The following is a 60,005-nucleotide window of genomic DNA, read 5'->3' on the forward strand; positions in this document are numbered from 1 at the left end:
TACTGACCGTGTAGAAGTGAGGTGTGGCTGGAACTCAGAGGTTGTGCTAGAGGGTCAGCCATTAACCCAGTGCTTAAAGTGTCGAACCAGTGTCTGAAGGTTTGCTGTTTTGAATCCCAGAACAGCTGAACAATCAACTGAGGCCTTGAGCAAGCCATGTAACCCATACTGCTCCTTTATGGCCCTCTGGGTGTCTGTTGAAAATGTAAAATGTTACACATCACCTACCCACACAGCACAGGCTGGTTGCCAGATTGATGGAGATTCATTTTCATGAAAAAAGGTATTCATGAAGTTTTTGCAATTCCCTAAACATATTATGAGGCTCTCTATTGGGTACATTACCAGAAAAACTTGGTTTGCTTGGGTGGTAAATCTAAAAATACAAAAACAGTAATGTTCATAAAAAGAGGTTTCTAACTAGAATATTAACAGTAAAATATGTAGATCCACTGTGATTTGAGAAATTTGGAGATAAACAGGCAAGAGTTAATGTGATGTTTTTGGCTGCACATCATCTCATGTTGGTTAAAGCGATGTTGTCTACTGTTGTTTTAGGAAAGATGGCCAGAAACATAAATGTCAACATTATATAACAAATGTTGTTGTAATCTAAAATAAAACGGTGCTAACGTACTTCAGTTTTGTAACATGTTGGCTGTTCTTAAACATTTGAATTGGGAAGTATTAACGGAACATTATAAATGGTTACTTCATGTTCTGAGGCGATGGTTGGAACAAGAAGCTGTCTGGTCACTCACTGCCCAGACAAGGGTTCCATTATGCACAGACAGAGGCTCGACTGACAGCATCTATGAAGCCATTAGTAATGAAACTTGAGTTTTAAAACCCCAGTCTGTGTAGACACGGTTGCTGTGAAAAATTTCTGAGTAATTCACAATTGCAGACAAGATGGTGAACAAATAGTTGCCTGTTTTGGCTTGTGTTGCTTAGTAAGTCTTAATATAGCCTCTCGCTGTTTATTTGCACAGGCAAATGTAGTCGGTTCTTCAAAACAACGTTGCGCTCAGGGTTACTGCTAGAAGACAAAACGTGTGAAAAGAATAATGTGCTAAAGCCAGGGACTCTCTCTTTTATGAGCCAATGGTATTTTTATAGTAACAATCAAAAGTTTGGACACGCTTACTCAATCAAGAATATTTCTATGTGGTCTTTGTACTATTTTCAATTAAATATAGGGATTAAATGATTTGCACATCATTGAATTAGGTTTTCACCTTTGCATTTTATCATTTTATTCATTTTGTCAACATCCCAACTCTCCGGGTGTCTAGTTCCGTGTGTCTAGTAGCAGGTGAAGTCACCTCCCTGAAATAAGTTTTTGCAGGTTGGGATGTCTGATAGCGCCATGCGAGAGCAACATAAAGGCAGAAACAGCAAGCTAGCATAGTAGCTCATAGTTACTAAATAAATAGTAAAGTGTCTGTTTGAAGTGAGGGAGACAGTGATAGAAAGTTTTTGTTTTGTTATGTCTTTAAAAAATCCATCGTTTGGAGGACTGCACTTTTACCCCAGTCCCTAAGTAGTCCATTCGCCGGCACATAACTATAGTCTTGTGGGGCACTCTGCAGTCGACATACCAAAGACAGTTTTTTTCGTACTTTGAAGTAGTTGAATGCGTGAATGTGTGAAATCTTTACCGCGGTCGCATCAGCTTGGTGTGGCAAGCTAATTTTCCAAAATGTTACAAGCATACAAGCACTTGTGTCAGGGACGTCACAAACCAAGGCTTAGCCTAGGTTTGGGGGGTCTGGGCAAACTGCCCAAAACATATTTTCATCTTGTATTTTGAGAGTAACTACGGGTGTAAAATTGATCAAGATAAAGTTATTTTTGGTCAAGGTTGGCTAAAAGTACACCTGTCTCATAGTTTATGTTAGACATTGATCTAATTTAAATTCTATCCAAGTAAAGAAATTGAAGTCCACTCCATCCAACACCAACCAAAGAGATAAAAATTTCAAATATACCAAACTACTTTTGTCAACTAGGCCTATAGTTCAGTGGTTCCCAACTCCAGTCCTCGAGTACCCCCAACAGCAGACATTTTTGTTGTAGCCCTGGACAAGCACACCCAGTTTTACTCAATGAGAGCCTGATAATTAGTTGACAAGTGTACTGTTGGGGGTACTTGAGGACCGTAGTTGGGAACCACTGCAAGTTAGTTTATATTCAATTAACATTTACATACATATTCAGGGGGTAAAGCCCCCTAAAATAAGCTTAGTGACGTCCCTGACTTGTGTAAATTAATGTATTATGTCTAGGACTGTGGCAATCAAATGTTATTTTCAAAATATTAGGGGGACAATTTATTTTTGCAAATGTCCATTGATTTGGAATGGGATTTCCATCAAGCTCATATAGTGTGATGGTTGGGTGTCCACATACTTTTGGCCGTGTGGTGTGTCTGTACTGGTGGACGCACCACACAGCCATAATTTGTTTTGATTCTGCTAGAATAAACACAAAATACTGCCTATTTCCTTTTACATTACATAGTTAAGATATTGTTGGTGATGTGTGTGCTTATTGAAGAGTTACTACACTGACTTCTATATTTCAATGTTTGTGGGTAATATAATGTGATCTACATGTACATTTTGCCTGTCCTGTACTTGAATTTCACAACCTCACCCTCCAAGCTCCACCACAACCCTCCGGCATCCTTCTGGAACATTCATGAACATTCAAGATATGGTCTACACATTACATACATACAGGGGGGAGAACAAGTATTTGATACACTGCCAATTTTGCAGGTTTTCCTACTTACAAAGCATGTAGAAGTCTGTAATTTTTATCATAGGTACACTTCAACTGTGAGAGATGGAAAACCCCAAAAATCACATTGTATGATTTTTAAATAATTAATTTGCATTTTATTGCATGACATAAGTATTTGATCACCTACCAACCAGTAAGAATTCCGGCTCTCACAGACCTGTTTGTTTTTCTTTAAGAAGCCCTCATTACCTGTATTTACTGCACATGTTTGAACTCGTTACCTGTATAAAAGACTATCCAAACACTCAAACAAACAGACTCCAACCTCTCCAAAATGGCCAAGACCAGAGAGCTGTGTAAGGATATCAGGGATAAAAATGTAGACCTGCACAAGGCTGGGATGGGCTACAGGACATTAGGCAAGCAGCTTGGTGAGAAGGCAACAACTGTTGGCGCAATGATTGGAAACACACAAGGTTCCCCTGCTCAATCCAATGCATGTCCAGGCCCGTCTGAAGTTTGCCAATGACCATCTGGATGATCCAGAGGAGGAATGGGAGAAGGTCATGTGGGCTGATGAGACACGAATAAAGCTTTTTGGTCTAAACTCCACTCGCCGTGTTTGGAGGAAGAAGAAGGATGAGTACAACCCCAAGAACACCATCTCAACCGTGAAGCATGGAGGTGGAAACAACATTCTTTGGGGATGCTTTTCTGCAAAGGGGGAGGATGGATGGGGCCATGTATTGAGGGGAGGATGGATGGGGCTATGTATCGCGAGATCTTGGCCAACAACCTCCTTCCCTCAGTAAGTGCATTGAAGATCGTCGTGGCTGGGTCTTCCAGCATGACAACGACCCGAAACACACAGCCAGGGCAACTAAGGAGTGGCTCCGTAAGAAGCATCTCAAGGTCCTGGAGTGGCCTAGCCAGTCTCCAGATCTGAACCCAATAGAAAATATTTGGAGGGAGCTGAAAGTCTGTATTGCCCAGCGACAACCCCGAAACTTGAAGGATCTGGAGAAGTTCTGTATGGAGGAGTGGGCCAAAATCCCTGCTGCAGTGTGTGCAAACCTGGTCAAGAACTACAGGAAATGTATGATCTCTGTAATTGCAAACAAAGGATTCTGTACCAAATATTAAATTCTGCTTTTCTGATGTATCAAATACTTATGTCATGCAATAAAATGCAAATTAATTACTTAAAAATCATACAATGTGATTTTCTGGATTTTTGTTTTATATTCCGTCTCTCACAGTTGAGGAGTACCTATGATAAAAATTATAGACTTCTACATGCTTTGTAAGTGGGAAAACCTGCAAAATCGTCAGTGTATCAAATACTTGTTCTCCCCACTGTAAATCATTTTGTTTATGTTGTCAACTTTTATACCTCACCTCAGCTCCACGGTTGACCTTCCCTCCCTGGCTGACTGATCATGGTGTTAAAGGGACCCGTCACGGTTACTGTCTGATTCAGCTAAATTGCAATACAGAATATGACATGAACAGCTTGATATATATTGAGTCATTCACTCTTCTTGGCCGGCTTCACTTACGCCGTCCGGCAAAAATGGTGAAAACAAAACATAAGTTAGTTAGAGAGTGAGTACCTGACCGGTTAGAGATGCAGCCATGATCCTCACCGCAGACATAACAAATTCTGCACTAGGATTTATTCAGGATAGACCAAAACTTTGCTGGCTACAACCTTCAGTAGCTACATTATAGTTTTCCTAAAATAAAACTGTTTATGCTTATATTGCGACTATTTCTGGTGGATTTTCGAAGTAAGCACCCATGCATGCTTTTTGGGGTCATCGCCTATAGATTACAACCCCTTGCACAGTAAAAGAAGAGCGGTTTCCAGGATTCTCTTTTCATTTGACGAATGAAAGTCAGTTATCTTTACCTATATTGATAGTTGTTGTATCAATGTCATTTACAAATGAAAGAAAAAACGAATGTTGTGCCATGCAATAGCTTTGACAGTGTAAATTTCATCTTGATTCACGCTAGCAATTGCTCAATTCTTATGACTATTCCAAATAATAGTAGATACTAGGCCTATTACTGGCAATCAAAAGCCAAACAGTTCATAGATGGCATTTGTGGTGGAAGTAAACTTAAAAAGATGTTAGTCAGTTTAACACAATGATTAATGGTGTCTTGCTAAATATTAAAACTTGGCGTGATGTTAATGCGTGACAAAATGATCTTATGTCGAGACAACATTTTGTGATGAGGTAGATTGTCCCAATTGGTCCCAATATTGGCATACTAGTTTACTATATACAAAACAGTACATAATTCAGTATGCAGTATTCAATTAGAAATTCAACTAATACTTTCGATTTCCTCATAGTTCACATAGCAAAGTGGTTAGCAATACAACTGTTATTGTATGGATGACCATCTACAGTAATATTTGTACAAAAGTACACTTTAGTTTCATTCATAAACATTCTGTTGCCCATGTTATTTCAGCAACATTTTTATGGCTGGGATAAAAGTGGCATTTTGAGACAATAATTAACTATACAGAGCTGGACAGCCTACCAGCACGCCCTGTGGCCTTGTGGGATTATCCTCAAATGTCTATGTTTTGACCCCGGTTCGATTCTCCACAGACGTTCCAATTTTTTTCTCTCAGAAATGTTTATCCACTCGGTACTTTTCAGTCTTTGCACAACAATATATATATCCACTTTGTAATACCATGAATCTCATATATTTAAGAGAATAATTGTATTACGTGGCCATTTTATATTGTTTCCTAAAACGAACCAGCCATGGAGTGATTGGAGTCATTGTTTTCATTATACTGTAGGTATATTGTTTCCTACCTGCTGTAGCTAATGGCTAGCCATTGTACATTTTTGTACAAGTGTAGACATTAGTTTCATTAATAAACATTTTGTTGCCCATGTTATTTCAGAAAAATGTAATGGCTGTGATGAAAGTTGCATTCCCGCTGTTTAAACAGCATAATGGTTAAAGACAGTCTACCACATAGGAAACCGTGAATTAAACCAGCCAGGGACAACAACATTCATTCTTTCTAATGGGCTGAACTGAGCTTCCCTGGGTCATTTTCTGGTTTCAGAATATTATAGTTCATTATTAGTTCAAGACATTGATGGGAAAACCATCTTTTCATTGACTGCACCTCCTTCATTAGGTTGTATTTTTATTAAGAATATTGAAGATGGTTTCTGATCATTATTTACAGACTGGTTGCATTAGATTTAGCTTTTTTTGGCCTCCAAGAAGTGTTCGCATCTACTGATGTCTACTGTGTGAAGTTGAGTGATAAATGAAATATAAATCCTAAACAATGCAGTTAAAAAAAAAATTATCACTGTATTCATAACATATTCCTCATTTGCAGATTGTTTGCCCAATTCCCACTCTACCAGGAGAGTTGCTTCATGTCTGTGATATTTTACCTCAGCAAACACAACAGATTAACACAAGACCTGTTCATTGAAACCGTGGGGAAAAAACAGGTACATCCCACACAAAACCAGATCAGAAATAACTATGTATGTAAATGTGAATGTCAGTCTGAGACATCAATATTTATATAAGGAGGAAAAAAAATTATTATTAAAAAGAGAGCAGAATTATATTTCTTCAGACTGACCGGCAGTTTAGAAAACCCGAGCTAAGCAGAGACAAAACAAAAGCTTTGACCACCTTCAGAGGTGAAGGGAGGTACAATCATTTCCAGTCCTATAAGGGATAGGCCCACTAACTCTGCTCTCTTTGTCCCTACAAACCCTACCTCTAACCCCTTTGTTCGGTCGACCCCTGGCAGTCATGGGGACGAGATGGATCGGTGGAGGATTAGGTGTGGAAGAGAAGGTAGGAAGATTGAGTGCGCAAGAGCATAAAGGCTCTTTGTTGTCGCCATGTTGAGGTGGTCAGACAGGGTCGCCGTGGCGCTGCTCGTCTGTTAGGGGCCTCAGGACGAGCCCTCAGCACCACAGTAACACAGTACGCTTCATGATGATGGCAGTGATGACAATCCAGTCAGCCTGGGCCAGGGGGACATGAGCCAGATCTAACAAAGCAGAATCATGCCCCTGTGTGTCTCTGGGTATGATTTGGATTCAAGTAAACATCCAGTGAAAATCTCAATTAAAAGATTCACATTCTGTTACCTAAAAGCTCAATAATTAAAAATAATTCAGCAATTTCTTCATAGAACATGCAAACTCATGCAAAACATATGTGCACATATACAGTGGATATAAAAAGTCTACACATCCCTGTTTAAATGCCAGATTCTTGTGATGTAAAAGAATGAGACAAAGATAATCATGTCAGAACTTTTTCCACTTTTAATGTGACCTATAATGTGAACAATTCAATTGAAAAACAAACTGAAATCTTCAAGGGGGAAAAATGAAAAATAAAAACCTTACAATAACCTGGTTGCATAAGTGTGCACATCCCCTTATAACTGGGGTTGTGGCAGTGTTCAGAATTAACCAATCACATTCAAACTCATGTTAAATAGAAGTCATTACATACCTGCTATCATTTAAAGTGACTCTGATTAATCACAAATAAAGTTCTGCTGTTCTAGTAGGATTTTCCTGACATTTTCTAAGTTGCATCTCAGAGCAAAAGCCATGGTCCACAGAGAGCTTCCAAAGCATCAGAGGGATCATATTGTTGAAAGATATTAGTCAGGACAAGGGTACAAAAGAATTTACAAAGCATTAGATATACCATGGAACACAGTGAAGACAGTCATCAATTGGAGAAAATATGGCACAAAAGAGACATTACAAAGAGCTGGACGTCCCTCCAAAATTGATGAAAAGACAAGAAGAAAACTGGTCAGAGGCCTACAGCAACATTAAAGGAATTGCAGGAATTTCTGGCAAGTACTGGCTGTGAGCTACATGTGACAACAATCTCCCGTATTCTTCATATGAATGGGCTATGGGGTAGGGTGGCAAGACAGAAGCCTTTTCTTACAAAGAAAAATAGCCAAGTCTGGCTGAAGTCCCCCAAAAGCACATGGGAAAATGTTTTATGGTCTGATGAAACCAAGGTTGAACTTTTTGGCCATAATTCCAAAAGGTATGTTTGGTGAAAAAACAACACTGCACATCACCCAAAGAACACCATACCCACAATGAAGCATGGTGGCGCCAGCATCACGCTTTGGGGCTGTTTTTCTTCAGCTGGAACCGGGGCCTTAGACATGGGTGGAGGAAATTATGAACAGTTCCAAACACCAGGCAATTTTGGCACAAAATGTGTCCATTAGAAAGCTGAAGTTCACCATTCAGCACGACAAAGACCCAAAGCACACATTCAAATCCACAAAAGCATGGCTTCACCAGAAGATGATTAATGTTTTTAAATGGCCCAGCCAGAGCCTAGACCTGAATCCAATTGAATATCTGTGGGATAATCTGAAGGGGGTTGTGTACAGATGTCCTCGCAATCTAACAGATTTGGAGCCACGTCAAGAATATTGCCATGTCGAGATGTGCCATGCTAATAGACTCCTACTCAAAATGAGTGCTGTAATAAAATCAAAAGGTGCTTAAACAAAGTATTAGTTTAAGGATGTGCACACTTTTGCCACCAGGTTATTGTGAGCTTTTTTTTCCTCAAAGATTTCAGTTTGTTTTTCAATTGAATTGTTCACATTATAGGTCACATTAAAGGTGGAAAAAGTTGATGATAAATCTTTGTCTCATTCTTTTACATCACAAGAACCATGAATTTAAACAGGGGTGTGTAAACTTTTTATATCTACTGTATGTAGAAGATTTCTCAACATAAATGTACATACTTGCCCTGAATATGTTCATGAAATATAGAACCTGCGCTTCTCACAATATCATAATACAATGCATGCTATGTATTTTAAAGTTGAAAATTGTGTTAAAATAATGAAATGAATATGCCGTACTAAGCATTTCTCATCAACACATCATGGAATTAAACTTCAATAAATTATTTTCCAGAGAATCTCATAGTGAGTTTAACTAATTACCGTTGGCAAAATGTGGAGCAAACCAACACAACCACCAGGCTAGGCCTTATTGCATTACATTAGTTACTGTGAAACAGAGGTGGGGGACTCGAGTCACATGACTTGACTCGAGTCTGACTCGAGTCACAATTTTCAGGTCTTGTGACTTGCTTGATTAAAGTATGAAAATGACTTGACTTTGACTTGAGAACAAGTTGCTTGAGACTTGACTTGACTTGAAGTGGAAGACTCGACAATGACTTGAACTTAAAATAAAAAAACAGCAATAAAATAATTATATATGTTGTGACATCAGCACTTCTAATCAGCGTATGTGCCTTTAACGCTGCACAATTCAAACCGCGCCAAACATGGCAGACAGTAAAGTTAGCGAGCTCCACAAATAGTATCGTTTGGATACAAGGACTTTGAACTGGACCGTGTGAATAAAAAAAGATTTGCCAGATGCAAAATATGCAACAACGTCAAATTTCATTCGTCATTTTAAGAACCACAAGTAAAGGTAAGAAAGTAATCTCTTTATATTCAGTTTCACTAAGATCTATAACGATTAAGTTACTAATGTAATGAATTAATCTTTTGTTTGTCAGAATTTGGCCTTGGTTGCATTTTATGTTTGTTTTTTTTTCTTGTTAGAAATGTGACCATTATCATTACTGAATACGTCTGGTAAATAGATGTAAGGGAATTTGACTATAACAGTGGCATAGCCTGAATTTTAATGTTGATGGGCATCTTAAAATGAGCGGGCATGTATATTATTACACGTAGGCTATAATGTCTGTATTAAATGTGCGCATTTTCAAGTGTTTGTGGACTGCGTGTGGAAACTTAAAAGCATTGTGCTTACACCATAACAGTTAACTTTACTGCATGAAAGGCTAACATGGAGGCGCCGATGTGATTACTAGCACCTAAACATTTGAAAGAGTTTCTTTTTTTTACTCATACAGACAAGAATAATTACAGCGTAATTACATATTAGGCAGTTTTTCAATCACAATAATTAGTTTATAAGGTTGTTATTATTAGCCCTTATTACATGGATTGGCTGAATTCCAGTGCAGAATGCGTGTTATTTCTTGATAACAGACCGTTGCCATGAAAAACAGCGCGTTGCTATGGACGCAGCAGGATTCTAATATTTTGTGCCAATTATTGATTTATTTGGTAGGTAGCCATGTAATAAGCGGGATAAGGTATCGCGAGGTGGTTGTTATAGCGAATACAACCCCTTCAGGCTGATTCAAGATCCCTCCGCTTCGTCCCCCCAAAAAATGGTACCGCGGAAGAGGAAAATATTTGATTTTGAAATCGAGGTTCGCACCGAGCGCACGTCAGAAACAGAGGACGGTGTGTGTGTGTGTTCATCTCTTTAGTACTGTGACTTGACTTGACTTGAAACTTATAAGGACTTGACTTGACTTGCTTAGGGTGAACCCTTGACTTGACTTGCTTGATTTATCTGAACTGTGACTTGAGACTAGACTCGAGACTTGATGGTTAAGACTTGAGACTTGCTTGGACTTCACCTTGTGTGACTTGTCCACATCTCTGCTGTAAAAAGACAATTATTCTCTTTTACAAACAAGAGCCGATTTGTAAATTGTACAGTATTTATTTACCATAATTTCAATTAAATACATTGTAAATGCAAGTAAAGAAACAACTGGTTAGAGTCAGTCATCTTAATTTAATAAGGATGTATATTCACAGTTGTGACGGCTGCTCTGCAAGGAGCTCTGTGCTCTCTCCCTCTCCGGCGCTCCACCTCACCTCGCTCCACCTGGCTGGAGATGATGGTAGCAGCATACCCATCACACACACCTGTTTTGAGTTAGTAATTATGATGTCTATGGGTTATTGTGTCCTTGTCTGTTTGACCGTGTGTGTCACGGTTTGATGTAGTGATTGAGAGGAGGAACCCGGCGCAGGCGGAGTGGCAGTCGATGTAATAAGGAAAATAAACACAGAGCACCATTAAACAAACTGAATGTAAAGCAAAGGTTTGAACAAACCGCCACTCACCACTGACATGCAACGTAAACATAGACAGGGAAACAATGACCGACAAGGACTGGGAGAACATGGCTGAACTGAATACACAGGCTAACGAGGAGAACAGAAACAGGTGGGGGCTAATCACAGGTGAAAGGAATAGACTGATAAACTTAAACAAGAACAGGAAGGACCATACAAGGACAAGACAAGTCAAGGACAAACAGAAAACACGAAGCGGAACGATCCCATCAGGCTGGGACCGTTACAGTATGGTGCTGTATGTTGCCTGAAAATGTCAAGCAGCATAAAGCATCTTTTTCAGTTTCAATATAATTAACCACTTTGTACTCCAATGTTTAAAAAAAGACTAATTATGAAAATAATATGCATACATTTTCACACAGTATCATGCCATTCCTCTCTGTATAAGTACTTCAAAGAAACAACTAGATAACATAATAAACACATGACAGGAAACAATACAAATAAGGAAACATATCAGTTGGATGTAAATGCTAAATGCATATTATCAACTATATTTTTGTCATTTATGTAAATATATTTGAGACATTAAAGACGTTAAAACATATTTGAAAACGGCCCAAATCCAATATGTAAATGTATATATGAAACATATGGGCATACATTAGTAATACATATAATACATATATTAGTATATGATGAAAAAAAATATTGGCACAAATTATACACCTCTGGAATAAATTTAGAGACCAATGCACCTTTTTCTTCATTTTCCAAAAAAGTTGAAAAGGAATGTATTTAGTGAGGAACAGAAGCGTTCAATTTGCAGTGGTCTCTTAATTTTAATCCTTCTGTTCCTCACTCAAAACCTTCCTTTTCTACTTTTTTGGAAAGGAAAGAAAAAGGTGCAGTCTCTTAATTTTTTCCGGAGATGTATGTCAATATATACAGTAGCAGCTTAATGGTTGTCACAATCTGGTTGCGTATAACTCCAGAAAGTTATGTTTTAAAGTTTTAACAGTTTTATGTATTAACAGATTTTCTTTGGAACTGCCCACAATGCACTATTGTAAAGGTCATGAACAGGACCCACTGACCAGAGCTATATAGCTAGCTTTAGTTTGCAAATGTTAGCTACTAGTGCTATCGTGTTTGCCCTTTCCAAATCCAGCTAGTATGCTTTGCTTTCAGAACTGTACTTAAGGAGAGCATAATAAGAGTGCTTTTCACAGAAAGGTGTGAAGTTCCAACAAAATACCACACCATACCATATGCTTACAGAATATTGGGTATACAGGTGCATCTTAAAAAAGTACACCTTCATATATTCTAGATTAATTACACAAAGTGAAACATTTCAAGCCTTTTTTGTTTCAGTCTTGATGATTACAGCTTATAGCAAACCAGTTACCAGTCATTTTGACAATGTGGGCAGGTGCCAAGTCCTGCAGGACAAGGAAATCAGCATCTCTATAAAGCTTGACAGCAGATCGAAGCAGGTGCTCTAAAATCTCCTGGTAGACGGCTGCATCAACTCTTGACTTGATAAAACACAGGGAACCAACACCAGCAGATGACATGGCACCCCAAATCATCACTGACTGTGGAAAATTCACACTGGACTTGGATTCTGTGCCTCTGGACTCTTCCTCCAGACTCTGGGACCTTGATTTCCAAATGAAATGCAAAATGTACTTTCATGTGAAGAGAGGACTTTGAAACACTGAGCAACGGTCCAGTTCTTCTTCGCCCAGGTAAGATGCTTCTGACGTTGTCTCTGGTTCAGGAGCGGCTTGACACTAGGAATGCAACACTTGTACCTCATTTCCTGGACACATCTGTGCACGGTGGCTCTTGATGCACCGACTCCAGCCTTAGTCCATCCCTTGTGAAGCTCCCCTAAGTTCTTGAATCAGCTTTACTTGACAATCCTCTCAAGGCTGCGTTCATCCCTGTTGCTTATGCACCTTTTCCTACTACACTTTTCCCTTCCAGTCAACTTTTCATGAATATGCTTTGATACAGAACTCTGCAAACAGCCAGCCCTTTCAGCAATGACCTTCTGTGACTTACCCTCCTCGTGGAGGGTGTCATTGAGGGTCTTCTGTACAGCTGTTAAGTCAACAGTCTTCCCCATGAGTATGGTTGTGTATACTGAACCAGACTGAGAGATTGAAGACTCAGGGAGTTAATTAGCTGATTAGAGCTCTTTTCAGGTTGACATTTCTAATATCATCAAGATGGAATTTTTCACTTTATGTCTAATGAATCTAGATTAGAATATATAAAGGTGTCACTTTTTGATTTGAATTAAAAAAAATGAACTTTTCCACAATATTCCATTTTTTTTAGATGCACCTGTATCTTAAACTTGAAAACCCTTTATAGTCTTAAAAGGTGGGCTGTTTTAAGTGAATGTTTCCTTTATTTCAGTTTGATATTGTGAGGTTCTGTTCCGTTTGGTTCTTTTGTTCTTGAATGCAACCTGTTCTTGTCCTCATTGTTTACACCTGTATCTGGTTTGCTCTCTCGTTGTGTCCCTATCTAAGTTCCTCCTGCCCCAATGTTTCTTGTTGTTGTTCACTGGTCTTTGTTACCCGTTTCTGTCTTTTTTAGCCTTTTTGTTTTTCACTATGTGAGTCTATTAAAGTATCTTTTTACTTTTGAGATCTCTACACCTGTGTCCTAATACCTCCTGATCCTGACAGAATGACCAAACAAATCCCATGGACGCAGCAGAGGGGGTTGGTAGGGGAACTCCTCGGATGGCCGGATTCAGACTCCGAGGAGGAGGACCCCTACCATCACCCATTTGAGCGCTGGCCATTCTTGTGGCCACCCCAGAGCCCTGCCCAGCGAAGACCGTGGCAATGCCACCAAAGCCAGTGGGCTGCCCAGAGCTCTGCCCGGCCAAGCCCGAGCCCTTTTATACAGACTCCCCAATTCCATGTTGACTGGAAAGGCAGTCGGCTGGCCATACGCTGCACCAAACCTGCACCCCGGCCTGCCGCCGCCCGGGTCCCTGCACTGTGGCCTGCTGCTGCCCGGTCCCTGCTCCGCGACCATTGCTTGCCCAGAGTGCACCCCAATAATCTGTTCCTCCTTCCCGGTCACTGTCTCGAGGTGGAGCCTCCGCCTGTCCCTGTTCCCGGTCCCCGTCCCGAGGCAGATCCTCTGCCTTGGTGCCCCGCCCTAATCCGTTTGGTTTCTGTTTGCTCTGGTTTTTGTGTATGTAGCCTGTTATGTTTGGTTTTTGTCTTTTGTTCTTGAATGCAGCCTGTCCTTGTCCTCATTGTTTACACCCGTGTCTTGTTTGCTCCCTCATTGTGTCCCTATTTAAGTTCCTCCTGCCCCAATGTTTCTTGTTGGTCATTGTTCACATTTCCCTGTTCGCTGTTATGCCTGTTTCTGTCTTTTTGAGCCTTTTTGTTTTGAGACCTCTGCCCCTGTGTCCTTTCTTCTGATTGTGTTTGGTAGATAAATTGGTAATATTTCTGCTGTAATTAACAAGCTAGATAATTACGTGTTGAAAGCCTTAAAAGCTTAGTGCTAATGTGAAAGGCTTACATAGCCGACTTGTTCGCTTGCAGTCATATTTGTTTGTAAGTTTAGCAAAAAAAAATATGGAGCCAGTAATTATGAGATTCATATTTCTGACCATTTACTATTGAATCTACAATGTTCTAAGTGTCTACAATGTTGGGCTGATCTTTATTTTTTATTATCGTAAGACTAGCAATCTATGTTTCACACATACTGCATCATCAGATTATGGTTCAGGACGTCAATGGGTCAGTCATTACAGATGTCAACGATGATGATGTTGACATCTGTAAGATGAAGCATGTAGCAGTTCAGCACTTAAAGATTGATTGAATTGAAAAAACCTACTTCTGTAGTTGATAATGGCCTGGTTATGTTGCATTCATTTGATTAGATTAGATTAAACATTATTGTCATTGAACAGTATGAGTACAGTACAATGAAATGCAGTTAGCATCTAATCAGAAGTGCAAATAGAAGAGGGCAGGAAATTTACAAATATTGGAATGTATAGATGTGCAATGAAGGCAAATACAGTGCAAATGGCAATTCTAAATGAGCAATGAAGGCAAATAGGGGAGGGCAGAAGATTTACAAGTGTTAAGTATACATATATACAAGTGGTGCAGCGCGTGGAGTGGGCCCCGAACCCACTAGGCGTAGGAACACCATGTGACCCTTAGGCAAGATCAATCGCCTCACACAACCAGTGAGACAGATGCTGTTTCGACAACGGCTGGCCCACCTTGGGGCCACCGTGATACACAAATAGTTGGGGCGCGGTCCGCACCGTGGCCGTGCGCTGCACATACTGTGCCAAATCACGGACCGGACACAACCGATGCAACCACTCCTCCCTCGCACCCGTATGGGGAGGTGGAGAGAACGCCCACAACACCATCTTCATGGAACGAAAAGACGCCTTGATCACCTTGGGCAGAAAAGCCGGGTTAGGGAGCAACACGGCCCTTCTGCCATGACCATTAATGGTGAGACAGCCAGGCTGCATCGACAGCACACACAGGTCACTGACCCTCTTAGCAGAGGTCAGAGCCAACAAAAGCAGCGTTTTAAGGGACAGCATCTGCAACGGTATCTGATCAAGAGGTTCGAACGACGCGTCGTACAGCGCCTCCAGAACCAAAGCCAAATCCCACTGAGGCAACGTCCGCCTGGCCACCGGCCGCAAACAGCGGGACCCGGCCAGAAACCGTTTAACCAAGGGGTGACTAAACACAGACACTGCATTGAAACCCTCATGACACGCCGAGATTGCACAAGCGTACACCTTTAGCGTGCCAGGGGACCTTTGCTGCTCAAAAAGACTGTGCAGGAACGACAGGACACTGCCCACGTCGCAACAGCGGGCAAAGATACCCCGTCAAGGCTGCCCTGAATGGTCACAACCACTTCCGCAGTCAGTCCCTGACGCTGCAGCCTGGCCCTCTCAGGAGCCAAGCCCGCAGCGGCTGACCCAGCACAGGGAACGCCCCGATCGATCCGTTCGCCCGTGACAACGCCCCGTGGTGGTAAGGCATCGGCCACGGCGTCCCCACCGCCATCTGCAAACCACAGGGCACCCGGGCGAAAGGGGGCGATCAGAATGAGCGACAACCCCTCCGACCACATCCGAGACATGACGGGGAGAATGCATTGCAGAGGGGGAAACGCGTACAACAGTACTCTCGGCCACAGCCGATGAACCAACGCGTCCACGCCCAACGGGGGCCCGTCCTGCGCTCGAAGACAGTACCATAGGGGGCAGTGCGCATCCTCCCAGGACGCGAACAAATCCACCTGCGCCCTCCCGAAGCGCCTCCAGAGCTCGGCCACAATGTCGGGGTGAAGACGCCACTCGTCGTCCCGGGGACCCCCCCGGGACAACAGGTCTGCGCCCACATTGAGTTCTCCAGGAATGTGAAGAGCTCTCAAAGACCTGAGGTGCACGTGAGCCCATTCCCAAATCTGCACCGCCAACAGGTGGAGGGGTAGAGATCTGACCCCACCCTGCCTGTTCACGTAAGTGACCGCCATGGGGTTGTCCGACCACACTAGCATGTCCCTGCCCCGTAGGGCCGGTGCGAAGTGCAGCAACATGAACGGATCGTGTCCAACTCTAGCCAGTTGATGTGGCGCTCGGAAGGAGGCCACAGGCCCCTGACCGAGCGCGACTGACACGTCCCACCCCACTCCAGGAGACGTTTTGTTGTGAGCATGCAAAACGGTGGAGAAGGGGAGTAGAGCCCCTTCCCCCTCTGCCCCAACGGGACTAGGGACACCGCCCCCTTGTCCAGAAGGTCCGCAATCTCCCCCTGTAGGGCCGCAACCTTCACAGGAGACGTCATGACAGTCTCCAGTTCCTTCAGGGACGTCAAGGCCAACCACAGGTGCCGGACCTGCACCACTGACGTAGCCATAACCCTGCCAGCCGACAGGGAGTTGACCTGGGTCAGCTTCAGGATGGCCGCCGAAGCACGCGCCACCTTGCTGACCTCAGCCGGGGACAAAGAGGTGCGGCCCTCCGTCATCCTAGCCACAGCCGCAGCCAGGAGGCCCACATTATTGAAGGCCGTAAGGGACTGCACAGAGAGAGCGTACTGTTTCTCCGCCAGGCTGGTGGAGAGGCGGTCCCTCACCGAAGGCAGGGCGGGGCGCTTGTCAGACCAGGTGCTCAGGCCCGGAACCAGTGAGGACGCCAGAGAGGTTTCCAGAGGCGGAATTACCCTTACTCAGCGTCTCCAACCTACCCTCCTTAGTGAAGGCGAGGTGAGATTTCACGGTCCCCCTGGTCGTAAAAGGCGCACTCCACGCCTCCTCTGCGCACTCCTCCGCCTCAAACAGGTCATCCCCCTCCTCTGGCGCAGGCACCAGCATGGGGATGCGCCGGCGCCGTGCTGCGGCAGAGATAGCAGCGAAAAAGTCCTCTTCCACTGCCGGGGGTCAACCTCCTCCGAATAGGAAGAGGAAGAGCTAGAACACCGCCGCTCCCGCACAGCCGAGCGGGAGGGAGCAGTTCCAGAGTTGGGCGGAGCCGTCACTGGGCCGGTATTCTCAGCCGGCGCCCCCGACTCCTGAAAGGAGTCCTCCTCGGAGAGGAGAGAGAGGACGTCAGCGAGTGGGACCTCCTCAGCGAAATATGCCAGCCGCTCCATCCTCACCGGCAAGGGGAGGACGGCGCAGGCGGTGCATATGGGCTCCTCTGTAGCACCCTCACGAGCGTGCTGCGGCCCCAAACACGCACAACACAGAGTGTGCGTGTCTACTGTCGGGTCCAGCTCGTCACAGCCGCAGGCTGACACTGAAGTCAGAGGCTGGGGTGCCGTCATCGAAGACGCCGCTCCAGCGGCGGTAGATGGTGAAGTCATCCTTGACTGTAGTAAAGAATCACCAAAAAGCATAAAACAAACCTTCTCATGAAGAAAGAAGGGAGGCAGATTGGGGTGTGAGCCCTGCTTTTATAGCCATGGGGCAGATGGCCTAGAGCAGTGCTATTTGCATATTAAAATTTTAAGTGAATGCCGATTGGCAGAGAGGGTAAACCAATAGGAGCGAAGCCCCTATAGGCAAAGCTTCACGATATAGAACTGTTCAACTTTATGCTAATTTCCAACAAGCGGGCAGTGACGGATTCAGCGACTACCAATGGCAGGGCAGATGTTCTCTACCTCTTGAAGTCCCTTCTCTTTTCTGCTCACTAGCTAAAAAATCACTTGCTATCCAAAAACAAATTGAAGAGAATTTGGTTTCCCCATTATTTATGATGCTTCTCACTTCATGCAGAGATGTAATTCTAAAAAAGGATACATGGAAGGTTTAAGAGAATGTTGGGATCAGGGGTGAGTGATACATGCATAACATAAAACAAAGTAAATTGCTATTTGAACAAATCATTGACTTGGCATCGTCGTAATAAGTTTTTAGTAGAGGAGTCACGCAAATACTAAACGGAGCCGGCCTAGAAGAGCGTATGTGTGAGAGTGAGTGAAATAGCATAGTGTTTACAGAAGCGGACCTGCAAGCGGTTCCTGGATCGATTCTCCTCACAGTGAAAACAATTGATGCATTTAGATTTGTTCTGGACAGACAAAAATTTAGCTGGCTGTTACCTTGGGTGTCCAGACGTTTTCCGGGGACAGTCTCCGTTTTTGGTGGCATATCCCCGGCTCAAGCTGTCTCTGGAAATATCCCAGTTTTTAAATGTGCGTTTTTAACTGTGTGTTGAAAACAGACAGCAAAGTGAAATAACATTTTACATGGAAAGGAACACCAGGTTGCAGAGCCCACTGGTTTACGCCTTAATCCCGTTGTGCTTGTTTTGACCAACAGAGGGGGCTGCTCGCTATAGCAGCTTTGTTCATTCCTACCAACTACTTGTTTGCGCTAGTTTTAGAGAAAACTGCTGTGGAAAACTCATCCAGAAGTGGCAAGTGAATCCACAACATCACCACAAACTTATTTTTAATCCAGGCAAGTCACAATGGTTTGAGATACTAGTTAGTTATGTTATAATGTCACAATTTATTAAAGAGATAGATGATCTACTCATAACTATAACATTAGCATACTTTTTTTCTGTTAGAGAGTGAAGAGGAAGAAGAGGAGAAGGACTGGGACAGACAAAGAGTGAAGGAGAAAGATTAGGAAAGGTGAAGATTTGATTACAGTCCCTGGCAATTTATTATTCCAAACAATGGTTTTGATATAAAATATAAAAAAGCAATAGGAATCTGTTTACCAAAAGGCTTTTTTTAATTATGTATTATTTATTAGTACCTCCAAATCCGAGGCAATGGTCCTCAGTCGGAAAAGGGTGGCTTGCCCACTTCAGGTTGGTGGAGAGTGCCTGCCTCAAGTGGAGGAGTTTAAGTATCTAGGGGTCTTGTTCACGAGTGAGGGAAGGATGGAACGGGAGATTGACAGACGGATCGGTGCAGCTTCTGCAGTAATGCGGTCGATGTATCGGTCTGTCGTGGTGAAGAAAGAGCTGAGCCGCAAGGCGAAGCTCTCGATTTACCAGTCAATCTACGTTCCTACTCTCACCTATGGTCATGAGCTTTGGGTCATGACCGAAAGGACAAGATCCCGGATACAGGCGGCCGAAATGAGCTTTCTCCGCAGGGTGGCCGGGCGATCCCTTAGAGATAGGGTGAGAAGCTCGGTCACCCGGGAGGAGCTCAGAGTAGAGCCGCTGCTCCTCCACATCGAGAGGGGTCAGCTGAGGTGGCTTGGGCATCTTTTTCGGCCTTCCTGGGAAGGTGTTCCGGTCCCGTCCCACCGGGAGGAGACCCCGGGGAAGACCTAGGACACGCTGGAGGGACTATGTCTCCCGGCTGGCCTGGGAACGCCTCGGTGTCCCCCCGGAAGAGCTAGAGGAAGTGTCTGGGGAGAGGGAAGTCTGGGCATCCCTGCTTAGACTGCTGCCCCCGCGTCCCGGCCCCGGATAAGCGGAAGAAGATGGTATGGTATGGTATTATTTATTATTCAAGGAGGAAGGAGATGGAAGTGAGAAGGAAAAATTAAGGGTGTAAAAGGAGCGAAGCGAGGAGAGTGCAGAAGAGTGAGGTAGTAATATAGCCTAGTTGTTTTATCTGTCTTCACAATGTGCCTTCACAGTGTGCCTGTTGTTTTCTTTTGAACTTCATTTCAGAAATCTGGTCACCTTACTGTAACCTTCAGTATCTACTTTATAGTAAGTCTAAAATGAAACTGTTTACGGTTATATTATGACTGTTTCTGGTAGATTTTCAAAGGTACGCATCTGTGCATGCTTTTGGGAGTAATAATATAGGCTTTATCAAAACCCCTTGAGCAGTAAAAGAGTTGGGGTTTCCGAGATTCTCTCATCTTTTTACTTGCCGAGAAAGTCAGTTATCGTCTCCTATCAATGTCATTCACGAATGAAATAAAAACAAATGTTTTTGTGCCATGAAATGCAATAGCTTTGACAGGGAAAATTTAATCTTCAGTCTCGTTAGCAATTGCTAAATTCTTATGACTATTCCTAGGAAGTTAGTAGATACTAGTAAGCTTATTACTGGCTAATAAGCTGTTAAAACGGCCAGTGGCAAAAACAATAGTTCATAGATGCTATTTGTGGTGGTGGTAAACTTAATAAGAAATGTTAGTCAGTTTAACAGTGTTGAAGGGTGTCTAGCGACTAGTAAAATGTGTAGCACCTTGGCGTAGTGGTTAAAGACAGTGCCGCTCACGTGAGAGACCCGAGTTAGAATCCAGTGAGAACGGCGATATTTAATAATCTTAGTTGCGGGCTGCAACTGTTTACGGTTATAGTGCGGCTATTTCTTGTGGATTTTCTAAAAGTATGCGTCCGGGCATGCTTTTTGGGTCAGGATCGACAAAAACTTAGCTGGCTACATAATTCAGTAGCTATGTTATAGTAAGCCTCAACCAAAACTGTTTACAGTTATACAGTATTGCCACTATTTCTGGTGGATTTCATCACTCTCTCGTCTTTTTACTTGACGAAAAAGCCAGTTATTGTCACTTAGCGATGGCCATTCGAGGCTAAATTAGCGTTATTTTAGCAGGAGGATATTATGCTGGCAGCACACTGATTTTCTTTATCAAGCAATTTTGTCTGTGAAAAAGAACAATAAAGAATAACATTGGAACGGACATTAAACATAAAATGTACAGACTAGATTGTTCACTATATTACCTTATATATTTCAATGATGGCTTTATTTTGGAAAAAAAAATCTGAGTTAGAACTGCTAGAATAATATCCTGCTGCTAGAAGAACAGTAATGAATCCTCGAATGGCCATCACTATCGTCACCTATATTGATAGATATTGTATCATTTTAATTCATGAAGGCTAATAAACTGTTAAAACGGCCAGTGGCATAAGAGGATTTGTTCAGGAAAGACAAAAACTTTGCTGGCTACAACCTTCAGTAACTACGTTATAGTAAGCCTAAAATAAAACTGTTTATATTATGACTATTTCTGGTGGATTTTCCAAGGACGCATCCGTGCATGCTTTTTGGGGTACTAGGCTAGATAAAAACCCCTTGGCCAGTAAAAGAGTAGGGGTTTCCACGATTCTCAATTTTTTTCACTTGACGAAAAAGTCAGTTATCATCACCTATATTGATAGTTATTGTATCAATGTCATTCACAAATGCGCAAATCATATGACCATTCCAAATAGTAAGTTAGATACTAGTCTATTTCTAGCTAATAAGCTGTTAAAACGGCCAGTGGCAAAATCCATACATTTCATAGATGCTATTTGTGGTGGAGGTAACCTTAATAAGAAACATTTCAAACGTAGTGTGATGTTAACACGTGACAAAATTATCTAATATCGAGATGCTATACCAATACTGGGTAAATGTACAGCTTGGAGGTGTAGTGGTTAAAGACACAGCCACTCACATGGGAGGCTCGGGTTCAAATCCAGTTAGGCAAAAAAAAGTATCCCTTTTAATTGCGGGCTGGCTGAACTGTGCTTCCCTGGTTTCTTGTTTTTCCCGAAGGAATGCACTACCATCATTGCATTTTACATTCAATATGGGTTTCAGTTACAAAATGACAATGCTTTACCAACCTTGTACATACACTCTAACAGGCAAGTTATCATACTCTATCGACATTTCGAGTGTGCTTTTGTACTTTAACGACCCGGAAAACAGAATAAATTATGAGAAAGCCCTTGCTTTTCCTTCAGGAGGTATGATAAACGTGCAGTTGTTGGGATCATATACATTCCCAATGCTATGCAATCACATCTTTCTGCCCCCTTACTGGTCAACGGTAGTAATTGTCCCTAAAATACAACATTTGAGAACTGACATTTTCAATATATGAAATGTATTCCCATTACAAATAAACAATACATAACTCCAAATATTACCATAATGCTGTGTATGCGTCACACCTATTTGAAGATGCAAGTAGCCACTATACCAGACAATACATATGAATGATTTTAAAATATCATTATCTAGGCAACCTTATTAATAATGGTTACTGCACTGTAATCATACTAACAAATTGGATTATATTATGAATAATTTGTATTACTTAGCCTATTGTTCATGCAAAACACTAGCTACATGAAAGCATGTCCTGCATCAATATTAATAAATTACAGTACAAACTGTTCCTTCAAAAAATGACATGAGTTTATGTGTCAACATGAACAAATGACAGTCCACACTGTTAGTTAATACATTTTTAAATCATTAATAAAGTAATGGTTATCGTTATTAACCATTTGTTTATGTTTTTGTTCATCATTCGTTTAGGTTAACTACTGTATTCTTTAATGGTAGTTCATGTACCTTTACTGGAAAGTGTTACCAAAATCCTTTAAAACTGAACATTAGTGTGTGAATAAATTTCTGTACTGGCCCCCATGGGAATCGAAGCCCAAACACTGTTGTTGCAGGCACTCTACAGTCCATTGACCAGTGTATCATGGTACTGAGTGTTTGTTTAAAAAGGCAATCTTGAGGTAGTAAAAACAAGTGAGCATATCGTGAGAAGGAAAAAACAAGTGAGCATATCGTGAGAAGGAAAGGCAGACAGAAATGTCATGTCTCAGCTGTGGCAATGACCATATCTTCAACTCCTATTCTTTTAGTGATGTGGGACCAGAAAAGGCTCTGAAGTTGCCATATAGCATTTTAGATGAGCTGCACAACCTTCTGAATAAGAATCCTCAGGTTGGTTATCAGTGTTGTTTACTGATTTGATTTTCAGTTAATTACGGAATATGGTATTGAGGTTGAAATGTTAAAATCTGTCACTATTTTCCCTCTCCTTACAACATACACTATGACTGCATTCTGAATAATAATAATAGATATATTTCATACAACGCTTTGTAATTACAAAGTGAGTTTCAAAGAGGCTTTAAAAACAAAACAGCCCCTATGGGCGCTGGTTAAAGTAATACACCATATAGGGAATTGGATGTCATTTGGGACACAATTCTCCTCTCCTCATGCTGGCCTCATTATAGGCAGTATAATGGCTCTCATATGACCAGCAGCCGGTGTCTTCTGGCACAGCACTGATTACATTAAGACACTGATTGGATCAAACTGAAAGACGGAATATCATCTATCTACAGCTCTACACTGGGAATTGGAAAGTTCTATTTGCGGTCACTATGGGTTGGCTTTGAGTTCATTCATGTACTCTCCACAATAATATGTGGCAGCCCTCAAATATATGATTTACTTAAACATAAATGCACAACACAGCCAAAGTAATTTAGTATTCAATTTCTGTGGTACACAGAATTTGAACAGCAATCTTCATCCTTAGTCGGTTTGCTTCCTAAATGAATGACCAATTAGCCTGGACAAAGTCCACGTATAAAAACCCAATTCAGATCTTGTCTTGACTTGTGGCCATATGGCAGGATCACAGCTGATCCAACCAGTCTATGTCACATCTGTTCATATTCATATCTAGAACAGTGTTCTAGATAGTGTGTTTTATCTTCATATTTATACAAAACCAGCAATTTACTGGTTTAAACCAAATAGGCCCTCTGGCAGGGCTGCTGTCCGTCCAGAATGTTTTCATCTCTCTGCATGACAAACAGTCTTGGAACTGTGAGCCGTAGTCTAATCAATTAGGTCAAGCAAGTAATTAGTGAAAGAGGTGAACGAGGTCGTTCCCCTCATCTTTCAATTCTAGTATGCATTATGTTGATAAAAAACACCATGCAGGACCTGTGGTCTTTGATGGTCAAAAATGTGTCAAGACTGTCCAAAATTCCAGAGGAAAATAGGTGCCAGGCAGTCATGACGGGAAATTACACAACTCAGCAGAGCCAACATACCGACAGGCGGGAAAGAGAATGATGCTTATTGTCCATTGTGTGTGTACCTGCTGACAGACAGGCAGAGAGCAGGGGAGGTTTCATGTTCTCATTTCATCTTTACAAAACGAAAAAGCTGTATAACAAGGGCTGTGTTCTAAATGGGGCCTTATTTCTTTACCTAAACTGCACTACGTTTTAAGAGCCAATACCTGAGCACTATTTGGGTAGTGGGTTCCATTTATAGTTGGAGCCATCAATAGACAAAATACATAGTCTTAGACAGGCTATTCATAGACAAATACACAGTCTTAGACAGGCTATTCATAGACAAATACACAGTCTTAGACAGGCCATCCATAGACAAATACACAGTCTTAGACAGGCCATCCATAGACAAATACACAGTCTTAGACAGGCCATCCATAGACAAAATACAGTCTTAGACAGGCCATCCATAGACAAATACACAGTCTTAGACAGGCCATCCATAGACAAATACACAGTCTTAGACAGGCCATCCATAGACAAAATACAGTCTTAGACAGGCCATCCATAGACAAATACACAGTCTTAGACAGGCCATCCATAGACAAATACACAGTCTTAGACAGGCCATCCATAGACAAAATACAGTCTTAGACAGGCCATCCATAGACAAAATACAGTCTTAGACAGGCCATCCATAGACAAATACACAGTCTTAGACAGGCCATCCATAGACAAATACACAGTCTTAGACAGGCCATCCATAGACAAAATACAGTCTTAGACAGGCCATCCATAGACAAAATACAGTCTTAGACAGGCCATCCATAGACAAAATACAGTCTTAGACAGGCCATCCATAGACAAATACACAGTCTTAGACAGGCCATCCATAGACAAAATACAGTCTTAGATAGGCCATCCATAGACAAAATACAGTCTTAGACAGGCCATCCATAGACAAAATACAGTCTTAGACAGGCCATCCATAGACAAATACACAGTCTTAGACAGGCCATCCATAGACAAATACACAGTCTTAGACAGGCCATCCATAGACAAAATACAGTCTTAGACAGGCCATCCATAGACAAATACACAGTCTTAGACAGGCCATCCATAGACAAATACACAGTCTTAGACAGGCCATCCATAGACAAAATACAGTCTTAGACAGGCCATCCATAGACAAAATACAGTCTTAGACAGGCCATCCATAGACAAAATACAGTCTTAGACAGGCCATCCATAGACAAATACACAGTCTTAGACAGGCCATCCATAGACAAAATACAGTCTTAGATAGGCCATCCATAGACAAAATACAGTCTTAGACAGGCCATCCATAGACAAAATACAGTCTTAGACAGGCCATCCATAGACAAAATACAGTCTTAGACAGTCAGCGATGACACACTGTCTCTTACCCACATTATTTTGTGACATCTTTCTCTTTTCTCCCTTTCTCCTCCTATGCATTGATACCTGCTGCACCTGAAACAGCTTAGGAGTCTGTGCACTTGTCTTGTTTGTTAAAGGAAACCATTTTTACAGCTCAGTGACTTTTTACATTAGCAGTGATTGGTAACTCCAGTTCGCTGGGACCTGATTTGTGTCTCATGTGGCCTCAGTCCAGCTACTATCCTTGATTCCAGCACTGCTTCTTCCTACATGCAGTCCGCAGCGGCACATTGAGCCCAACAGCAACTAGGGGGCCACTTGCTGTTGAGTGTTAGAAAAGTACAATGTGATCACAGGTTTTTCACAAGTGATCAGTCATTTAATTAGCCCAAGTCAGCTAACTATGCTAGGCATGCCCTAGCCAGCTATACAGGCCTTATCATCAAGAAATGATAACAGAGCAGGCATGCAGGTGAACAGTTTAGCACCACATTATGAAAATGTGTAGAATTGGTGCTTGAAAATGGCTTAATGTTCTCTGACATGTCAGGGCAAACCAAAAAGCTACCGCTGCCAGGCTTTTATAACCAACAAATTATGGTCTTCCTTTCAGAAATTGTTTCATCAACTGTTTGCCAGGGATGAAGCATGACACAAATTGTCCCATAAGACCTGGCTATCTCTGAATTATAGAAAGGAGAATCCCGCTGTGCTGGATACCAGCTGTTCCCTGTATTGTTATCACCTGGGGACTAAATAGAGACAAATAAACCACCTGTGACAAACAACACAGAGATGTTCATGATGTGATTCTGAGCATACTGCACCATGACAAAAACCAAGACGTATGTCAGCATGTATTTTTTTTCTATTTCTTCAATACCCTAAATTCAGTCCAGACTCACTTAATGGTTCAAAAGGTTCAGGTGCCAGTTCTTCACACATTATCTCCTTGGATATTGCTAAAACTAGAATTACTACAATGACTCAGCGACTTGAAAGTGGACTGCTGTTCTGTTCATTCTATTTCCTTTTTTTTTGCTACTTCCTATTTTCATTCAAATAAAATAAGAAATGCAATCATATATCAATGTAAGGGAAGGAATATATTGATTGAGATGTATTTTTCAAATAATCCTAAAGAGACAATAATCCTGTAATAAAAAATCCTAAAATCTAGGCAAAAATTGTGACAATAACAACTCTCACTAACACACTTAAACTTGAGAAAAAGAACAATGATAGCCTACCTTGGTTAGACAAAGGGCAATGAAAACATTACATTCTTCACTGAAAGCACTAAAACTGGACTAGACAAAATTATATTCAGAGGGCTGAGAAACCAGGGAATCTCCTCTGGTTAAGAAAATGTACCTTCAATCTACCTTTTATTATTGTTAGAAATTAGGTGAAAGATGATGGAAACCATTTGGTTTATAAACAAATGACCACCACCTCCCATGTGCTTCATGGTGTCTGATAAGCAAAACATGTATGCAGATTATACTTATACACAAGGGGTTGTGGGATATGGCTAAGAGTTGGTCTTAAGCACGATACCATGGCTAAGAGTTGGTCGTAAGCATAATGCATTTCAGAGTGCCTGAATACAGCACTAAGAGGTAGTATATTGGCAATACAACACAAACCCCTGGGATACCGTACTGCAATTATGAACCACGTACCAAAGTTATAAGAACAGTAAAAAGTTCTGTTACCTTCATACCTGTGGTATATATTCAATACCTACTGTGGATATAAAAAGTCTAAACACCCCTGTTAAAATGCCAGGTTCTTGTGATGTAAAAGAATGAGACAAAGATAAATCATGTCAGAACTTTTTTCACCTTTTAATGTGACTTATAACGTGAACAAAAAGACCATGAGGGGGAAAAATATATATAAAAACTGCGTAAGCGTGCACACCCTTAAACTAATACTTTGCACCTTTTGATTGTATTACAGCACTCAATTCCTGCAGTTCCTTTTAATTTTGCTCTAGGCCTCTTGGAAGCTTCCCTGACCAGTTTTCTTCTCATCATCATCATCATCTTCTTCCGCTTCATCCGGGGCCGGGTCGCGGGGGCAGCAGTCTAAGCAGGGATGCCCAGACTTCCCTCTCCCCAGACACTTCCTCCAGCTCTTCCGGGGGGACACCGAGGCGTTCCCAGGCCAGCCGGGAGACATAGTCCCTCCAGCGTGTCCTAGGTCTTCCCCGGGGTCTCCTTCCGGTGGGACGGGACCGGAACACCCTCCCTGGAAGGCGTTCCGGAGGCATCCGAAACAGATGCCCAAGCCACCTCAGCTGACCCCTCTCGATGTGGAGGAGCAGCGGCTCTACTCCGAGCTCCTCCCGGGTGACCGAGCTTCTCACCCTATCTCTAAGGGAACGCCCAGCCACCCTGCGGAGAAAGCTCATTTCGGCCGCCTGTATCCGGGATCTTGTCCTTTCGGTCATGACCCAAAGCTCATGACCATAGGTGAGAGTAGGAACGTAGATTGACCGGTAAATCGAGAGCTTCGCCTTGCGGCTCAGCTCTTTCTTCACCACGACAGACCGATACATCGACCGCATTACTGCAGAAGCTGCACCGATCCGTCTGTCAATCTCCCGTTCCATCCTTCCCTCACTCGTGAACAAGACCCCTAGATACTTAAACTCCTCCACTTGAGGCAGGCACTCTCCACCAACCTGAAGTGGGCAAGCCACCCTTTTCCGACTGAGGACCATGGCCTCGGATTTGGAGGTACTGATTTTCATCCCCACCGCTTCACACTCGGCTGCAAACCGTCCCAGTGCATGCTGAAGGTCCTGGTTAGAAGGGGCCAACACGACAACATCATCTGCAAAGAGCAGAGACGAAATTGTGTGGTCCCCAAACCTGACACCCTCCGGCCCCTGGCTGCGCCTAGAAATTCTGTCCATAAAAATTACGAACAGAACCGGTGACAAAGGGCAGCCCTGCCGGAGTCCAACATGCACTGGGAACAAGTCTGACTTACTGCCGGCAATGCGGACCAAGCTCCTGCTTCGGTTGTACAGGGACCTGACAGCCCTTAGCAAAGGACCCAGGACCCCATATTCCCCAAGCACCCTCCACAAGATGCCGCGAGGGACACAGTCGAATGCTTTCTCCAAATCCACAAAACACATGTGGATTGGTTGGGCAAACTCCCATGAACCCTCCAACACCCCGTAGAGGGTATAGAGCTGGTCCAGTGTTCCACGGCCCGGACGAAAACCACACTGTTCCTCCTGAATCCGAGGTTCTACTATCGGCCGTATTCTCCTCTCCAGAACCCTGGCATAGACTTTCCCGGGGAGGCTGAGAAGTGTGATCCCCCTATAGTTGGAACACACCCTCCGGTCCCCCTTCTTAAAAAGAGGGACCACCACCCCGGTCTGCCATCCCAGAGGCACTGTCCCCGACCGCCACGCGATGTTGCACAGGCGTGTCAACCAAGACAGCCCCACAACATCCAGAGACTTGAGGTACTCAGGGCGGATCTCATCCACCCCCGGTGCCTTGCCACCGAGGAGTTTCTTGACCACCTCTGTGACTTCAGCCCGGGTGATGGACGAGTCCACCTCTGAGCCCTCATCCTCTGCTTCCTCAATGGAAGATGTGTCAGCGGGATTGAGGAGATCCTCGAAGTACTCCTTCCACCGCCCGACGACATCCTCAGTTGAGGTCAACAGCTGCCCACCTCTACTGTAAACAGCGTTGGTAGGGCACTGTTTCCCTCTCCTGAGGCGCCGGATGGTTTGCCAGAATCTCTTCGAGGCCAGCCGATAGTCCTTCTCCATGGCCTCACCGAACTCATCCCAGGCCCGAGTTTTTGCCTCCACAACCACCCGGGCTGCAGCCCGCTTGGCCTGTCGGTACCCGTCAGCTGCCTCAGGAGTCCCACAAGCCAACCAGGCCTGATAGGACTCCTTCTTCAGCTTGACGGCATCCCTTACTTCCGGTGTCCACCACCGGGTTCTGGGATTGCCGCCTCGACAGGCACCGGAGACCTTACGGCCACAGCTCCGAGCGGCCGCTTCGACAATGGCGGTGGAGAACATGGTCCACTCGGACTCAATATCTCCAACCTCCCTCGGGATCCAGTCGAAACTCTGCCGGAGGTGGGAGTTAAAGATCTCTCTGACAGGAGACTCGGCCAGACGTTCCCAGCAGACCCTTACAGTACGCTTGGGCCTGCCGAGTCTGTCCAGCTTCCTCCCCCGCCATCGGATCCAACTCACCACCAGGTGGTGATCAGTTGACAGCTCCGCCCCTCTCTTCACCCGAGTGTCCAAGACATACGGCCGCAGGTCAGATGAGACGACAACAAAGTCGATCATCGACCTGCGGCCTAGGGTGTCCTGGTGCCACGTGCACTGATGGACACCCTTATGCTTGAACATGGTGTTCGTTATGGACAAACTGTGACTAGCACAGAAGTCCAATAATTGAACACCACTCGGGTTCAGATCCGGGGGGCCATTCCTCCCAATCACGCCCCTCCAGGTGTCACTGTCGTTGCCCACGTGGGCGTTGAAGTCCCCCAGTAGAACAATAGAGTCCCCAGTCGGAGCACTTTCCAGCACCCCTCCCAGAGATTCCAAGAAGGTCGGGTACTCTGCACTGCCGTTCGGCCCGTAGGCACAAACAACAGTGAGAGACCTATCCCCGACCCGTAGGCGCAGGGAAACGACCCTCTCGTTCACCGGGGTAAACTCCAACACATGGCGGCAGAGCTGGGGAGCTATAAGCAAACCCACACCAGCCTGCCGCCTCTCACCATGGGCAACTCCAGAGTGGTGAAGAGTCCATCCTCTCTCAAGGAGTGTGGTTCCAGAGCCCCAGCCGTGCGTAGAGGTGATCCCGATTACCTCTAATCGGAACCTCTCAACCTCACGCACCAACTCAGGCTCCTTCCCCGCCAGCGAGGTGACATTCCACGTCCCTAGAGCCAGTTTCTGTGTCCAGAGATCGGGTTGTCTAGGCCCCTGCCTTCGACTGCCGCCCGATCCTCTTCGCACCGGCCCCTTATGGTCCCTCCTGTGGGTGGTGAGCCCACGGGAGGGCGGCCCCACGTCGCCCGTTCGGGCCCCATGGGGGAAGGCCCGGCCACCAGGCGCTCGCATACGAGCCCCAACCCCGGGCCTGGTTCCAGGGTGGGGCCCCGGCTGCGCCATACCGGGCGACGTCACGGTACTCAAAATGTTTTTCTTCATTAAGGGGGTTTTGAACCGCTCTTAGTCTGACCCGTCGCCTAAGACCTGTTTGCCTTGGGAGACCCTACCAGGGGTGACCCTAGGAGCTATGTTGTTTCAATTGTATTCAAATAAAATATCCCGAAAACATATTTGTATGTTTTGGGTTTGTTATTGTTGTTCATACATGCATTTTAACCTGCCCAGACAGCCAACAGAAATGAGCTGTTGGTTTAATCTGGTACAATGCATATTTGCTTAATTAAGGGCACTTCAACCTATGGTTCGTTATACTGTACATTTTCACTCTTACATTTGTTGAGAAGGCAAAATTGCAGTGTACAAAAGCTTTTTTTTCCTCAGAACTTTAGTATATTTCGTTTGTTCTTACCTTCTGTCCTTTCCCTTCACTATTTAGTTCACTACTCTGATCTGGAACACTATGGGGGAACTGCATAAGGAATAGGGTGACATTAACAACGCAGCCTAAGCATCTCATTCTGAAAGACGACACCTGATTAAAACAGTGGCGCTTAGCACTGGTCATCCTGCCGGCCATGCTTGGCAACACAAACCAACCACCTGTCCTGCTATTTGCTTCATAGTTTGTTGTGGAAACATGGCACTTTAGCTGTTGTATAAACAACATCATGGGCGATACATTTCCAGCTGCATCAGCATTGGCTTGGCAACGCCACCAAGGCCAAGCTGTGTCAACTGTTTAAAGCTGCAGGGTGGAGGCAGCTACCTTGCTTTCTTGGCCTGTAACTGATACGATAGGCTCCTGTCTCCTCTTTCTCACTCCTTCTGTCCCTCCCTCTTTTTATATATGCTGTCCTTATATGTTGTCTGTCAATAACAATTCTGGGTATGTGAGTTCTTAGGTTTTTTAACCTTTTTTGACCAGGTGTAATGACTGATATACTTACTGCAACAACCTAGGAGCAATTAGGGTTAAGTGCCTTGCTTTAGGGACAGAACAACAATATGTTTCACCTTGCTGGCTTGGGATTCCATCTGGCAACCTTTCTGTTACAGCTCAGATAATCTCCCACCTTCCATCTCATTCTTTCTCTTTCCCTCCTCTGTCCATCCTACCCTCTCTTCCTCCTTCTCCCCCTCAGTCCATTCCCCTTCTTTCTCTCAGTCTACCCACAAGCACTTGTGATTGTCAGACTGTAGACCAAGCAGCCTGAGTTATAGTGGCTCGTCCAGTCCAGCCAATGCAGATTTGATGAATATTAGTTCAGCTGAGTCATCGGTCTTTGGGAGCCAGGGCTGTGGACACGCCATAGAGGAAATTAAAACATCAGTTTGTATCAAGAAGAAATACAGTTAGAGTTAGCAGCATATAAGGTAAGGTGAATTTCATTGAACAACACTGAGCTTACCACATTACAATGAAAGCCTACCCACAAGATAGAATCTCCCTAAACTACAGATATGGTACAGACCTTGGCAGAGGACTATAGTATATGAAGTACAAAGTGTACCTATAAGATAAAACTCTCTAAAATTCAGGTACAATACAGCACTTAACATGGACCTACATGATAAGCATATCCTGCTGTGTTATTCAAGTTGGGTTAGGTAACAACTGGATAAAGTGTACTACAAAAAAACACTTAACAACACATGCATTGAAAAATTTCCACATTGTGTTTTATTAACAGATAAATAATTAATGATAAGATATGTCAACCTTGTAACTTACTGTGGTATCAAGCTCTGCTTCACTAACACACACCATCGCCTTGTTGACAAATGTATGAAAACTTTTAAAAACCTGGCAACCAGCTTTGATGTTTTTGTTACTGTTGTTGAATGTCTTTGGTATTGTAGGTGTGGTCAAGCATTTTTACCACATGAAATCTGATTGGTCTTAGAAACCGATGGGTTGAGCCAGAGCCAGAAGTTTTTCTATGTTTTGATATCCCCTATAGTACTACAGACCTTCAGGCACTAAATTGGCTTGGTTCATTATCCACTGAAACATCCATGTTTCACATTCAAAAAACAGTTGGGCAAAGCCTTTCATTCAAACAGTTCTATTGTATTTCAATACTTGAAAAACAGAAAGGTAAACCAGTTTAAGCACTTCTGGAATGTCCCGTTGATGTGGTGGAGAGGCTTGTATACTCCAATGACCCTGAGTTCTTAGCTACCTCCTGCACGTTCAGTCAGGCTGGTCCAAGGGAAGGTGGTCATCCATGTTGTGGTGGGTATGGAGGTAACTCCCCCACAACAAAAAAGGTTGGTTACTGAAACCTATACTAAAGAAACATTATTGGACAAATGCAACGATGTGTAAGAGATCTCTAAGATCTCTGTGATAGGGATATGAAACGTAAGAACGCTACGTAAAAATAGGGAAATTCAGGTACAATAGAGCACTTAACATAGACCTACATTATAAGCATGTCCTGCAGTGCACGTATTATTCAAGTTGGGGTAGATAACAACTAGATAAAACACTTAACACAGTAGTAAGTTGGATACAATACAGGTTGCAGATATTAAGTCTAAACTAGATAAGGTGCAGATATTAAGTAAATATAATGATAGCATGCTTGATTGAACGGGAATCCATAGCAACAGAATCCTGACACCCGGGTTTTAAACTTGAGAAACTAACCATGCCAAAAATGTGTTCAACAAACAACTGTAAGTTGTGCCTGACAGGCTACCAACACAACCGACATTATAACTGTAATGGGTAATTGAATGGGCATAATAAGCAAAGAGAAGATACAGCAAGATTGAAGAATAAAAGTCAACAAATAAGCACCAACATTACATGAACACAAAAACTAGCAACCGTAAGGATGGGTCATTAGTTCTTCGTCTGCCTGTTCAATAGGTACCAGGTGTTAGCCAATCTCTAAGATAGTACAATTGAGAAAAAACTGTGAAACTAGCCAAGAAGGATGTGAGGAGCAGCTTTGGTTTAGGAAACAAGAATACAAAATGTCATAAAACACAAGAATCTCAAGAAAAATAAAAAGTGAGGCACTTGGACAAGCAGGAACAAGAACCAGCAGAGGAATACAAACACAAGAACGAACATTAAAAGTAGTGAAAATGAGGAATCGTAATGACACCATCTGATATGAGACTCTTATTTGTTGCTCTTCGGAGTATCAAGCTGGGTATTTGTGAAGCACTTTGTGATAAATGCAGGATGGAAGAATCCTAAGCACACCAGTTGAAGATTTGGAAAGATGCAGAACCATTTTAGCAGCCTACTTACTAGCACACATGTCAATAACCTAACCTTGCCCATACTGTATGAACACAACTGGAAAATAAAATGTATTCTGTAGACTAAGGGCAATATCCTTCCTACTGCTGAACCTATTCCTTGTTTTCTCCCATTGAAGCAAAGGTTCTTAACAGAATATCTGCTGTACTGGAAAATCTTCCAAATAAACCAACAAATTGTCAATGGTTTGATCTACAATCACGTCTTTAACAGAAGTTGTTTTTATGTTTTCACTACCCCCATATGTTTCCAAAGTGTTTTCTCTTCTCTTCCAATTTCTCTTCCAAGCACTTAATAAGCACCGGGTCCACTTTGGGGTCAAACTTGTTAGCGAACCAATGGCCATAGTTTAGTAACCACCTCAGCTCTGCAGCCCCGTAGATACAAACACTCCGCATGTGTGTCCCCGTGCAGGGAGGGTACAGAGATCCTTCCAGATAATTCCACTTCACCAGCCGTGTTTTACTCTTCAAGTCTGTCACATCCGGTGCAGACCGGGGGATCTCTCCCGGTACACCCGGCATTCTCGTCAGCGTTGCCCAGAAGTGTTCGTCCGGAGAGTACGTGTCAACTGACCATTCCAATAGGTCCTTCGCCACAGGGCTGGTTCCGATGTAATCGACAAAGTTTCGCGAGAGGACGAAATAGGCGCTACCAATGAAAATCTCTATGTTGTGTGGTGGAGGTGCCTTAGCATATGTGGTTCGAACTGGTAAGCGTTGGTACTCATAGGGCACTTCCTTCAGCTCATGCTGAAAACGGAAACGTTGTTGCTTCAGCTCGCTAGGACGGGATGTCTCCAGCATGTTGGAACCATTCAGAGCCCGCAGCTCTGACACCAGCTCACGGTTCGATCTAAAGAATAAGACAAAATGCTATTTTGTAATGAACTACAAGATACAATTCGGTAATGCTTGTGATAGACTTTGAATCCTAGCCATGTCACATATATTTTTTAAGGAGACTGGGCAGTCACTCTCCCCACTTATTTTTATATATTGTTTTCTATTTTATTCTTTGTAGTTATAGACAATGGAGATGGAGGGAGCTGCATATGTACATGAACTAGCGCCATGGGTTCGCTACCATTGAACCACAGCTCTGCACATACAACTGCATTTTTACCACTCATTTTACTACTATTGCATTGCATTTAATGTTGTTTATCTTTGGAGCAAAGATTTATTTCTTCACAAGATGAAGAAATAAAGCTTTGATTTTCTCTAATATACCTGTCTGCGTTTGAAACACTAAAAAGCTATTGGAAAGGAATATTTACCTCAAATACAAATATAACCATTACTGGGAACAAAAGACATTCTAATTGGCACACCTGTCACATTAAGTAGTGACCGTGGCAACATCCCATGTGTGCAGGTGCACACTAATACTATACTTTCTTTAAAGGTTAAACTTGGTGGGTTATTTGACATACTCTACATATTTACTCTACAGTTGTTAAAGTCCAGGACGTGATAAATGAGAATTTTACAGCCTCCTTCAAAGCCCTTCGGTGATGGCACAGGTATTAGAACATCTGTTGACTCTAAAACCTTTTAACGTTTTCTTACAACACTTATAGCACTAGGCTATCTGCCACCAACCAAATGTGTTACATGTCGTTGCACTATAACGCAATATAAAACTAACCCAATGAGCTTGACAATGAAAATAAAAAGATTTGCTTCTTTTACCTTTAATTACTTCATTGACTCTTAGATTTTGAATTATAATTTGGCATGGTAAATGCTTTTTTTACCTGAGGGGGAAGTCCTGACCGCAGAGGTTAATGACATACTTCCATTTCAACTCTGACCTCTCCAGCAGGTCATTTAGACAGTTGAGGTCTGCGTTTAGCCGGGTGATGTGGGCATACTGGACAGACTCCAACTTGGAAGCTATGAACAGGTTAGGCAAACACTGGGCCAGGTTCCTCATAGCTGCTATGAAACTCTGTGAGGACTAGAAGAAGGCTTAATTTACTCACACAAGAGAAATGTATTATACTGTACTAAACCCCACTCTATACTAGACTGGGCAGTTGGAAAGGCTGAAACCTTGAACAGTTTAGGGGTTCAGTGACTTGCTCAGGGCCACAAAAAAATTCAATTAGTCTTATTATGTCCATTTTCCCTCACCCTGTCTCAGATTAAAACCAGTAAACTTCTGTTATTAACCCCAGCCTTAAAACCTCCAGGCTACTTGGCTGTAGGCCCTACCTTCTGGTCGTAGTGGATGCAGTAGAGGTTGTGAGGGGCATAAATGGCCCTAAAGATTCTCTCCACCATTGGAGCGTTCTTATGCACCACAAGGGAGTATGCCAGGGGGAATCCTCGCTCTTCCTCCGAAACTGTGATGACATCATATCCTCTTATCTCAATGTACCTAAGATTGAATGTAAAATATGAATTCCCAAGGCAGAATTAAGTTATCATCCTTACATTCATAGTAAATAAATATAACAAATACTGACATAAAAACCAGAAAAGGAACTCGGCAAGCCTTATTCAGCCGGGCCTATGATTAGAAAGGATGAATATTGTTGTACCTGGCTGGTTTTGATCTGCGGTTTTCTATGTGACAGACAGTGTCTTTAACCACTGCGCTATTTAAACAGCGAGAATGCAACTTTGACCTCAGCCATTACATTTTTGCTGAAATAACATGGAAAACAAAAAGTTTATTAACAGAACTAAAATGTACTCTTGGACAAAGATTACTGTAGATGGCTGGCTAATAACTATACAGTACCTATAATAAAAACAATGACTCCAATCGTTCGTCTCTTCAGAAAACAATAACAACATAAAAGGGTCAAGTAAAACTATTATTATTTTAAATATATAAGATTCATGGTATAACAGCGTGGATATATTGTTGTATTAAGTACAGAGTAGATTAATATTTCTGAGACACAGAAGTTGGAATGTCTGAGAGGGGAATTGTACCGGGGTCAAAATATTGAAGGTCTGGGATGTTCCCACAAAAACACAGGGCTTGCTGGTCGTCAGTTCACCTCCGTACAGTCTCCAAATGCAACTGTTATCCTAGCCATTAGATTTTTGCAGAAATAACGTGGGCAACAGAACATTTATTAACATTTAACGTTAAAGTGTTTATTAAACTAAAGTGTACTCTTGTAGAAAGATTACTGTAGATGGTCATCCATACAATAACAGTTGAATAGCTCACTACGCTAAATGAACAATGATGAAATTGAAAGCGTTGGCTGAATCTCAAATTGCATACAAGTACATACTTCGCGGGTGATGGTAAAGTACGTACTATTCTGTATATAGTGAGATAGTATGCCAGTATTAGGACTGAATTGGGACATACTACCTTGTCAGAAAATTGCGTCTCGACATTAGATAATTTTGTTACACATTAACATCACATCAAGTTTGAATATTTACCTACAGTAGACACCATTAACCACTGTGTTAAACTGACTAACGTTTCTTATTAAGTATTTTCCACCACAAATAGCATCTTTGAACTGTATGGCTTTTATTAGCCAGTAATAGGCCTACTAGTATCTACTTACTGCTTGTGAACTTTACACTGCCAAAGCTATTTCATTTCATGGCACAACAATGTTCGTTTTTCTTTAATTCGTGAATGACATTGATACAATAACTATAAATATAGGTGACAATAACTGACTTTTTCGTGAAGTGAAAAGACAGAATGTGGAAATCCCTCCTCTTTTACTGCGCAAAGGATTGTGGTCTATATTACCACAAAAAGCATGCACAGATGTGTACTCCACCAGAAATATTCGCAATATAACTGTAAATATTTAAGGCTTACTATAACGTAGCAGCTGAAGCTAGCAAAGTTTTTGTCTATCCTGAATAAATCCTAATGCATACCTTGCTCTGTCTGTGGCGAGGATCGAACACCAGTCACTCACATGGCAGTCCACGTCCCTAACCACTAAGCTATTTAACAAGGGGTTGTCAGTCACTCACTCATTCACTCACTCAGTAAGAGACATTCGCTCTCCTGGCAAAAAAATAATCACAAGATGGTCACAACAGAATAAATAGTATAGTACAGAAAGCACAAGTACCTCTGACAGTTTGAAGTCAAAGACACAATGGTTTCATCTTCCAAGTCCACGATGACTTTACGCCGGATTTCCAAGCTCTTCCCTACCTCCACAGGGTCGAGTTGGTAGATAGCAGTGCAGTTGATGTTGTACTGGTGGTTGGAAATGTGTGAATAGCTGCCGGTGATTCCATAGGGCTCAATGTAGAAGCTGTTCCTTAGTGTCACCTTGAAATGTACCACAATAAAAAAACATTAGCTGACTTCATTGTCATTTGTGGATTAGTACATTATCCAAGATTATAAATTATTGAATGTTTGTATTCCAGTCATATTGTGGGTTACAATTATTGTTTACAATTTGTCAGATCAAATAATTTCATTTATTTGTTTGTTTGATCTGTCATTGGTTTGTTTTTTGCAATAAATCACCTTGATGTAGAACAGCTTCAGCAAACAAACGACCAACAGGGACAGGGGCAACAGAAGGCACCTCTGTTTTAACTTATTAAACAGGAAACATCTTATTTTCATTCTGCAGAAAAATTAAGAACCGTCTCAATGAACAAGGCATTATAAGAAGCAAACAGTGTTATGTTATTAAGCTATTAAAACAGGCTTACACCATTACTACGTTGTTAATTCTCTTATTTTCAATCTGCATAAAATAGAAGACAATCTGACCATAAATTGTTTGATAGTTCTGTAGAAAGCAGACAAGAAAATAATACAATTATAAATTATTATTAGCTCTGTGATAACCATTCACCTAAAAACAATTACGATGGCAAAGGTGACAATTATACAATAAAGACACAGTCACAGCAAGATAAATGAGTATTAGTTCTGGGCTGAGGCAACATTTTATTTGAGCGTAACTTTAGTATATTGTGATACTATATTTTGAATGCAGTATTTGCAGTGAACTACTTAAGACTGAACGTTGTACTGCTCTTATACCGCACTCTGACAAATATTTTTAAGGAAAGTTTGGAGCGCTCTCAATATGACATGATCTAAATTGCTACAAGAGCCTCAATTGGGTATCATACCTTATTACCCAATTAAAACAGACTACTAAAAGCATTTGAATCCCGATTGAAAGATAATGCTAAAAGCAATTTAACAGTATCATGTGGCTGGAGACTTAGTGTTTACCAGTATATTTTTTATTAAACAGTTATTTAACCAGGTAAGTAAATTGAGAACCAATTCCCAGTCTTGATGACCTGGTTGAAGGTAGCAAACTAAAATAAATGAAACCAAAGGAAGTGTAGGATTAACGAAGGACCAGATAGACAAATTTACTCAACTGAAGGGTACTATTGGAATAGCACATGTTAAGGAATGAGATAAGGTATAGGAGGAATTTTCTAACAGGGGTCCAGTGTGAAAATAAATGCACTCATTATGAAGTCACTTTACAGCACCTGCTTAAAATGTTGAATTATGTTGTCCCCTCTTTTGAGCACCATGCTGAATAGTTCAATACACTGTATCAGTTTACCTTCAGAAAAACACTTTTTTACAGGATTACCACTGTATCCATATCTTTAAAATAGTTGTTAACAGTGAGTCTGATGTCATGAACAGTACCAATCACAAGTTTGGTGTGAAGGTTACCGTGATGAAGGGGACAATATGGTGCTGAAGGAGGACAATATGGGTATTGCATGAGTGAGCAGTCAAGCCAAGCAGATACAGTGCCTTCAGAAAGTATTTCTGACCCATTCAATTTCTCCACATTTTGTTGTTATTTACTTAACTTATTAATGTTTACCATCAATCTACACACAATACCGCATAATGACCAAGAGACCATGACACATTTTTTTAACCCCCCTTCGGGTTTTTGTTGGGTATGCCTCTACCAGCTTTGCAAACCTAGATTTGGATATTTTCTCCCACTCTACCTTGTTGGGTCTGTAAACTGAGATCTTGAGACCAACAGATGTCCAGGCTTTGGCTGTGCCACTCAAAGACCTTCACAGACTTGTCCAAAGCCACTCCAGCATTGTCTTGGCTGTGTTATTCAGGTCGTTGTTGTGATGAAAGGTTGTTGTTGTGAAAAAGCCCGGAGGACACGGCACCCATGATTTTCACATTTTTATTTGTCAGACCACAGTCCACTTTGCCTCTGTCCATCTTAAATGAGCTTGGGCCCAGAGAAGGCGGTGGTGTTTCTGGACCTTGTTTAAATATGGTTTCTTCATTGCATGGCAACGTTTTTAACTTGCATTTGTGAATGCACTGACGTACTGTGTTCAAATGGTTTTCGGAAGTGTTCCTGAGCTCATGCAGTGATCTCCACTACAGAATCGTGTCTGTTTTTAATGCAGTGCTGCCCAAAGATCACGGCCATCCAATATGGGTTTTCGGCCTTGTCCCTTGCATACAGAGATTTCTCAGAATTCTCAGAATCTTTTAATGATATTATGTACAGTAGATGACGTGATCCCCAAACTCTTTGCAATTTTAAGTTGAGAAACGTTATTCTAGAATTCTTGCATTATTTGCACATACAATCTTTCACAGAGCGGTGAACCCCTCTCCATTCTCACTTCTGACAGACCCATCCTCTCTGGAATGATCTTTTAATACCCAATCATGTTACTGACCTGTTGCCTATTGATCTAATTAGTTGTGTTCTTTTTTTTAAACATGTTGCTGGCATCAAATGCAACGTTGGCATATATTTTTCAAGAAACAATAAAATGTCTCAGTTTCAACATTTGATATGTTGTCTTTGTTATATTTTCAATTAAATATAGGGTTTAAATTATTTGCACATGATTGTATTCCGTTTTATTTACATTTCACGCAGCGTCACAACTTTTTTGGAAACAGGCTTGTAATTTCTTACCAGAAATGTTACCAATTCATCACTAACACTATTTCATTGAATGTCACTTAGCTGTTTTGAATGTTTTTCAGTAGAGAGAGGGGAGGAGAGGGAATGGAGTAGGCCACATTTATGCAGCCTACTGTGTGAAGTGTTTATCCAGCAAAAGTCACCATTAGGATTCATAGGTTATTATTGAGTTGCCAATTAGGATAAAATAAAGCAGCAATTGAGGGTGGTGACATTATGATTTCAAACAACAATCAAGTGTCCAATAATTTTATTTAATCTAGTTAATGCTTTAAAGCAGAGGTCCGTTTATGGTTTCATGTGTAGAGACCAGAGTAGTTCAGTCATGTTTCTTTCAAATTGACAACTTCCAAGGAATCAAACATCACTACTCTACAATTAAACTAAAAAGGTTATACTACAAGGGTGTAAATCATTATATCACATTTGTCTATAAAAAATTCACATAAACACAATATGTATCAGATTAGGCGATAAGTTCTATTTTGATGAAAACATCAGAGAAAAGGCACATAGCTTACCTTGCACGCTAAAGTCTTTGCGGTTATATCACGTGCCATCAAAAAGTTTTCAAACGTCCCACAAGACAGCCTAAATAGAGACCATGTATTTCACTGAAATAGTAAAAAATTAGGAAGTCATCGTGGCCTTTGACTGAATCAGCGCTCGTGTTGATAGTCCCTTAACCTACACAGGTTATCAATGTTTCATCACTTAAAATAAATTAAACATTCATGTCAGTAAAAATTTATTTTCGAGAAATACTTCATAATCTGTTGATAATGAGAACGAAAAGTCCGCACCACGGAAAACATTAAGGTAGTTAAAAGAAATCACTGAGTATAACTGAAACCATAATACGCATTTTGTTCCGAAAGTCAGGACTAACCGTTACTGCTATAAATATGTAGTCAGAGGAAACGACTGCAAGAAAGATTTACCACATTCGTGAAGAAACTTGATTCGAACAATTCAGCGCAGTCATCAGACTTGTATTACCGGACCACTGGTTCTCGATGGCAAGGGACAAGCGATGGTAGGTGTGGTAGAGAGCCACACACACACTGCAGGCAGTCATCGAGTCACGAGCGAGTCAAACCAAGCGCAAGTCCTTCTCCGCCCTCTCGCGGGACAGCCCCCCCCCCCCGCATATGAGTTTGGGGTTTATGTTTCATAGTATATTTAGTCCACATGAATAATAAAGGGCCAAATTCACGATTGTGTTATTGAATAAATGTAATTTATTAAACTTGCTAGAGAACAATATAACAAATTCTAAAGTTAAATAAAAACATTTGATGTCTAAATCAGCCTTACTCAGTTGGACTACCAGATTTAGAAAACAAGAAGCATAGACATTATGCCATTATAACAAATACTGTAGGTCTTCACAAACACAAACGTGGCCACATATATTTGACTACATAAAAACTGAACGTGTGAGAAAGGTGTTTAACTATTAATTTTACAATAAATTATGCATGTATTGGAACAAGTTTGATAAGCCTTAATGAATCATAACTGTAATAAATGTTACAAGTAACATTTGTTAACATAAAATTAGAACATTTGTAGCATAACAGTCAGTCTCTCTTCAACCTCTTGTGGTGGATAAAGACTTTACATCACCAACACTTAAGTGTTGAATCAGATCATAGCTAAATACATTTATCATCAGTTTCTCTCCATGGGGAATTTTAAACCACCAGTTGTCAGTTTGTCTGTATGAGAATGTTCCCGAATACAAACATGTTCAAGTCACATTAATCATGACAACAGTGAAAAATAATATTCATAATGAGCCTTCAAAGGGGATAAAACTTGTCCGCCTGAGTGAGGTTGTCCCAGTAGTGGTCCATTATATGATGGGGTACTAACTCATCGTCACTGATCAATCGAATCAACTTGATTTGCATTATATTTTGGAAAACTGACGAAGACTCTGTAGAGACAAAAGCACAAAACTTATTTGCAGTGTATTAATTTATATTTCACTGCATTTCTTCATTGGGTCAAGTGGTAAGACAAATATAATTCAGCATTAGTTAATTATTTGTGTCCTTTAATGTGTGGGAGTGTCTGCTGCATGCTTCTTATCACCAGGTTGTGTGTGTTCTTCAGAAGGCGCACTACAGCCTATTTTAAATTATTAATATAAAGACAGGTTTCAAAGTTTTTTTTCTTCCTATCTACCCCTATCTCCCCTATGCTCTCTACCTTGAATTCTACGCCCCCCCAGAGGAAACTACAATGAGCTACATCACTGTGCTTGGCCCTGTGCCATTGGTGGGTGGAGATTTCTCCCTATGACCAACTCAAGGGTCACAAATTTGCAAACCCCACCCACTAGGGGCACAGGGCAATACAAAAATACATATACCCAATAACAGATTTAGAATCAGTGAAGGCACTAGGAACTACATAAGACAAATTAGCCTGTAAGCGAGCAGCACATATACCGGCACAGTCATTTGTTTTTCTCAATCCTGGTCCTGGGAACAGAAAATGGGCCCCCCAGATATAAAACAATTCATACCAATCAAAGCATTGATGAACCACATAGGGTGGAATATAGCAAGTTTTTTTGGTTGGGCCCCAAAAAAACGTGCATCTCTTTGAGGCTCCAGGACCAAGTCTAAGAAACACACTGCACCTGCAACGTAAGCTACTGTAATAGCCATTCATTATAGCTATATAATAGCATTAATTGGAAATGACTCATCCACACAACCATTTCTAACTTCTCCCTTCCATCAAACAGACAAAAAGCAGGCTGTAAAGGTAAAGCTGTGGACAGACCGGATAGCAATCCAGCAGCACTGGGAACTTCCTGAAGCTCAGTAGACAATCTGCAGGGGTGTGTGACTTTGGCTGGCTTCTGACATGCTGTTGCTGCGCCTGCTCTGCCCAATAAGTAACCAGATAAAGGCCGGTGCCTGTATGTTACCTTTCAAAAACATCAACAGGGATTTTCAATTAATTTCCAGTAATACACAATCATACAGAGGTAACATCTTTACATATTCATCTTATAATCTGGTTAGTGGTATCTGTGTTTTGTGGACCCAAGGAAGAGTAGTTGCTGCTTCCGATGGTGATTAACCTGCTACTGTAAACTACATCTAACAGCTCAAACTGCAGTCTATCTATTGTGAATGGCCATTAAAGGGCATATCCATAAATGTGCTTCCACCTAGTGGAAATTAGCCCCTTTGACAAGTTATTGTGAAACTTTCTACGGTCTAACTACTTTAACTGTAAATGGCCATTAACTAGCTACTGTAAACATATCCTTGCCTTTTTATTCACACTTTACATCTACAGCAGGCCTAAAAGTTGCTCCAATCTCATCTGCATTATTGTTAATGCCTTCAATTAGAAAAGAGTGCATTGTACAGGTGTACAGCGCTTGTTGGCACCCAAATTGGGAATGGAATAAATGGAACGGTATAAGAATATATTTTGGGGAGGCGGACTCCATAGGGTGGAATGGAATAAATGGAACGGTATAAGAATATATTTTGGGGAGGCGGACTCCATAGGGTGGAATGGAATAAATGGAACGGTATAAGAATATATTTTCAATGTGCTTGATACATTCCAATTACTCAACTGAAGTTATTATTATGCCCTCCTCCCCACATCTGCTCCTGTGGTGTACAATATTTTCTTAGACCCTTGCTGTGCTCTGCAGTGCAGTTTTAATAATATATGATTGAATGCTGTTGCCTTCCTGTAGCTGTGCGGTCTTATATACCCACAGTGACAGCCTTACTCACAGATGGGAAAGAGCACCTCACAGAGAACCCCACAAACAGTTTCCCTTCAACCACAAAAGTACCCAACTTACTTGTGTAAACGCTTGCACTAACCTCCATTATAACCCATATCACAATGATGACGATACTATTTAAAAAAAAAACTGAGGAATATTTGAAAAAATTATTAACTCTTTGCAACATTTTATACCATACAGCGGGTATTCCATGAACTAATATTGTATCCAGTAAACTCCAAAAAAAAAAAAAACCTGGTGGAACATCTGACATCTCACTAATTAGGTTGACTGGCAACAGGTCAGTCACATAATTGGATATAAAAAGAGCATCCAAGAGAGGATGAGCCTTTCAGAAGTAAAGATGGGGAGGGATTCACCACTCCGTGAAAGGCTGCGCAGACAAATAGTGCTACAATTTAAAAATAACATTTATTAATGTAAAACTGCAAAGAGTTACAGTATATCCCAACTTTTTGGTAAACAGGGTTGTAAACAAGAACAGAGGTAATACAAATTATTATTTTATTTATTTTCTAAAAGAGGTGTGACTGGACAGTTATTGGATGGGGCTAAGGACCCAGCAGGGTCTCCTCGAGAGTGTGAGTAAGGGGAAATCAGGGCAAACCGGGGACACCTGAGGAAGTAATAATCTCCTTGCCCCTATAAAACAGGCGCAGTCAGTGAGCACGAGGAGGAGGCCCAATGGAGGTGCAAGGCCCACGGTGATGCTGCCGGTTTGTTCCCCTAAACCGAAAATGGTGAGACAGTGTTTTTGTTTGCCTTTATGTGAGCCATTTAGGGAAGTGTGTTTGAGTTTTGAATGTCTGAGGATTGGCAGGAAAACATAAACAACCAATGCCTTGATGGGTCAGGGCTGTTTTGGTGTCAAAAGGGGGACCTACACAATATTACGCAGGTGGTCATAATGTTATGGCTAATACAGTATCTCACAGAAGTGAATACACCCCTCACATAGCATAGCATCATACCATCATCTTCCGCTTATCCGGGGCCGGGTCGCGGGGGCAGCAGTCTAAGCAGGGATGCCCAGACTTCCCTCTCCCCAGACACTTCCTCCAGCTCTTCCGGGGGGACACCGAGGCGTTCCCAGGCCAGCCGGGAGACATAGTCCCTCCAGCGTGTCCTAGGTCTTCCCCGGGGTCTCCTCCCGGTGGGACGGGACCGGAACACCTTCCCAGGAAGGCGTTCCGGAGGCATCCGAAACAGATGCCCAAGCCACCTCAGCTGACCCCTCTCGATGTGGAGGAGCAGCGGCTCTACTCTGAGCTCCTCCCGGGTGACCGAGCTTCTCACCCTATCTCTAAGGGATCGCCCAGCCACCCTGCGGAGAAAGCTCATTTTGGCCGCCTGTATCCGGGATCTTGTCCTTTCGGTCATGACCCAAAGCTCATGACCATAGGTGAGAGTAGGAACGTAGATTGACCGGTAAATTTCTTCACCACGACAGACCGATACATCGACCGCATTACTGCAGAAGCTGCACCAATCCGTCTGTCAATCTCCCGTTCCATCCTTCCCTCACTCGTGAACAGGACCCCTAGATACTTAAACTCCTCCACTTGAGGCAGGCACTCTCCACCAACCTGAAGTGGGCAAGCCACCCTTTTCCGACTGAGGACCATGGCCTCGGATTTGGAGGTACTGATTTTCATCCCCACCGCTTCACACTCGGCTGCAAACCGTCCAAGTGCATGCTGAAGGTCCTGGCTTGAAGGGGCCAACACGACAACATCATCCGCAAAGAGCAGAGACGAAATCGTGTGGTGCACTGGGAACAAGTCTGACTTACTGCCGGCAATGCAGACCAAGCTCCTGCTTCGGTCGTACAGGGACCTGACAGCCCTTAGCAAAGGACCCAGGACCCCATATTCCCGAAGCACTCTCCACAGTCGAATGCCTTCTCCAAATCCACAAAACACATGTGGACTGGTTGGGCAAACTCCCATGAACCCTCCATCACCCTGTAGAGGGTATAGAGCTGGTCCAGTGTTCCACGGCCTGGACGAAAACCACACTGTTCCTCCTGAATCCGAGGTTCTACTATCGGCCGTATTCTCCTCTCCAGAACCCTGGCACCCCTCACATTTTTGCAAATATTTGATTATATCTTTTCATGTGACAACACTGAAGAAATGACACTTTGCTAGTAGTGAGTTTAAAGTTTGTATAACAGTGTAAATTTGTTGTCCCCTCAAAATAACTCAACACACAGCCATCAACGTCCAAAACGCTGGCAACAAAAGTGAGTACACCCATAAGTGAAAATCTCCAAATTGGGCCCAATTAGCCATTTTCCCTCCCCGGTGTCATGTGACTCGTTAGTGTTACAAGGTCTCAGGTGTGAATGGGGAGGTGTGTTACATTTCGTGTTATTGCTCTCACACTCCCTCATACTGGTCACTAGAAGTTCAACATGGCACCTCATGGCAAAAAACTCTCTGAGAATCTGAAAAAAATTATTGTTGCTCAACACAAAGATGGTCTAGGCTATAAGAACATTACCAAGACCCTGAAACTGAGCTGCAGCAAGGTGGCCAAGACCATACAGCGGTTTAACAGGACAGGTTCCACTCAGAACAGGCCTCGCCATGGTTGACCAAAGAAGTTGAGTGCACATGCTCAGTGTCATATCCAGACGTTGTCTTTGGGAAACAGATGTATGAGTGCTGCCAGCATTGCTGCAGAGGTTGAAGGGGTGGGGGGTCTGTCAGTGCTCAGACCATACACCCCACACTGCATCAAATTGGGGCGTATGGTCTGAGCACTGACAGACTGTCGTCCCAGAAGGAAGCCTGTTCTAAAGATGATGCACAAGAAAGCCTGCAAACAGTTTGCTGAAGACAAGCACACTAAGAACATGGATTACTGGAACCATGTCCTGTGGTCCGATGAGACCAAGATAAACGTATTTGGTTCAGATGGTGTCAAGCGTGTGTGGCGGCAACCAGGTGAGGGGTACAAAGCCAAGAGTGTCTTGCCTACAGTCAAGCATGTTGGTGGGAGTGTCATGGTCTGGGGCTGCATGAGTGCTGCCTGTACTGGAGAGGTAGTTCATTGAGGGAACCATGAATGCCAACATGTACTGTGACATACTGAAGCAGAGCATGATCCCCTCCCTTCGGAGACTGGGCCGCAGGGCAGTATTCCAACATGATAACGAACCCAAACACACCTCCAAGACGACCACTGCCTTGCTAAAGAAGCTGAGGGTATAGGTGATGGACTGGCCAAGCATGTCTCCAGACCTAAACCCCATTGAGCATCTGTGGGGCATCCTCAAACGGAAGGTAGAGGAGCGCATGGTCTCTAACATCCACCAGCTCCGTGATGTCGTCATGGAAGAAGACTCCAGTGGCAACCTGTGAAGCTCTGGTGAACTCCATATCCAAGAGGGTTAAGGCATTGCTGGAAATAAGGGGTGTACTCACTTTTGTGAGATACTGTATATATAATAGAAAGTACTCAATTTTTAATAGCATATGCTGGGACTATATACAGAACAATCTTTTTCCAAAGGAATCCCGAGTCTGATTGGTGAGATTGATTGTACGCATATCTCCATTAGAGGGCCCCTGGGAGAACATGAGGGGGATAATGTGAATGGGTAGACATTTCACAGCATCAATTTGACATAAAGCATTGTTGAACAATCACATTGCTTTATGTCAATCCAAAATATAATTGAACCTCAAACCTGAATGTTTAACAAAGGGAAAGTAAGTTATCATCTTTCTCAGGGGAATACATGAGTGCATAATTATTAGGCAACAATTGGTGTGCAGAATTATTAGGCAAATAAATTACAAAAATAATTTCTCCCAACTAACTTGTTTATTCTAAATGTTTAAAGTGTAACAAATAAGTAACACAAAATGACAATTAATATGTGTGTATTTTCAAAAATATTGTGTGACCAATATTGGCACCCTTCTTTGCAATAACTGCCATTAGCCTTCCATCCATGGAGTCTGTGATGGCAGTTTCTAAAGTCCAAACAGTTTACGAAAATGGTAGGGCGGATTTGGTTTATGTTGTTCAAGCATCTGGAGAAATACACAATTGAATTCCACTCCACCTTTTTCTATGTGCATAGAAATAATGATACGATCAGAATACTCACTTGCCTAATAATTGTGCATGCAGTGTACAGGTAGCCCTATAGCCTAGGTGCTTAGAGAGTAGATCTTAATTAATTAGGAGTGTGACAATACACTTACCTCACAAGATGATACACGATATTGGGTTCACAAGATTATATTTTAACACAATTTTTAAGGAATCTTCAATGATGAAATATGACTGAAAAATTTTCATTTATTTGACTGAAACAATGCAGGTGCATTTTGAAATGTTTCAACTAATCATCTTGTAATGAATGTTACTTAAGTTCTACTTTCTGAGCATGAATTACCATATGCTGTAAAAGACAGAACAATATGCAAGCACTGTAAAAAGATTTGCCACAAACTCAAATGACTGGCTTCTCTCCTGTATGATTTCATATGAGAAAAGGCTGAAGTCTCTTGTTATTGCCATGGCTCTAGCACTTGACTGTGGAAGTTGAGATGCAAAGGCATTTGTCAGCTTTGTCTGGCCTTTCAGTGTTTTGTTCACAGGCGCAGTGGATTTTAGTTGCGAGCTGTGGTGGTTCAGTAGGTGTCATTACATAGTGCGTCTGTTAGCCGCGGTGTACGGCACAATTTTCGTACAGTGTTTACAAATTGTTTGTGTCTTGTCTGTCACTCTGTTGCCATTTATTGTTTCCAGCGGGTAACCAAAATGCTGCCAGACAAACTATTTAAAAGTTGCGGGGGCATCTTCTATGTTTATTTCACCCTCACACTCCGTCATGCTGATATCGTGAAATAGCTTTTCACCTCGATGAGAAATATCGTCACATTTTAATATTGCAAGATCTCGTGGCACGATATCTTGTCACACCCTATAATTAATTAACCGTGAATAATGGGTCAATTTCAGTGTAGCCCACGTGTAGGCTATAACTGGATTGTTTTCACATATTTAGATTATTTTACGTGTCCTTACATCCCAAGCATACTACAAATAAAAGGGTCTGTAAGACAAAATAGAGATCATATGACAAGAACACTGTTACAATGTAATATTTTGCTGTTAACCTTTCTTTAAACTCAAAAAATATAGAGCACAAGCCATTATGCAAAAACTCGGCCAGCGTTTCCTGAACATGCCCCATTTTAGGGAACTTGCACAAACTCCAAATAAGTTCACACCGAATCAACTAACCGGCATCTTAATCATGGTTGAAGTACCATTTAACACAGGCAATCAGAGTTGGTCAACCCTGACTATCCGTGATAACCCCAATCTGAGTAAGTTAAACTCCCTTCGTAATACAGCCCTCAGAACACCAGATATACAATGACCACAAACAGGTAGTACCACTGGTAGTACAACAGCTGACTTCCAAACTAATGTTACCTAACAATGAACACAAACCAAGGGATTGTGAAGCACACAAATGACAAACAGGTGTGCACAATGAAACAGAGGGGCATTGGGTTGAGGTGAATTTGACATCACAGGAATGGGTAGCCACTGGTCAAAAGGCCGGGATCTCCGAAGCCGAGGAGGGGGCGCCGAATGGGGCACGAGTGAAACCAGTGTTATTTTATTCAGACTTTTTATTTGTCATAGAGAATACTACACTGCCCAAAACAATTAAGGGAACACATACACTCACCTAAAGGATTATTAGGAACACCTGTTCAATTTCTAATGAATGCAATTATCTAATCAACCAATCACATGGCAGTTGCTTCAATGCATTTAGGGGTGTCCTGGTCAAGACAATCTCCTGAACTCCAAACAGAATGTCAGAATGGGAAAGAAAGGTGATTTAAGCGATTTTGAGCGTGGCATGGTTGTTGGTGCCAGACGGGTCGGTCTGAGTATTTCACAATCTGCTCAGTTACTGGGATTTTCACGCACAACCATTTGTAGGGTTTACAAAGAATGGTGTGAAAAGGGAAAAACATCCAGTATGCGGCAGTCCTGTGGGCAAAAATGCCTTGTTGATGCTAGAGGTCAGAGGAGAATAGAAGAGCAACTTAGACTGAAAAACCACTCGTTACAACCGAGGTATGCAGCAAAGCATTTGTGAACCCACAACATGCACAACCTTGAGGCGGATGGGCTACAACAGCAGAAGACCCCACCGGGTACCACTCATCTCTAAGAATAGGAAAAAGAGGCTACAATTTGCAAGAGCTCACCAAAATTTGACAGTTGAAGACTGGAAGAATGTTGCCTGGTCTGATGAGTCTCGATTTCTGTTGAGACATTCAGATGGTAGAGTCAGAATTTGGCGTAAACAGAATGAGAACATGGATCCATCATGCCTTGTTACCACTGTGCAGGCTGCTGGTGGTGGTGGTGTAATGGTGTGGGGGATGTTTTCTTGGCACACTTTAGGCCCCTTAGTGCCAATTGGGCATTGTTTAAATACCACGGCCTACCTGAGCATTCTTTCTGACAATGTCCATCCCTTTATGACCACCATGTACCCATCCTCTGATGGCTACTTACAGCAGGATAATGCACCATGTCACAAAGCTCGAATCATTTCAAATTGGTTTCTTGAACATGACAATGAGTTCACTATACTGAAATGGCCTCCACAGTCACCAGATCTCAACCCAATAGAGCATCTTTGGGATGTGGTGGAACGGGAGCTTCGTGCCCTGGATGTGCATCCCACAAATCTCCATCAACTGCAAGATGATATCCTATCAATATGGGCCAACATTTCTGAAGAATGCTTTCAGCACCATGTTGAATCAATGCCACGTAGAATTAAGGCAGTTCTGAAGGCGAAAGGGGGTCAAACACAGTATTAGTATGGTGTTCTCAATAATCCTTTAGGTGAGTGTACATCATATATTAACACTAAGTCATTTAAACATCAGGGATATCAATTTGTCCAGTCAGGAAGCAAAAGTGATTGTGAATCAATGTTACTGTCATGGTTAGGGGAGGGGTAGATAGACACAGGTGCAAAACCGGCAAAACTGTGATTTAATAAACGTACAAAGTACAAAAACAAAAGGGCACAAATGGCAGTAACAGGCAACAGGAAGAAACACACGCTAACGACAGTGATCAATAAGAAACACTGGGGCAGGAGGAACTTAAATAGGAACACAATGAGGAAGCAAACAAGGCACAGGTGTAAACAATGGACAGGCTATGGACAGACAAGGACAGGCTATGTTCAAAAGTAAAGGACAAAAACCAAACAGGCTGCATTCACAAACAAAAGCAAGAACCAAACCCCCTCAAGGCGCGGACATCTGGGTGTGCCAAAAAAACACCAAAGGGGTAGTGGGGCAGGGCGGAGGACCCGGGAACTGGTCCGGGCGGAGGAGCAGGAAGAGGATCAGGCATAGAAGAAAGAGGATCAGGTGGAGCAGGCAGGGCAGGAAGAGGATCAGAAGTCAGAGCAGGATCAGGAGCCAGAACAGGCAGTGCCCCCACCTCGGGAGCAGGAGGAGGTAGCGGCCCTGCCGGAGGAGCAAGAGGAGTCAGGGGAGCTAGAGGTGCCAGTACAGGAGGTGCGAGAGTAGACAGCACCATGGAACTCAGAAAAGGTGGCAGCCTCGCTTTGGATTGAGACTGGACGCATGGACAGAAGCAGGGGGGTGGCAGGGGCTCGTCGTCTCACCCTTCTAGTGGTGGTGGCGGCAGTGGCCATCTGAGGAGTTCCCCTACCATCCACCTCTGCTTAAAATAGGAACACAACGAGGGAGGAAACAAGGCACAGATGGAATCAATAAGAACAAGGACAGGCTACGTTCAAAAAGCAAAGGACAAAAACCAAACAGGCTGCATTCACAAACAAAAGCAAGAACCAAACCGAACAAACAGAACCTCACAGTTATCTGTTTTGGTGCAAATGAAAGTGCACAACAGGTGCACTGGAGAGGGAACAGCAAGACAACTCCAAAAAAGGGAATGGTTTTGCAGGTTTTACAGACCAAACTGTCAGAAACGCCATTTGCACCCCATTCTCTTCACAGATGAGAGAAGGTTCACACTGAGCATGTGACAGACGTGAAAGAGTCTGGAAACACTGTGGTGAATGCTATGCTGCCTGCAATATCATCCAGCATGGTCTGTTTGGCGGTGGGTCAGTGATGGTCTGGGGAGGCATATCCTTAGGTGGTCGCACAGACCTCCACGTGCTAACCAACGGTACCCTGACTGCAGTTAGGTACCGGGATGATGTCCTCAGACCTAACGCTGGTGCAGTGGGCCGTGGGTTCCTACTGGTGCAGGACAATGCCCGGCCTCATGTGGCCAGAGTGTGTAGGCAGTTCCCGGATTAACAAAGGCATTGATGCCATTGACTGGCCCTTACATTATTGTCATGGAAATTACCACAAAATATGGGGAAAAAGTCTGAATACTCAAATGTAAAAGAGTTGCCCGCTTAATGAAAATTCATAATGTAGGCTATTTTACCTGATAAAACAATAAGGATTTCATAAGCCATGTTTTATTAATGAGATTTAAAAAAATGCTTGATTGTAATGATGCTTGATGTAATACCTAGCAGGTTAACAAGATTAATCAGTCAAATGTCATGTTGTGTGTATGAGAAAGAAAAAGGGAGAGACTAGTGTATGCATGATAAAGAGTGGTGTGTGTGTGAGAGAGAGGGTGAGTGAGTCAGGGAGACCATGTGCCATTTACCGAGATTTGGATATCAGCATATCAAAATTGGTTAGCTGTGGACTACAGTGTGTTACAACGTTCAGTAAAGTATTTGGGACCGATTTCTGTATAACACCTGCACAGACGTGTCAAAAATGGCATCAAGTGTCCAGGGGGAGGGACAGAACACTAATGGCCCAAGAAATTATAGTTGGCAGGTTCATTAATGAAATGTTTATCATGAAAAATATTTGCCTGAAAATAAGCTCCTTTTCTGTGCTTAAACACGCTTGTGCATTTTCGGTAATCATACTTCAAAATATAGTCAAGAGCTGCATGTATTTCAATTTTTTATGGAAAAATGGTATTGGTTTCTTACCGCTTCTACACTACATACTTTGGATCCCATTTTAGACATTCCAGAGTCAGGATGGAAACAGGTGAGGGGCAAAACATTTGACACTTTTATTTTGCCCGGTAACATGCTAAAACTGTGTGAAGTGGCTGAAAATGTGCTCATTTTAAGGGTCTTATTGTAACAATAACATCATTTTAGATTTTATTTCAAGTAACATTATACCTAATGCTTAGGGTTACTATATAACAGAATAGGCTGCACTTTTTCAATTTATCATATCCAAAGGCCTAACTTTGATTTTACAGGAATATAATGAAAATGCAATTGTGTAAGTTAATTGAAGACCATCTTTCCCCTTAGTTCTCAGATAACCTGATACATATAGTCTACCGGCCTTCTTATCCAACACACATCCTCTCTCATACACACAACTACCAGAGTCAAAAACAGTCAATGTAGACACACTCCGCTCAGTTTCTCTCTCCCGCACATACCAGAGTTCTGCTCAACTAACCACTTCCTCTTGCTTTCTCTGCACCAAACTGAAACCCGAGAAAACTATAAATTGTTGAATGACTAATAGAGAGAGGTGAGAAATTAAAATAACCTGAATAAGGGAGGAACATACAGTGGGGCAAAAAAGTATTTAGTCATTAGGATTTGTTATGAATTTATTAGTAAATTATGGTGGAAAATAAGTATTTGGTCAATAACAAAAGATCTCAATACTTTGTTATATACCCTTTGTTGGCAATGACAGAGGTCTAACGTTTTCTGTAAGTCTTCACAAGGTTTTCACACACTGTTGCTGGTATTTTGGCCCATTCCTCCATGCAGATCTCCTCTAGAGCAGTGATGTTTTGGGGCTGTCGCTGGGCAACACAGACTTTCAACTCCATCCAAAGATTTTCTATGGGGTTGAGATCTGGTGACTGGCTAGGCCACTCCAGGACCTTGAAATGCTTCTTACGAAGCCACTCCTTCGTTGCCCGGGCGGTGTGTTTGGGATCATTGTCATGCTGAAAGACCCAGCCATGTTTCATCTTCAATGCCCTTGCTGATGGAAGGAGGTCTCACAATACATGGCCCCATTCATTCTTTCCTTTACACGGATCAGTCGTACCGGTCCCTTTGCAGAAAAACAGCCCCAAAGCATGATGTTTCCACCCCCATGCTTCACAGTAGGTATGGTGTTCTTTGGATGCAACTCAGCATTCTTTCTCCTCCAAACACGACGAGTTGAGTTTATATCAAAAAGTTATATTTTGGTTTCATCTGACCATATGACATTCTCCCAATCCTCTTCTGGATCATCCAAATGCTCTCTAGCAAACCTCCGACGGGCCTGGACATGTACTGATAGGATTTGAGTCCCTGGCGGTGTAGTGTGTTACTGATGGTAGCCTTTGTTACTTTGGTCCCAGCTCTCTGCAGGTCATTCACTAGGTCCCCCAGTGTGGTTCCAGGATTTTTGCTCATCGTTCTTGTGATCATTTTGATCCCACGGGGTGAGATCTTGCGTGGAGCCCCGGATTCGAGGGAGATTATCAGTGGTCTTGTATATCTTCCATTTTCTTATAATTTAATAACAGGCCTCTCTCATCTTTTTAAATGGGAGAACTTTTTGGGAGAACTAAATACTTTTTTGCCCCACTGTAATGAATGCAGATGTATCCATAAGGGTGTACTACATGATGCAATTAAGCAAATAACATCCTAACATGCACTGTGGTATGTATAAAAATGAAGAGGGTTCATTATTGGAGCAAGGATGGCAAAAGCTACAGCAACAAAGACTGCTTAACTGGCTAGAGGAAAAAGGTGACTACAGTAACATCTGCATTTGCAGTATACTACTGTTCAAAAATTTGAGGTCACTCAGGAATGTCTTTGTTTTTTAAAGAACATTTTCAAAAAAAATCCATTATAATAACACCAATTTACAGTGTAGACATTGTTAATGTTCTAAATGGCTGATTTTCAAAGGGATATCTAAATACTATAGGCATACAGAGGCCCATTATAAGCAACCAGCACTCCTGTGATCCAATTGCATGTTGTGTTGCTAATCCAAGTTTATCATTTTAAAAAGCTAATTGATCATTAGGAAGCTCTTTTGCGATTATGTAAGCACAGCAGAAAACTGTGCTGATTAAAGAAGCAAACAAACTGGCCTTCATTAGACTAGTTGAGTATCTTCAGCATCAGCAATTTTAGGTTCTACTGCATTACAGGCTCAAAATGGCCAGAAACAAAGAGCTTTCTTCTGAAAGTCGTCAGTCTATTATTGTTCTGAGAAATGGAGGCTATTCCAATGCGAGAAATTTTTAAGAAACTAAAGATATTGTACATAGTGTACTACTGCCTTAGAACAGTGCAAACTGTCTCTAGCCAGAATTGAAATAGGGGTGGGAGGCCCCAGTGCACAACTGAGCAAGAGGTCAAATACTTCAGAATGTCTAGTTTGAGAAACGCCTCATACGTCCTCAACTGGCAGCTTCATTAAATAGTAATCGCAAAACACCAGTTTCAAAGTCAACAGTGAAGAGGCGACTCCAGGATGCTGACCTTCTACACAAATTTGCAACGAAAAATATCTGAGACCAATAAAAATAAAAAGATTAAGAAGGACAAAAGAACACAGACACTGGACAGAGAAAGATGTGAGAAAATTGTTTGTGGTGTTCAGACCAGAAAATAGAACATTTGTGAGATGCAGACCAAATCAAAGATGCATTATGTGCTTCAATATGCCTTTCCTTTTGCCCTCACATAAGGAGACATCACCATCAACAGGCTGCCGCCACTGATGCTGCGACTTCCTCTGCTCCTCCTGTTCAGGATGGCCCTTCTCCGCCCCCAGCAACTCCTTCTGCGCTGGCCAGACCCAGATCCCGGACCGCGGTTTGCCGTTCCAAGGGTCACAAAAAGGGTCTTCTTAGGAGACCAAGGAAACAGCAGCGTCGCCTACCCGGCCCCCACGCCTCATTCCTTTCCCTATGGTGTTGGCCGGATCGTGGGACATCACAGATTCAGCCCCTGCAATTGCTTTGAGAAATACATTTCCTTCAGAACGCTACTCTTATGGTGTAAATGTGTGCTTCTGTACATTCTCAGGCGGTGTCTGAGTTTGTGAAAACCACCCCTCCTACTGTCAGGGTCAGTTTTCATCCTTTGGTTACCATTGATACGGAAGTTCATTCTTTGTCGGTTTCTAATACGGTTCCTTTGGATATGAGCAGTGGTGATTTTTGCGGCTCCTCCCTCACAGTTGCTCTGTAGATCTCAGGGTTCATTTGATTGCTGTTTGCTCTCGTTCCCTCCCCTTTTCGGTGATTGTGAATGAGTGTAAGGTTCTATCTACTTCACGGTCTGTACAGGCTTCTAGGGAAGGTATAGGTATTATAAGTATTCCAGCATCTCATTCTGCTCGCCCAGGTAGATTAAAGCCATCGCCGGATTCAAATATGTTTTGTTCCCATGACAATGTGTCAGATAGCCATCACCATGACGACATTTGCTTGCGATCAGCTAAGTTACCTCATATGCAAATGCCGGGCACAAAGGCACCTTCGCTCTCTGTCGGTTGCCCACTTTCCAGGACGGGTGAATGTGGGCGCGGAGCTGATATGATGAGAAGGTCTCAGAGACGACGAGTGGCATCTTCATCCCGACATCGTCTCCTTGATCTGGGAGAGATTTGGGAAGGCCCAGGTGGACCTGTTCGCGTCAAGAGGGAATGCGCAGTGTCGACTATGGTTGTCCAAGAATCGTCGGGATCGCCCTCCTCTGGGGTGGATGCATTTGTGCACCGACCCTGGCCTCTGGGGCTACTTTTGTTACGGGTTGCTTCCCCTCCGCCCTGAGTCAGGTGGTTCGGTCCCTGTTTTGTTTTTTCACCTGGAGTGCTGGGGGTGTGTTCAGTAGGGCAAGGGGCGTGGCAGAGTCTTCACTGCAGAGCCATTCTTCGCAGCTGCACCTCATCCACATGATTCACTCCAGCAATATTTAAACCCGGGCTGATCACCTCTTCGGCGCCAGTTCGTTATCTACTACCCATGTGGTACTTGGCTCTCAGTTCTAGTTACTTGCTATTATCATCCGTGTGCTCTATTTTGCCTTTGTTCCCTGAGTTTGTACTTACCCTGTGTTTCTCTCCTGTTACCTGCTCAGACCTGCTGCTTCCTCTGCTGCGCCTACTAGCTCCTGGCCTCACCACCCAGCCTTCACCGTCAGCTCTCCCCCAGCTTCGGACCTGCCTACACTGTTTTCTCTGAGAACCCTGGCTCTCCATTAAAACCTTTTTTTGAACCTACCTTACATGGTCTGTGTGATTTCTCTGCGTTCTGGGTCAGACGTACTCTAACAACTTTACGCATTCCCGCCACAACGATGCATTGCTCGCTTGCTGGCACAGGTCAAATTGGATCAACTCCACTTGATTTTGGTCACCCCAGATCGCCCAGTGGCCCCTGAACGGAACAGGCTGATCAGACGGGGACAGTCTACTGGGGTGGTACGTACTATACAGGGCGCTAGGGCTCCATCTACTTCCAAACTGTAGTCCATGAGGTGGGACATGTTTGTGACTTGGTGTGATCAGGCATCTTTGGACCCTCTGTGCTGCCCTGTTGAGGAGATTTTTTCTTTTCTGCAGAATCTGATATGCAGAGATCGACTTCTACTGTTCTCCCGCTTTTCCCAGGTTTCCTTTAATCTTCGAACACATCCTGGACTTGTCATGCCCTTTGTTTTCATTTCGTGTTTGTTTCAGTGCTGTGTTATTTTCAATTAAATATTCCCATCGACTGCCACTCTGCCTGCGCCTGGTTCCTTACTCTCCACCACTACACCATTTGTGACAGAATGACCGAACTTAAAAGTAAAGGAACCTGCAAGTGTGCAAACAGAATCTGCCATGGTCACAGGGATCAGCACCTCTGCCCTTATATCGGCTACTCCCCTCCAATGTATACCAGGAGGGGGACTGGGGATCGGACTCCCTCTCGTCGGATGACTAGGAGGCGGAGTACGACGATTTCGACGAGAACGACACGGAGGGGGTGCTCATTTGGGATCCTGTGCCAGGCGGTCCCGGCCTTCCCCAAGGTTGAGGGGGTGCCAACGCAATGGCGGGATCCCTAAATTGGGGTCTGCGGCCCACTCCCATACCACGTCCGACAGCCCCTCAGAGGCGTCCCCAGGACATTTATAGGGGGGGGAATTTGGAGTGCCCAGGGGGAGCCGCTGAGGGGCCCGAGGGGGGGTCCCTGCCTTCTGGTTATGGCACAAGCCTGTCCAGTCCGGGGACCTCGCACCAGAGCTCCTGCGCCGGTCCCCAGCCTGGAGCTCGCAGTGCCGTTCCACCATCCAGCCCCTCCAGTGCCGGCACCTCGCACCAGGGCCAAGCCTCCAATGGTCCTGGTGTCCCTTCCTGCTCCAGGGGCAGAGCCTCCACATGCCCCAACATTCCATCCTGCTCCAGGTGTGGAGCCGCCACCTGTTCCACCGCCGCGTCCTGCTCTGAGGGTGCAGTCATCACCTGTCCCGGCCTCCACCCTTGAAAGTTCCGTTCTAGCAATCGTGAGCCCGCGCCTTGGGGGGGGGGGACTGTAAGGGCCTGGCTGGGGGCCTCTAGGCACCTCTATGTGCCTGAGGGCCACAGTTAAGGTCAATCAATCAATCAAATGTATTTATAAAGCCCTTTTTACAACAGCAGTTGTCACAAAGTGCTTTACAGAGACACCCGGCCTTAAACCCCAAGGAGCAAACAACAGTAGTGTTGAATTTCAGTGGCTAGGAAAAACTCCCAAGAAGGTCGAATTTTAGGAAGAAACCTAGAGAGGACCCAGGCTCAGAGGGGTGACCAGTCCTCTTCTGGCTGTGCCGGGTGAGATATTAAGAGTCCAATTGGAATAATAAATACATTTCTCTGGGCTAAATCCAGAGTCTATTTGATTTTAGACCAGGTGGACAAGGACAGGGAAAGCAACGGGCCCCCCAAACCAGGTAATCCGCAGGTGTGGATTACCTTCTAAAACTTCTAAAATTTAAAACTGGAGGAAACTGAGAAAAGTTAGTAGTACATCCCTCATATCCCCCAGCACAATAATATAGCAGTGTAACACCTTGGAACTGAGACGGGGGGGTCCGGTGACACTGTGGCCCTACCCGGGGGAGGCCAAGGACATGGCCCAACAGGCAGGAAATCAATCCAACCACATTGCCAGGCATCAACCAAAGGGACACCCACCAACCGCAACCCCCCTGAATG

At 43.0% G+C, this 60,005-nt stretch overlaps 1 protein-coding gene across 3 annotated transcripts; it reads right to left on the reverse strand.

Moving 5' to 3' along the window:
* Positions 1–32,331: 32,331 nt before the first annotated feature.
* On the reverse strand, positions 32,332–41,951 carry LOC105007982 (beta-1,3-galactosyl-O-glycosyl-glycoprotein beta-1,6-N-acetylglucosaminyltransferase 4). Of its 3 annotated transcripts, none has more exons than XM_010867140.3 (7): positions 41,822–41,951; positions 41,402–41,471; positions 38,441–38,543; positions 38,031–38,236; positions 36,175–36,340; positions 35,715–35,917; positions 32,332–34,810 (listed from the first exon to the last, which is right to left on the reverse strand). In XM_010867140.3, the coding sequence occupies exons 3-7, from the start codon at positions 38,540–38,542 to the stop codon at positions 34,189–34,191; spliced, it is 1,299 nt and encodes a 432-aa protein (XP_010865442.1). In that variant the 5' UTR covers position 38,543; positions 41,402–41,471; positions 41,822–41,951; the 3' UTR covers positions 32,332–34,188. The 3 variants fall into 3 exon arrangements, with proteins under 3 accessions (XP_010865442.1, XP_010865441.1, XP_034152621.1); XM_010867139.3 differs by having other exon boundaries at positions 41,402–41,494; XM_034296730.1 differs by lacking the exon at positions 41,822–41,951 and having other exon boundaries at positions 41,402–41,793.
* Positions 41,952–60,005: the final 18,054 nt, after the last annotated feature.

Source organism: Esox lucius, chromosome 13 (assembly GCF_011004845.1).
Source record: "Esox lucius isolate fEsoLuc1 chromosome 13, fEsoLuc1.pri, whole genome shotgun sequence".
NCBI classification, from domain to species: domain Eukaryota; kingdom Metazoa; phylum Chordata; class Actinopteri; order Esociformes; family Esocidae; genus Esox; species Esox lucius.

Coding starts and splice junctions, on each gene's coding strand:
- LOC105007982 (XM_010867140.3), bottom strand. CDS start 38,542: ATGAAAATAAGATGTTTCCTGTTTAATAAGTTAAAACAGAGGTGCCTT. Junction 35,918..36,174: donor GCATCCACTACGACCAGAAG/GTAGGGCCTACA, acceptor GCCTTCTTCTAG/TCCTCACAGAGTTTCATAGC. Junction 34,811..35,714: donor GGTCAGGACTTCCCCCTCAG/GTAAAAAAAGCA, acceptor CTTATTCTTTAG/ATCGAACCGTGAGCTGGTGT.